We start from the raw sequence: 72,089 nt of genomic DNA on the forward strand, positions 1-72,089 counted from the left end.
CATTTTGGACTGACTGCAAAGACGTTCTCGATTGTGTATATGTGTGGTGCTGCAGTGTCCCTGTGTGTGTGTGTGTACATGCGTGCACTTCTAAGGGCAAACGTCGATGGTGGTGTCAGGGGTGAGTGATAACCGTGGTCTTTTCAACACTGCAGGGCGGGTCAGACGGATGTGATGGATGGTTAGCAGTCTGGCCCCCTTCTTCACGCCTCTCTCCAGCCCAGTGTCTGGAGATCTGGCCCGAACGGCTGGGTTGCTGGGTGGTTGGGGGTTAACATGGCTGGCTTTGTTAGACAAAGGTTGCCTGCATTCTAAAGAAAGAAAAGCGTATTCAGCGCTTCTTTCTGGACCAAATTGTATTTAATATAACAATCACTATCAGCGAAACCACTTGAATTTCTGAATGGAGCTGTCAGTTATTCAGGGAAGCACCTGGAATTGCTCTTCGGGAGTTTTGACATTGACAGCTAACAGATAAAAACAGCTTCAGATTTATACAGGAAGGTGTTTTTCTTGCTTTAATTTGGTTCTGCAGCTATTTAGAAGCTGTGTCTTGCCAAATCTTCAATACGTCTATGCAGGAGGTCATTTTGTTAAAGCTGAAAGCTTTATATATTTTCAAGGACGTTTATAGAACCTATCACGTCATAATTGTGTTTATAGTAGTGCTTTAGGGACAACTGCAGGACCAAAAACGGTCACTTACGGCTTATAGTGTTATTTTCCAGCTTCAAATATAAGCTTAGTGTTGTAAAAACAGCTGTTTAGCCTGAGCAACATGAAGAAAACCAAGTGAATTTAAAGATAAAACTGTGATGGTTCATCCAGGTTCATTGTTCTCCACATTTTCTTTAACCCCTTTGCTTTTCTTTTTACTCTTTGTTCATTTCAACACTCTTACCTGCTTTGTCTTTGTTCATTTTTCCTTTATTTGTCATCCCCGATTCCTTCCCCTATTCTTATGCATATATTGCACATACACAGCTCTGAAACAATTGAGTTTTCTACGCTGATAAAGATGATGTTGTGCCTGACACAGTCATCCTTTCTTGACGGCGGTTGGCTTTCCATGGCCAGGCCTGCGTTTCCCCCCTGTGTTTGAAGATTCTGTGGACTCTGTGGTCTTCAGGCCCAGGCAGCCTTACAGAGGGGCAGACAGCAACCAACACCCCAGAGAGAAGCTACAGTAACCTGCCTTGTGTCTTTTCTCATTCTTCAAACACGGGGGAGTCAGAGAGAGGGAGAGAGAGAGAGAAGCAACAAAGACTCATGTGAAAGAGCACAAGGCCTTCACACACCCGCGCTCACTAATTGACGGCTGCAGGGAGTGGGAGAGATAGTGGGAGAGATAAGAAAGCCACCAGAACCATGCTTACACTTTGCATATTGTACATTCAAATGTCCATACAACACATATACACAATCATATGAACATAGCACTTTTAAAAAAAATATCTTCACTCGCCATCACTTACCTCCCCTCGGACTTTGATGCTGCCATACCTGCAGTTCTTTTGTCTTGTGTTCAGTGGCGGATCTTCCATGGAGGCACGGGGCGGGGGACAGTGTGCCACCCCGTGTGCCCCCCCCCCCCAAATTTTCGATGGAAATTTCCGTTGCTGATACTCTGACGCTCCTGAACACAACTTAAAAAAAAACATATAAAATACTTTGTAAAAACAAGAGGTCAGTTGCAGCTTTCATTTTTTTCTTTTCAGTGCCCCCCCCCCCAAAAAAAAATATATGTTGTACCCTCCTGTGCCCCCCTACGATAATTCATCTGGATCCGCCCCTGCCTGTATTCGCACTTTATTGACCAACTTCTACAGACCCACGCAGAATTTGTTTTATCTCATCGGCATATGCACTCACATGTCGGCACTGGGAGTGAAAGAACCAATTTGCTGCTTTGTCACTGGTTTAGTAATAGCAAACAGAAGGCCTAGGGCCACTATTTAATTGCTTTGACCATGTGCACCAAAGAGGGGCCACACCAATTAATCCCTTCGGTTGCAGAGTGTCCTGTCCCACACCAACATGCCCTAGCAGGGCCGTCCCACAGGGGAGAGGTGGGTGGGGTGGACTGGGTGGAGAGGCACATGGGAACCCTCTACCAACAATGGGTACCAAATCCATACCCTCTGCTCCGCTTCAATACCATCCCCCCCAACATCAATGAATCCCTTTTATCTGTATATTCTGCTAATGCAAACTGATTGACATTAGTGTGTGATCACTGATTCAATCTGCAAAGGCTTCATCATATTTGAACTTTTGTGAATATGGAATTCTTTCAACAAGGATTTGTATCAATTGCTAGAATTATGAACAAGTATTCAGATTTCCCCCCTTTAGTATTAGTAGCTCTACCACCAGCTAATAGAAGCCCCTGCCAGGGCCGGAGTGGGACTCATTTTCAGCCCTGGACTTTCATGCCTCAGACCGGCCCACTTTAGATCACGACCTATTACTATTAAAATCATGTAATTCTAGCCTTGTCTTGTAATTCTGTGTGTTTTTCTAAAATATTTCCAATTCAGTGCAAGTAAGGGTTGCTTCACTATGAGGATGTATTCCAACATGAGTGCACATCTCCAACATTATTCTTTCCAACAATATCAGAATCTATATTCTGTTCAAATAAGTGTTCAAGGATATCCAAACTTTAAAAATAAAATAAAAGAATGAAAATATTAAATTTAAAAAATAAATAAAAGGTGTTGCACTTTCTAATAGCACTATCATCTCTTTTTCCTCTGCAAGGAAACACTTCCATCACAACTTAAATTTTACAAATATGAGAACATCAGTTAAAGGGCTAATCTCCAACACTATTCTTTACAACATCACAATGTCCTTTTTTTGCAAGATATCAAGCAAATCAGTGTTCACAGATATCTAATGCTCATGAATAAAGAATAATTATTGCACTGTTGACTGCAAGTTTGTTATTCACAGGATAACATAACTTGCTAATGAAATTTTTAAAAAATGCTTTGATTTTCATTTTATATTTTCAATAGCAAGAAAATAAAATCAGTAAGAGACAGAAATGACAAAAAGGTCCATTTTTTTCATTTTCTGAGACCGGAAGTGGTCATCAGCAAGTGTGGAGTCAAACAGAGTACGGTGCTTAGACTGGATATAATTTTTTTTGTTAGTTTTCATGGTCAAAATGAGAGATCAGGTGGTTGATCTTAAAATAAGTGATTATTGTTTTTTTTATAGAGCGTTAAAGTTTTGCAAAGCCAGGGGTCTCGGTTACTTTATTGACAGTCCGGTCTGGAATAACCGACAGGTCCTATGGAGGAGGCATAGACTGTATATAAAGATATACAGTCTGTGGGAGGAGGCAGTCGAGCCTCTGCTCTCCTTGTTTGGATTAATTCTGATATAATAACTGTTGGTTTATTTGTCGGTGGAGCAGCAGAACTTCTTCCTCAAACAATTTTTCTGCCTGTTGGCTTGTTTTAACTAGTTTTCTACCTTCGGCTGATTCTACCAGCAAACACTGAAAGGACTCTGATAGTTCGGTAAGTGTTTCTGCTTGGTGCCGCTTTTAATGCACTTTATATGCAGCTGTAGTGTCAGATATAACGTGTGCCATGCACTCCAGATGTTGGTGGAGTTTATTTCAGTGTGTGTTGACCAGAGAAGAAAATTAGCATCCAATAAATATTAGTTTTAATGTTAGCGATGCTAACCGAGCTAGCTGCTCAGTCGTAGCCTGACTAAAGCTAACATAGTATTAAGCTAACGATGTTTATGTTGTGTTTTCATGTAAACAGCTGAAGTGTGTTGTGTAATGTGGTGCATTTAGTTAATAAACTGTCAGTGGAGACGCTGGTTCACATTAATGAAACTTTAGAAAACCCAAATGTGTTTAAAACAGTAAGGTTAAGGTTCTGTGTTGTCAGTTGTCCTGAATATCTGCTGAGTCTCTGATGTTAAACTGGAGAAAACAGTAAATCTACTCTCTAGTCATTAACATTGTTTAATGATTGATTCACGTGTTGTAGTACATGTTCCTGCAGTGTAGATTGGAAAAATAACCTCCCAGAATATGGCCAAAGTACTGATGAATGTTACAGTTATTACATTTAAATTGCACCACAGATGAGCTGGATAATAAAACCCTCTCTTCTAAAGTTAAACTGACTACAGGCCTTTCTGTCTTTCAGTGCTTGGAAAATAAATATGACAGAGGAAATCTTTCCAGGGATACTTTAAAATGAACCTCTGCTATTGATGCTGACGCTGTAACGTCCGTCTTCATCTCAGGTGTCTCATATTCACTGTGAGGATCTTCTGAGTGAAGCCAACAGAAGGGAAACTTCATCTGGATGTGAAGAAGGAGACTGAATGGACGACATCCTCAGTGAACCACTTCCTGTTTAGCTTTCACGTACAGAAGGACAGACCAAGTGTTTCAGCAGTTTATTATTCTCTGTTCAGCAGACAGGTGCTCTACTTTGGAGTGTGACGATGTTGTCGGTGATGTGGAGAGTGAAGTTTCCGTTTCACCCACAGCATGCTTTAGGGCACCCGGGTCAGACTTCATGTTTGAAATACTGACTGACAGCTCAGATTTAACTGTCTGTAGTTCCATTTTGATGGATGTTAAATTTTCACTCAAAGCTGCCAGGAGCTGGATCTTTAAAATATCTGCCGTCTCGTTACCGAGTGAAAGTAGCAGTTCCTCCTTAAGGACAGAGATTGCAGCATCTGAGGGCCTCTTCAAAAGAAGACGTTGTTGATGAAGATGTTCTCTAGCAGGGCCAGGAAGACCACGACCAAGCAGCTTTGAGATCTTAGGCAGCGTCTCCCTCAGGTGGGTGTCAACGGTGTTCACGGTCAGGTCTGTGGTAATCCCGTCAAAAAACAAAACAGAAAAAAATCTAGATTATAAATCAACATGTAACCCAAAGCACTCTGTGTATAACGCCATAGTATAGGATGGAGTTCAGAAAATGTCAAAGTATAGTATATTTTTCAAGAATAACATAGTATGGCCTGTATTTCACAGTATAGCATGTCGGCACAAAAAAACCCCATAGATTATTATGTGGTTCCAAAACCGCAAAATGATAGGATGTTGCCTAAAATTGTCATGTATGATATGTGGTTCAAAAAATGTCACAGTGCAGTATATTGTCAAAATAGTATGTCATTCAAGAAGACATGAGAGTATAATATGTTGTCTAAAAAATGCCATAGAATAATAGTTCATTGTACAAGTAAAAGTATAGTAATTTTTAAAACTGTTCAAATTCTTATATGTTGCTAAAACACAACAAAAAAACTAAAACAAAAAAAATAGTCATAGTAATATGTCAGTTAAAAAAGTCTATAGTATAGCAGGTCGCTCTAAAAACATCATAGTTTAGCCTTTGGTCCACAAAACGTTACGTCCCGGTTGTCTGAAGTAGGCGAGGAGCAACACAAAAACAGTCCAAACACTGGTTTCCAGAGGATTAGATGAGTATTTATTTGAAAGAGTAAGTTTACAACAACACAACATGTCAGGAGGTTAAAAGCAAATTGGTGTTAGTAAAATAAAAATAACTAAACAGTACTAAAAGTGAACTTCACATTGACATTGATGGGCATTCCAACCAGGAACAAAGTAAAAGATCAATACGTAAAAACCTCTTCCTGTTCACCTCTTAAAACCCACATCCACCAACCACTGGAACACATCTCCAAAGTTGTGCTGAAGCTCAGCTTCCCCTCAGAAGAAGTGCTGCCAGATGAAGGAGCCTTTTGAGAGGCAGCTGGCATCGTGATTGGACGGTACTTTGGTCTTTCCAATCCAGCTTCAGCTCCAGAGACGGCAGGCGGGACGAGTCAACGGAGGCCGGATGGATGAAGACATGCAGCTGAATACAATCCAGAAAACAATAGAGAAGTGCAGCGGCCCAGGGCCAGAACAAACAGAGTAGAATGGTATCCATCCATCCTCTCTATACACCGCTTTATCCTCACTAGGGTCGCGGGGAGTGCTGGAGCCTATCCCAGCTGACTTGGGCGAAGGCAGGGGACACCCTGGACAAGTCGGCAGTCTGTCACAGGGCTACATATACAGACAGACAATCACACTCACATTCATACCTACGGGCAATTTAGAATAATCAGTTAACATCATCATATTTTTGGGCTGTGGGAGGAAGCAGGAGTACCCGGAGAAAGCCCACGCACGCAGAGGGAGAACATGCAAACTCCATGCAGAAAGATCCCAGGGGCACCCGGGATTTGAACCAGGACCTTCTTGCTGCAAGGCAAAAGTGCTAACCACTACTCCACTGTGCAGCCCAGTAGAATGGTATATCTCTGAGAAAATATTGTAGTATAGCCTTTGGTATGAAGAAACGGCGTCATATACATCATATATTGTACAAATAAGTCAAAGGAAAGAGACATACATTGTAGAATTGTTGTATTGTGGGCTGACTGATTTACTGATTATCAGTATTTTAGTTTTTACTGATTTACAGTAATAAATCAATTTTTAAAAACTATCTACTTGTGGTCACTCTGTCTTCTGGAGTGATTTGATTGGTTATACGTCACGAATAAAACTCCTTTAACTTAACATCTGTAAACAAAACAAAAATGTATCAACAAAATTTTCTGTTAGAGTTTGTGTTCTAAGTTTAACTCCAAGATTTTAAATACTTTAATTTACTGCAAATGAATATCTACTCCAAATGTCTCACTAATAATCATTATCAGCCTTAAAAACCCACAAAAAACCTCTCTATACTGGACCACACTTAGTACAGTCCGGTTCCCCCTTCTATAAATCTGTTTGGAATCTTCCACTTCCTGTTTGTCAAAGTGGCCTTCTACCTGGACAGGTTTTGTTGGAGCTCATGCAACAAACATTTTGGGTAACTGCACTTGAATATGGATTGATTACACTGAATTAGAGTCTGTTTTAATGAGACTGAGTTCAGATGTGTAGCTCTGGCATTAAATAGGAAATTATTTCTCAGAATTCACAGAGAAAAGTCTGAAATGTTTAGGTTTAGGGCTGCAGCTAACGAAGCCTTGAGTAATCGTCTGAGCATGAAACGGCATCAAAAGCGGAAGTGAGCGCGCAATGCAACAGAAATTGCCATCCGACTGGAGCGCGGAACACCGACGGACGTCGGTGCAAATATTATGTATGCACGATGCAGCGTGGATGTCCGCGTTTAGATACAGCTGTATAGTAAACGCTGACATCCGTGTTTACGATAGATCGCAGATGTCCGCGCTGCATCATGCATACATAATACATGCACAATGCAGTGCCAATGTCCGTCCGTGTTCCGCGCTCCGGTCGGATGGTGATTTCTGTTGCATTGCGCGCTCACTTCCACGTTTGATGCCGTTTCATGCTCAGACGATTACTCGAGGCTTCGTTAGCTGCAGCCCTAGAAATGTTTGCTAGGTTAGTGTCCCACATGTTCTTTGGCTCAGCTAAAGCTAACTCTCTGCAACTTCTGGATCTCTTGAGTTGCTTGTTGTTAAAATATCTTGCTTGAGGTGGTGAAGCTCAGAAAGTCTGAGATGTTTGTTCAAAATAAGCTCATTCTCAAGTCTTACCTGAACTGTCCTCTTTTGTTTGAACTTTCTAAACTTTGGAGTTAATGACAGAGCAGCACATCCAGACTAAGTCTCATTTATGTAGAGATTAAACTTCAGTGTCATTCATTGATGTTGAAGTGCAGTTTTTTCTGATGTTTGTTGCACATGCTCCCGAACCAAACCGGTACAGGTGGAAGACGATATGAAGAGAAGCTCCACAGGATGAATATCACACATTTACGTTGGAAATGAATGTCCTTTAATTACACAATATCATGCAAAAGTTGGATTTCCCTTTAATGATGTTAAAATCTTTGTTGAGTGTTTTGTTAATGTTGGTTTCCAAATGTCTTTTGACACTTGGCCCCAAAGATTAAAACCTTTTACGGCTCACAAGCTGCAACAATTCACACATTATCAACTATCTTTCTGACTAAACTAAGATTAAATAGTGAAAAACTGCCTGATTCCTGCATCATGAATGTAAATCTTTTCGGTTTTTATGACAGTAAACTGAATGTATTTGGGTTTGACATTTTATAGAAGTGAATTACTGCCGAAAACAATCAACAGATTAATGGACAAAGAAAATGTGTTTTCCCACATATATGGCTGAATTACTCCAGCATTACAAGATACATACAATTTTAATTCAATTTTATTTATAGAACACCAATTACAGGTCAAATTGTCTCAAGATGCTTTAATTTTATAATTTTGTCATATTTAAAATATGACAAAGTAAGAAATTTAAACCTCATGACTAATCTAATACCCCGTTGCGCTTCACCGGCCCGCCCGCGGGACGCTTTGAGATCTGCATGAGCATTTCCTTAAATGTCTGAAGCTGCAAACGCGATTATACAAACACTATACACCCATGGAAAGCTTAGATTCTCATGAATCCGCCGGTATAAACCACTTTCAGATGTGATTACCACAGCGGGTAATATAAACACATTTCTCCAACAAACAACAAATAACATAAACAGCACAACTCACCTTTGAAGGCTCATAACTAGTCACAGATGAAAATATTCCTCAAAAAACAGCCATAATCCAACCTTGGACATCCAGACAAAACAAGCCAGTAAAATATTTTGTCCAAAACATGTCTTGAAATCAGTAAACAATCCACAAATAGCTAGTTTTCGTGAACGTGCACCTCGCGCTGCGCGTCCCATATTTGGGATAGGCTACAGCACCCCCCGCAACCCTAGTGAGGATAAAGCGGTGTATAGAGAATTGATGGATGGATATTAGCAAACTTCAGTAGAAATTTCAGGCGGAATTGACTGCAGTGTATAGGGCTACGAGACTAATTGACAATTAAAATAACTTTCTCCACTAAAAATAATAAACATGAGGTCAAATAGAAGGAACAGTTTTAAATACTGTAGTCCCACGATGACAAGAATAAAGTTTCTCAACAAAAACTAAATCTGCTGGTGGATTCCATTAAAATCCTCATAAATGATAATAAAGTGTGATACTAAAGGTTTACGGTACTAAAAATCTCAAAGTAAAAATATCAAGTTGAACATCGGGATGGAGGTTAATAAAAGTTGACCTCCCTTCATTTCTCTTGAGCCGACTCCGTGGATTTTAGGGATGCTGGTTAAAGACCTGCTCTTCTCGTCGTCTTCCTTCTCGTCGCTGTTAAGTCACTCCATCCTCGCCGACTTCAACACCTCTTCATGACAAGTTCTTCTGCCTCGTGGAAACTTGAGAAACTCGGGAAACCCGTCGAGACTCAGATTTTCGAAAAACTCGTCGGGCGGGGGAAGGCAAGGGGGGAGGTTGGGGGGAAGAGGGGGGAGGCCGCCACCCACCTCCCCTCCTACTCTCCACCCTGACTCTGCCTTGGCTCCACCCATGTGGTCACTTGGAAACTACGATGTCACAGGGACGACGAAATTATGTTTTATTATCTGATCTGTAGCTCAGTGAGCTAAGGGTTTGCCTATAGAGCAGCAGGTTGTTGGTTCAAGACTAGACCCTTTCTTAAATTTTATCAAAATCCTGACAGAGACAAAGAAAGAAAACTGCCAGTGCTAGGTAGGTCTTGAACCTACTACCTTCCACTTGGTAGTCTCTCTTCTTACCCCCTGAGCTACTTGCTCAGATACTAATTCTTCTTTTTTTTGCGCATTTATCTTCTATTTTTTGCCCTTTTCGAGTTTTTTTTTTTTTTTTTTAACTCGAGTCTCAACTCAACCGTTTTTCTCAGGGGGTTGGACTTCAGCCTTTGTGTCGGAGGGTAGAACCCTCAGTTTCAAGACTTTCCAAAGCCTCAAGACCTCCCAAGTCCTCAGGACCTGAGCTTTCACACAGTCTGAGGGCTGAAATTTTCTAAGTCCCACAGTGGATCTCTGTTAGTTTGAACTTTGAGACAGTCTGGGGTCTGAAATTCAAGAAGTTCCTGAGTAGATCCCTGTTAGTTTGAACCATTAGACAGTCTGAGGGCTGAAATCTTTAAAGCTTCTCAGTACTCCTCTGTTAGTTTGAACTTTCTGGTTAACAGAAGCCTGAAAACTTGTGACCGTGAGTCTTGATTTCACATTTAGACCATCCATCTGAGTTCTTCTCAGACCTTCATCTGTGGATTCTTTAGAAATCCTGAACAAACTTTGATTCTCTTCACTGAACAGTAAAGTTTGTGGAGATCAGAAGGTAACATTAGTTTGATCGATGCCTTCAACTACTAGTAGACTTTATCTGGAAAGCAGTTTTCTGAAATGAGTTCTTAGTAAATCTGTCCACAATCAAACCAAGAATATAGAAAGAGGAAATGTTTGAAGAAACTTGATGTTTTCATTTCAGACTAGAAAACGCTTTAAGACCTTTATCTGTTTTTGCTCTTTTTGATCGTTTTATCGTCTCTTCTGTTTAATTTGATCTTCTAAAGTCTAACTGGTGTCTTTTCAAATGTTTTGTCTTTAGTTTGATTCTTCTTATCTAATGTCTAATTTGATTTCAAAATGTTTTATCTTTTAAATGTTTGTTGTTTTTTTCAAATGTTTTATCAGCTTGTTTCAAAAATCTAAATCTAAATCACATTTTTTAAATGGTCAAAATTCTCAGCACAAATCTCCCCTTTTTACAAAGCCATCAGGTCAGTTTCATGAAAGTAGCGCTGAATCATCTTGCATCTCAGGGCACTTCTCATATAGAGCAAGTCTACACCAGACCCTTCATTATATTCATTCTAATAATATTCACTCAATGAACAATCTTACCTCCCACTCTGGACTTGTGGCTCTTGGCTGCTGCTTGGTGTTGGATCTTTCTTCTGACACTGAGGGGCTACAGGACAAAGTTTCCCACTTATGTGGTTGCATCATACTATTATTTAAATTATATAACATTATGTTTTACGCCACAATGACACACAATTAATTGACTTGATAATTAACTTCAACGGTGGTTTGTAAAGTTCAACAAAGTCTGAATCCGTTTCCTCGGCCTCATTTGTCGTTTCAAACCGCGAGCTTTAGTGAAAAAGTTTCCAATTTCTGCACATTTGGCTGCGTCTGTTTCCAGAGCTTTTCTCGTTTTAATTCTTGCCTTCTCCGCACCACCCTTGCTCTTCCTGTTTTCATCTTTCAAACACCTCTGACCGTGTGCACAAACGTGTTACATCACGGTGCGTCTGCAAAAAAAATAAAAAGCTTCCAGTGGAGGCGTCCTAGGAACAGTGGTAGCAGCAAAATGATCAACCCAGTGCTATGACTTAACACCGACCCTCGCAGCCCAAACATCAGACCGGCCCACCAAGAATTGTCCCGGTCCTCCCGATTAGCCACCCCGGGCCTGGCTCCTGCATACAAAACTGTGCATAAACGAATGCAATACAGAGGTATTGTCACAGACTTTAGGTATATGAAGTAAAAGTGCTCACTGTGCAGAATGGTTTGTGTTATTCTTACATTCTTACTTATTGAAATATTAAGATATTATCACTGCATTGACATTTAAGCAGCAGTTCAACTTGCCAACTTTGGATTGTTTTTTGGATAAATGCTTGATTTACGATGTAATGTGTAAGGTTGCAGGTTTGCATTTGAACCACGGTCGTCTTCTTTATTAATGTTAAATACATATACAAAGTAGCAAAACATGAAAAATACTCAAGTACGAACAATTGAAATTACCTTATTGTAGTTACAATTGATCACTAACACAAAAACAATGACCCAAATCTGCAGTGCATCCAGTGGGATTTAAGGGGTCTGCATTTGAAGTGAGCGATAGTTTCCCCCATCCCTTACTATGTCTGCTTACCCATGGGTCCTCAATCCTTGCCCCAACAAAGGACCTGTCACCTCCGCCCATCATCGCCTCATCTCCAGGCCCCTGGACGACGTCTCCCGAAGGCAGCCTCACCTAGTCTGACCACTGCAGGGAGAGCAGCAGGTGTACAGAAACACGGAGGCACATTAGAAAGAAAAAGACAGAAAGAGTGGTTTGGCAAGAAGTGTTTATTTGGGGTGGAGGAGGTGGGTAAAAAAAGGAGTGAAAGAAAAAGGAGTGCTGTGGGTGGATGTAGCATCTGGTTTATATGCACTCATGTACCGAGGCGATGAGGCGCCTCCAGCCCAGGAGGAGGTAAAGGGGAGTTTGTGTGAGGCCAGCACCGATAGCAGAAGAGATAGACACTGACAACAATAGTCCCCTGTAACCCACAGCAGCAGCCATTCACTGCCGCTGACAAACTCTCTCGACCATATCATTCTTTGAACTTTCCCTGACATCTCACCTACACCGAAAACTTTGCTCATCATTCATTCACTTTGCGGCAACAAGACAGAAATTAGGCTCCACGATGAATAAAGAAGAAAAGTCACGTACAGGCGAGGCGATCGCTGTGAAGACAGGGCAGGACAATGACTGACCTTTAGTCTTATTTAAAATCAAAAGGGTGCCACTGCTAGGCCCATGGGGGAATAGAGGTGGGTTGGCTGAAAAAAAAACAGAGTTGGCGGGGGTGTCTGGGTGCTAATCCATGGGACCATTGATGACCCTTGACCCCCGGGGGCATGAGGTGGGGCTCTGCCGAAATGCGTCTGTAAAAGTCAGGTGCTTCAGGCAGGCCAAATCTCTCAAGCCCTCCTCCCTGTAATGATTTATGGGGCAGAGTGCAATCGACACATGCTTAGCCCTAGGGATGAGCCTAAATGGTAGTTTTGACACCGCTGAGAGACGAGGTTAAAGGTGATCAATAACAAGCCACTGAAGGAGGAGAGACAGAAGGACAGACAGAGTGAGGAGAAAGGGAGGTGGAGGCAGCAGTTCTTTTTAATTGGCTTGTGCTCATTACTCGGGTCTTTGTACGCCATTGCCCCTTTTGTGCATGTCCTGGCCTTCAGCTCTGGGTCACGTGTGTTGGGATTGTAGGAGTTTCTGTTAAATACTCCATGCGGTGGCCTCATAAGGTGTCATACTGAGGTGACTGGTTTAAAGTTTGACCCACAATCTGATTCACAGTAGAAGACTAAAACATTTTCTTCTGAGCTATTCTTGAATCCCACTTCCAGTACATTCCTATACTGAGACAAATTATGTGCTCATACTGACTGTCACTCATTCCATTCTCCCAACAATCTTCTCCCTCATCATACAAATCTGTTTCTCTACTATATTGTACCCCATGTTCCTCTCATTTGTCACATCTTTTAGTGACTTCGACTCTGGCGCTTCAGCAAAAGCTCATAGTACATAACACAGTTGTAGCTTCAACTTTAATCACAGGTAGTTTTTTATTATTTTGAATGTGTGCTTGTATTGTCACAAAAAATATTCGCTCAAGCCACTTTTCCAAACGTGTTTCCTTCATCTCTGCAAGTGTAACTTTGTCTGCATGCAAGTTTTTCTAGTGTGCGCCCTCCCAAAGCTTGTAGCAAGGGGAGAATAGTAGTGCGCTACTCGTACACACACACACACACACACACACACACACACACACACACACACACACACACACACACACACACACACACACACACACACACACACACACACACACACACACACATATTCGTGGAGTATCTCTCAGAAGTGAGCTGATTAGGCCTAAGACTGGGGACTGCTTTCCCTAATCATATCGCTGCATCCAAATCATCTGTGTACATTTCTAATTACATGGTGGCATGCGGTGTCCTTGAGCACAGTGGCAGGTCTCCATTTCATCTCTGTGCTGTGTCTATCCCCCCCCACTCGCCTTATTTTTCCCTCTCCTCTCCTGTCCTCTCCTCTCGTCTCTCCTCCATCCTTATTTATTTATTTCCATCAGCCTTATCTTTGTTGTTGTTTCGGTTGACTGTGTGCTGAGCAACAGCACTCATTTGCCCACCGATCTTCGTCCTTTGAACTCGGCATTGCAGGGCAAAGCTGACTGTCTGGGACAGCGGGATCATCTTTGATGATCTGTTTATTGTCCAGCTCCAATTTGCAGGGTCTCACAATATAACATCCATTCCATCATGCATAACATTAAGAATCAGTCATGGGTAAAGGACAACAGCAAAGAATACTGTTTAGTTTTGAATTATTGGGCTGGTAAACAGTGTACAACTAGGCAGAACTTCATTATTTTTTTAGATCTCTATATGAGAATCAGTTGCTAACCTTTCCTAGATCTTCCATATGTCTACAATATAGCTGCAGACAGATGATCGTTCAGTTTCTATACATTCTTAATCTCTGAATAGGCGTTTTTTTTCCCTCTTTTTTTGAATACATGTGATGGAAGGAAGGCCCTGAACATCCCAGAGAGCTCTAAGGTTAGATGACCTTCCTATTGTTTGCTGGTGCGTGTCTCTTTACTGCGAGGCCTTGTCTTTTCTTTTCCTTCCCTCTTCTTTGCAGTAAACCTTGTTATTGAAGTCAAGAGACATTGCAACTGCATTTTGCTACAGCTGACAAAAGCCTTGCTTGAAGGCAAAGAGCGGGGACAACCTTTAACATGTGACTGCCATGTCTTTTTCGGCACAACAATTAACTTTGCAACCTTGTGTAGTAGTCTAAAAGGCCTCCTCTGCAGCTGTGCTGTGTGATTTCAGGTCCTGAAAGCTAATGCTAAAAAAATAATAGCATTTTTATATTGCTTTGTTTGGTTAGTGAATTTTCTATAATATATTTCCTTGGGTTCTTCGCAACCTTTTGTCAGACATCCTACAAAATGAAGGCAGTTTGTGCAGTACAGATGACTGCATTTATCTCGCCTTTCCCACTGTGTTCTTATCACCTGCTAAGGTTGTCACAATCATTGTTTAATACCTCCCAGTTCACTGAATCAGTCGTAATTGCTGCCACCGAATGCCTCTAAAGTATGGCTTTCTTTTCATTGTATGCCACCAACAGTAACATCTATGTGCAGCTGCCTGAAGGCAAGTTCCTGAGATATTAGTTCTCCACTCTCAGAACTGTTAGTCACACTGACAGGCACCTGAGGCGATATAAAATGTCCCTCAAAGCCATGAAAGAGGCAGACGGGCTACTTCTCTTCTTCAAAACCTCTGAGTGAGGAGCAAAGAGATACAGTGAGGAGGGGAGAGTAACTTTCTGAAGCTGCACTTATACCCCTTCGCATATGGGGGCCATACCTCGGAGTAGACATGAAGGGAGAACCCATATAGCTACAAGGTCCAGTATCATAAATAACACAAGACTTCTCTTCTCCCTTCTCCATCTCCTTCACTTCACTGCTGGAGTGTTTCATATGGTAACTAGGTGTTCACTGTGTGGCCACATTGTTGCCCATCTTTCAAGTGGCTCAGAGGAGGAAACCTTGAGGTAGGGGAAGAGAAGGAATTTTTGATGAAAAAATGCATTATTCTGTTCTTTTTCCAGTCTCCTACCCTCCTTTCTCTGCCACTCACTGTGGGAGAGGAGTATTTATTACATAAACGGTAAGGAGAGGAGAAGAAAACTCGGCTGGAGGAAGAGGTAGTAATAGAGAGTAAGAAAGCTACAGGCTCTTTCACCTGCCAGGTTAAAATTGTGGGTTTGATGGTAGAATAAGCCGCCTCTGCGCTCCTTCTACACAGTAATGTGCCAGGTGTAATATGTTATGATGAGGACACATATTCCTGATGCTCTCTTTATGCAGTGTATGTATAATTCACTGCCAGTCATATTTTAGCATTGACCCAATAGAACATTACCATTACCTACCATAAAATGAAAAAGGATATCAAAGGAAAACTCTGAGAGTGCTGTACCAACACAGTGTAAATGATTCACTGATTTCTTTATGTTTTCTGCTTACCATCTGTTGCATCAAACTAAAAAGTTAACACACTCCTAAAAATAGTACCACTGTATAATAAAGCAGACTTGGCCGCCTTTGTTAATGTTTAAACAACATGTACTAATCATTTTTTATGAGTAGTAAGCAAAGACAGATTTGGAGCTGCCAGGTTGGAGGTCTGCAGGCTACACACCTGTTGGGTTATAGTGAGTAAATAAATAATAAAGGCTTTCCGCCTTCAATAACCCAATAAGCTTGGAGCTGTAAAGCGGCGACAAGTGATTTATTAAATACCAAAACATTAACAGTACATAAATCCTTTAAAGTGTGTTGAGGTAGAGAGTGGGACCCAAAACCTGCATGCCTCTTTGCCAATAAGTAGCTTGGCTCTCCATCACCCCACGTCTCTGCGTGAGGATGATCTGGAATCCCGAGAATCCCAACCAAGTACATTATTCAGCTGCTTCTATTATTTCCATAATTGCCAGCATTGTGGTGGTGTTTGTAATGTCATTAATAACAGGCGTTGGCGTATAATACGCTTAATGTTATTTATCTGTTGGCAGATAGCTTGATGCTGCTAATCCCCATTCATTTGCTGTGGATCAATGCAAATCCGCTAGCGTGAGTGAAATCCCCTCCCCCTCCCAGAGCTGATGGTTCCTAATGTATTTTCCCACCATTAACGAGCCATAATCCCTGCTAATCATTGCTAATCCACATCTCCAGTGTGTGACGATACTTCCCTGATGAAGGAGGCATTGGTGTTGGCGGGCGCCCGGGCCACTGCTGAGGCTGGAGCTCCTTCTGCAAGCGCTGCCGAGGGCCCACTCAGAGCAGGAGAGCCCACTGCTGAGAGGGGAAGAGGAGAGGGAAGAACAGGCCGTGGCAATCCGTGGGTCAACTAGCCGGGTTTTGCTGTTTTGTGATGAGTTCTCCTCATGTATTATTGATTTAACAGCATAATGGAGGTTGTGTCCCTCCATACGGTGCAGAATAAAAATTGCATATCATCAAAAAATAACAGTTGGTGTGAGTCACTACAATCTCTCTTGTCCCGTCAACTGTGGGCTCCTTCTGTTTCACCCATCTACGTCCACTCTGTAGGCCTCTGTGCTCCAACATTGCATTTGAATCCATCTTTGCTGGCCTCGTGTTTGATCTCGAATCGCATTTAATGCTTTCAATAATGGGACCCAGTGTCTTCCTGCAGACAGATTGTGAGCTGGCTAACCGGGTGCCCGGCTGTTTGTGCAGATTTATTCATGCAATCACAACAAATTAGATTCATCTGTGTCACAGACTTTAGCCTAAATGAGATTACTATTAGCTTGATAGCTGACGAAAGACATTTCAACATCGTCTCTGTTGTTGAATCTTGCGAGGGTGTAGGACGGTTGGTTGACTGACTTTTTGTTGTTTTCAAATCACACATACACACACAATAATCTGAGAAAATGTTGGTGATTATCACAGTAGCATTACATTCATTGACTGGTTGCCATTCTGGTCATTTCTGTCCAACTTTGAGGTAATCTTTGATGCGGCAGTATCCCAGGTTTGCCAGCAGGGGGCGCCTGTGACTCGCTGTTTTCTGGTAATTGCAGTGCTCTTTAGTGTGGCCTCCTCTCCCTCAGTTTGACCACCTCAGCCACTGCAAAACCACTTTTTTCCCCCCTCACTTACATCACAGCAGCACAAAAGGCCGTTTTTTAAACAAATATCTGCAGATTTATATTGCGTTCTCTTACTTTGTGTCAGTTTCTTTCATCACACGGCTGTTTCCATGACGCACATAAAATCCCCTTTGAAATAAAACTGAATTGTCCAAATCGAATGGAAATATTCGCGCACATAAGGTTTCACTGCGTAAGTGGTTTAGAAAATCATACCAGCCGAATGAATGTCAGTTTCAACACAATTTGGACTTGAGTTTTCTCAACAAAAAAAAACCCACTTCCAACTTTGCAGTGCATTCGGATTTGATCACGTTTACTGAGAAAGTAGCCTCATAAAATAGAAATGTGGAATTATTAACTCTTAGAAATAAGTTGCTGTTGATAAAGTTCTCGCTTCAGAAAAGTGGAAACTGATTTTTTTTCTTGGATGCACTTAAGGATTTTACGACATCTTTTCACCGTGATAAATAACAAAATCTACAAATGAAAGTGTGAATGTGGCGCAGAGAAAAAAAAAGTATAGATCAGCTTTTGGAGTGAATTTCACCACATGTATGTTGGTTGTCTGCGCAAATGCAAATGTAGAAATAACGCTCTCTTCCGCTTTGGCCCGTGATTATCCGGAGGACAGAAGAGCCAAACCCTTTGACCGCATTTAATATAGGATTGAGAGAAGTCGGCTGTTTATTTAGATCCTAAATGTCAGTAAAAAATGCTGGCTGTGAATATGCTCCTGTCTTGCGAAACTTTCGGGCCCACCGCTTATGTCGAACCCATATATGTTTTTCTTATCTCTGTCTTTGAAAAACAGGGGGGCTGATTTTTGCCTGCAGGCCTTTTTGTCTCAGATCAGATTTATCACGAGTCGCTTTTGAAAATGCTGAAAAAGTGACGGTTTATAGAGGCTGAGGAAAGCAGTTGAAATGACTGATTGCTGTAAATAAATCAACCTCACGGATGATGATAATAATAAGAAAGAAAGATGAAAAAGCCACTAATCACAATGATAATAACCACTCAATGAAAAGACAGTAATTCCGTATTAATATTGCACAATTTAATACTGCGATTACACAAAGATGTGAACAACGTCACAGACTGTGAACTTAGCAGGGAATGCCTGAGGTAAAATACTGGTGTCTATTCCCCTTAACAGCACATGTACACAGCTTCTGATTTGAAACGATCCCCTGTTACATAACGAATCACTGCTATTTAAAATGAACACATGGTGTGCTCACCACTGAACAGCACTCAACTTTTATGATCATGTTTTCATCTTGTTTGCTTGGGTGATGCCACAATAAGACAGCAACAAAAAAAGGGGGGACGAGTGGTTTTCTGGAACTTAATGAAGACAAAAGACCATTTCTTGTATATATGTTTTATGTAAGTAATAAAATATTACTATAACATAAATATAAATGTGACTTTGCAGTCTACATTTAGCAATCAACATACAACCAATGTAGTAAACAAAAAGGGGAACAAAAAAACATACTGAAATCCACTGCAACATAACCATTAACAGAGCTAAACAAAAAAGCTCCAAACACTTTTAAGAAATAAATATATATATATAAATGGTCAGATTCATAAATGAAATCATATTAAAATATCTTCTTGGAATTAGTAAGTGTACAAAACTGCCCGGAAAGAAACAAAAACAAAACAATATCTCAGAACAAATACAAGTTTACATATTGGACATATTTACATATCGGAAATAATCCTGGCAACATTTTTCTCTAAAATCTTTTTTCATCATCATTATTTTTTTTTTCCTGAAAAAAAAAAAACAACAACAACAACTTTCCCTCATCTGTATTGAATAGCACTGCTGTAGGCTTTTTGGACTGGTCCAACATTGAGAAATGACACACAACGCATGAGATTTTCTGATTTCCTTACAGGTCGTGGGTGGGGGGTGGGGGGTGGGGGAAGAAAAAAATAAATACATCTAAAGTAAATCCCTTCATTGCTTACCCATTAAGGAATTTGTTATTTATTTCTTTTTCTCCGATTCCAGCGTTTTGATATAATACAATGAATTTATGGGACAAAGGAAACGGTGTTGCTGAAACCAGATTGTAACAAAACAAAACAGAGGAACAGAAGAAAAAAAATCATGTACAGGCGTGATATTCCGACATGGGGGGGCACTGAAGTTACCTGAGTTATTATTACTTTTCTTTTTTTTTTTGACCAATCTCTCTTGAAATGTTTGGAATACAACAGGATAACAGGCAGTAAGCAGTGTGAGCTGACAGCGCTCTGTGGTGATAACCAGGAACCTGTAAACATGGGATTTAGGCTTCTGTGTTTCAGCCTAATGAGATCAGCTACACTCACAATTTTATTAATAGACATAAAATTGCAATAATAATAATAATAATAACGAAAGAATAAGTGCTCCATGCAAATAAAACAATAATTGGAAAGACAATCAACCCCCCCAAATAAAAATAAAATAAAATCCGAAATGTTTAGAATTGCCCTTTTAGCGTCTGGTGCTGTTTTGCAAATTTCGACGTGGTCAGCTGCAAAGCTTTAATTCTTTTTTAAGGCATGCAGTCAGAACTTAGACGTTCTGTTGCATTGGACATTTACTGAAATGTGTTTTTTTCCCTCTCTCTTCTATCTTTTCTTTTTTTAAATGTGTGTTTTCGGGTGCCACAATTTCCATCACTTGTTCACCATCAACTCCCACTGAGTAAACAGAAACTATTAGAGGCTGCTCTGATGGGTTACAGTACCTATTATAGCAAATAAGGAAACGAAATTATAGACACTCTGCAGAAAGAGAGACACTGAAGTTATAAAGTGTTTTTTTTCCAAACAAAACATCACACGTAATAGAACAAAGAAAGTATACACTAATATTCAGAAGTCTGGTTAATCAGTTTAAGCCTGAAAAAGCAAAAAATGTTCATTCAGTGTATTCACCTCCAGTGTTGATCGTTTTTCAGGCAACCACCTCATTCTGGTGAGCGCCAACAGTTCATGGTACACCAGGAGGAGATGGACTCAGTTGCCACATTTAATTTACTCTCCATTTGGAACAGCCATGGGATATCAAATTTACTTTATATGCATGTCTCCTCCATATAATTTTGGTAAATAAAGATCTTTGTTTCACTTAAATGCGCACAGAATCAGTAATAAGCGAATATTTTTTTCTTTTTTTCTCCGTTTTTTCCCCTTAACATTTTCCCTTCTTCCCTCATCTATTTGTTGGACATGACGATCTCCGAATACTAAAGGCAAAACTGATCTGTTCAACTTTTTCCATGTCTCTTTTCTCTCAGGAAAACAAAAGCCAAACTTAAATACTGTAAACTCCATAGTCCCTTTCCCTTTTCTATCCCCCCACGGAAATGCTCGAGTTGTTCATGAAAACAGTCACTGCACAGGACTCTGTAGTGTGCGGTGTAGAGGAGGGGTCTCTGCTTGGGAATATACGTCCTCCATATTCGGGTGAGGGACCCCCACTGGTGTCATTCTTTTCTCTTTTTGTCTTCTGTTGCAAAACCAAACACGGACAACCTCTTTTTCCAACTGCAGAGTGCCGGCTAAAGTGCTGATTTCATGAGCAGATGGCTTTGGGCATTTTAAGAAATGATTTTCCAGCGCCCCTTTCACCCCCACTTCAATGGAGGTTCTCTTCTTTCGTTTCCTGCCCTGCGCAGCAATCTTGTCCAAATTGGTGGGACTGCCCGTGTTTGAGTCTGTCTCCTCCAGCCACTTGTTAAGGAGCGGCTTAAGTTTGCACATGTTCTTGAAGCTGAGCTGCAGCGCCTCAAACCTGCAGATAGTGGTCTGAGAAAAGACGTTTCCATACAGGGTGCCCAAGGCCAAGCCCACATCCGCCTGCGTAAAGCCCAGTTTGATCCGCCGCTGCTTGAACTGCTTGGCGAACTGCTCCAAGTCGTCGGAGCTGGGCGCGTCCTCGTCCGAGTGGTCCTGGTGGTGGCTGAAAGCCTGCTGGGGCGACTCCATCTGGTTTTCGTGGCTGCCCGAATCGTCGTGGAGCGGGTCCCGCATGCCATGGTGCAGGGAGCCGGGCTGGGGACTCAGCATTGCGTTGAGGTTTGTGTATCCAGGCTGGGAGTAGACCAGCGACTGGTGGCCGTTGGACGCCGGGGACAGCGGGGACAAGTGGTGCGTCGTGGTGGGCGCCCACGAACCATGGTGGCCACTCTGCGTCTGCTGGTGCACCAGGTGAGATCTGTGGTGGAAGCCGCTGCTCAGGTCGTCCCTGGTCGCCTGCACGCTGGCTTTGTGCTCCTGCTGTCCGATGTGGGTGCCGCTGGACCAGTCGGTGTTGGAGGTGGGCAGCCACTGGTGGTGTGTCAGGCTCATCGGGTGTCCCGTGTTGGTGGCCGCAAGACCTTGCAAGTACTCGTGGTGCATCATTTTCTGCACCTCTCTGTAGGTCGTCCCCTGGTGCATCCTATCCGAATCCGGATGCATGAGCGGGTTAGACGGTAAGGAGTTATTCCTCGGAATATACTGAGCTGTTGTCGCCATGGCTCCTACTTCGAAAACTGACGCGCACTTCGGAGGTCTCCAGGCTTTAGAGCCAAAACGCAACAACCTGCTCTGGGAGGTCTTGGAGGAGAGCGAGGACACGCCTCCCCTCCGCTTGTATTGGCTCCTCTCCGATTCGAGCCCACTAGGGACATATTCATAGGCGCAGGGTTTCAGAGCATGGTGCAGCGCATTTTTCGCACACGATGGATAGAGCGCCGATCTTACATATCCTACACAAAAAACATATGTTCTGTTTATTAAATGTCTCTTTGAGTTTTTAGCAGCGCGCCTGTGATTCCTCACAGATCATGTCCGTCCATTAGATCTTTTTCCTCCGGTTGTCTCCATAGGAAGGTGAACCGGGCTGCAGCGGCAGAAGCAGCAGCGGGGTTTGATTAGGTTTCCCCGGGTTTGGCTCGGTTGTTTTGCAAATAACCACGTGGGGGAGTACGGAGATCTTTTTGAAGGGTTGCCCCCCCCTCTACACACACATGCACTAACAGCCACACAGCCGCGCACCTTTATAATAGGTCACTGATGATTATAGCGCTCCTCATTTTAAATAGATTATAAGGCGCGATGCTCCAGCTCTGCAGCCTCCCACACAACTAGAGGCGTGTAAATAAGCCCGTGTGATGTGTCTGTGAGCGCTGTTGTAAATGTGTGACAAATTTGAAAGCATTTGCTCTATTTCAAAGCCTCCGCGTCTGTCATTTATTTGTATTGTCTCGGTAATTTTCAATGTTGTGTGATCTCATCATCACCACCCACTTCGTTAGGATAGGCCAAGATGCGCTCTTCCCCTCTCTCCCCCTCCACATGCACGGAGCGCAGGTGACAGAGGTGACACATTACGCACGATTTATCCATCTTATTTTGAAAATCCTGAAAACAGCAGTCCACTCTGGCCGTTATCGGGGCTGATTGCCATATCAGATCATTATCATTCCTAATCCACCATAAAACTGTATCTTTTTTATATGAGACTGTATCCTCACTGGCAAGGCGTACCTGGAAATGTAGATCTAACCGATTCAGGAAAATAAAACAGCCTCTATTCTATATCATTTACCTCTGGAAGCCTTTTTTTTTTTTTTTTTTACTAAGCAGCAACTTGGAGAGAGAAACCTTGTGTTTCTTCCTCCTGGCTCCTTCCTCACTACCTCTCCCGGTTGATCTGATTATTTTTCCCTTCACGTTTTGTCCCAATAGCAAATTACCAATTCTATGAATTGCAAAGCAGCCTCAGAGACGCTGAGGGGTAGAGAGAGAGAAGGGGGGGTGGGGGGTGAGGAGGGGGGGATGCGAAGATTGAAAGGGATCTTTGCAAACACAATCACGTTCTTAAATGGAAATGCGGGGCTTTAAACAAATCTTACATCTCTCCCGTTCCATTCGCCTAAAACTCTGCAATCAGGCACATGTTCCGCTCCTTCTAAAACAGGAGCTTTTTTGGAAGGTTTTTCAGGCGCAACAGTCCCATTTTAATCATTTACCTGAAAGCAATGTTTTGCCTTTTTTTTTTTTTTATCTCTGCCGCGTGTTTGTTTGTTGTCATCTTCCCCCTCCATGCGACTATTCTCTTTCTGTTTACAGGACGACTCAACTCCGGTGTTCATTTTAATCCGGGACTACATCACTAAAAGGTAAGTTGTCTCCTTTCCGCGGTGGCTGCTGTCCTTGCTGTACTCTCGTCTCCACAGCGTTAACAATGTAGCGGAGTGTGTGTTTCTCGCTGTACGTGTGTGTGTGCGCGCGTGTGTGTGTGTGTGGAAAATGTTGTCGGGGTCACAGGTGCTCGTCATCATCTCTTGAAAGGCGTGGTTTTTGTCCACCCATCCTTTATATATTTATTTGGGATGAGTGGAAGACAGTCCTGGCGAGTTTTACGCGCGTCATTTTGGTGACATTTATCTGCTGGAAAGTCTGATTTTTAGATGTGAAAATTTTACCCAATGCCTCTCCTAACTGTTGCATAATGCGTCTCATTTCACAAGCGCATCTTTTGATTAATAAGTTAGATTGTACAAACACGTTTCCAATTCGAAACAATAATTTCTACATGACAAATTGCTTGATTTTATATTTGCCAACACATTTATTGAGCTAAACCTTATTTGGTGTAATTAGCGTAATAGATTAGATTAATCTTGTAAAAATTTATGAACAGAAAACAAAATAACATGTCTGACAATGATGGACAACGCTTCTCCAACGCGACTCTGTAATTTAGAAATACCCAGCCAGGACATTTCTTACTGTCAGTGTCTTTTTCTCTGCGTCTTAAACTCCTAAGAGACCCCAGTGGCTGCGTGTCACCGCTATTTGGGACCGCAGCTCCATGCAGCTTCTCAGTTAATGAAGATGCGTTCGCCATTCAGTCATTCTTGTCTCCCAAGTCTATAAAAAGCAGTGGTCTCTGCCACACAGACCCGGTCTTGTGCTTTTCCATGCCAGTGAGGAGCTGCTTGGAAAAAAAAGAAAAGAAAGATCCAGATGCTTGGGCCCTTTTTTTGTAAAGAATATGGCCTTGTGTGCGCTGAGGTGCATTTTTGCCAGGACGCACGAGGTTTCCATGGTGCGCTCGATGAAAGGGATCACACAGAACTTGGTGCTGAATGACAGGCCGTACAGGAAAAAGCGGCTGGAAATGAACACGATATGATGGATTTTGAAAAACAGAGTGGAAAAAAAGGGGGACATAAATTACGAGGCACACTGAGTATGAACCGCAGGAGATTAGTATCGAGGAAGTTGGGTGACCTCTTTTACCAGAAATAAGTCATCTTTGTGTCACCCTAAGAACACAATTCTCTGATTTATTCTTCACTTTTTTCCCCGAGTTTCTTTCCTGTGATGCAGATGGAGACACACTCTCTATAAACGAGTGTTAAAATGGACAGAGCGTCCACAAAACATGATGCTTTTGCGCATCAAACATGCTTTTTTAAAAGGAAACCATGTTTAAAGGCAAGGAGTGTATTCCTGATTTAAATTAGGGTTGGAGGCCTTTTTCTTTTTAAAGTCAGTCACGTGTTAATCCTTCTACTCAATATGCAGCAGTTATTGTCAGGACGCATCTCAACCAATAGGACCCCATCAGCCCTTCAATTAACCACGTCCCCCTTCTTATTCTGCTGTGCTGTAAGGATGCACAGGAAAGAGAGAGAAAAAAATCTAAGGCATAAAAACGACAAATGGGAGGAAGGTTGTAAAATTATGTTGCAGTATTTTCTGCACCATCAAATAATGCACAAACAAAAAGAGTGCATCTGTGATTAATCAGAATGATATTTAAATAAATCTGTATACATTTCAACAACATTAATTTCGATTTGTTTTCCCTTTAGTGCAGGGTATTTTCATCCTCATCCCAACGCTATAAATACGTGAACATTTAATTTCAAAATAAAGTTTGATCAGCTTTTATTTTTTTTCTCCCCAAAAGTACCTAAAATAAGATTCTTTAAACGGCCTCGGCCTCATATTAGATGTTTAATACAAGTCTTTCTCAATTCCAGGGGGAACATTTCGACCTGCCACAAGCTATGTTTAGATTTTAAAATTCATGTGATGTACCTCCCAACTACAGCGAGTAGAATAATATCCACCAACTCACTCAATCAGATAATTGTATTTCCTTTCCATTTTTTTGATAGACATGCGTAATAGGCACTAAATATGCAATTTCAAAAAAAAAAACGGAAAAAAAGAGAAAAACCCTGTTTGCCCATCCATTTTGAAGACCAAATCGTCCCGTGCTTTTCAGGTAACTTTTTTCCCTTTCTTTTTTTGGCTAATGAACTTGGGCTATTCTGCCAGCATCCCCCTGAGAATGCGACGGGGGGGAAACGCTTCTCTTGTGGTAAAAGGTGCGAGTTTCTTCCTCTATCTCCCGGCTAATTAGGCGGGGTCTGAACACACCAGAATGAATATTCATGAAAAGCACCGGCGCGCAATTAGTAGTGGAGAGAGTTCCCAACTTCAATCCCCAAACAACGCGGCTTGCAGAGGAACGGGGTACCGGTCCCCCCTACTCCATGTGTCTCTGCTTCTGCTCAAGCACTCTTTGAGCCCTCACTTGTACTTCCAGTTCTTATCAGCCAGTCTCCTGTCCCCCCCCCCCCCCCCCCCCCCCTTTTCAAAGCAGCCACCATCAGAAGTGGTTTTGTCCACTTCATATAAACCTCAATGTTTGGAATAACAGCTAATCCAATTAGATTTCTCAATAAGTTGTGAAGTGGCCATAACAGATATTCCTTGTGTCCGCACAGCTTGTGGAGTTAACTTTTTGACATTTCATTTTAAAAGACTGCACAGAAACACTCATGTAGAGCAGGAACTGACACACAAATGTCCATGAGCACCCGCCACCTAATGACGCAGACCATCTGACAATTTCATAAGCGTCACACCTCACTCTTTCCAATCCTCTGAATCACTAATGGCCCCTGGTGCACACATCTGGCCCCCGCTCCCCTAAAGCCTCCGTCTACCTGTCTGGCGGTTTGTGTGTCATGCCAGTGTGAGCCTTAGCCTATGTGCCTAGTTGCCTGTCCATCCACCCGCCGAGGACCCACAATCCTCTGCTTTGAATTCAAGGTGATTCTTATCCCCGACCCCCTCCTGGCCCGGCGCGTTTGCCTCTTGCCTCCATAAAGACGTGTTTATGTATGTATGTATGTGCAGAGGGGAACACGAGGAGGTTTTTCAAGGGTTGGGGGGAGATAAGCAGAGGAATTTGAGGCCCGTGAATATGGATGGGGTCGCTGCTTTTAGAGAGCACCGCTGATAGAGAGGTAAACAGCTCCTGGCCAGGAGGAGGAGTGGGGGGGTGGCGAGGATAGTGTGCGTGTGTGTTGGGGGGGGGGGTTGTTGCATGCGCTGGCATACATTCGGGGCCTAACTCCATATCCCTCTCTCTCTGTCATTCACTCAGCATCTCTGAGGACTATCTATCATTATTCCTTTGCCTTATTTTGTTGTCAGATTGTCAAGTCATTTTGCTTTGGACAACCTGTGTGGATTTGGATGATGAGGTTCCATTATCAATACACAGAAAGGGAGGGCAATCACAAAGCAGATTTCAGGCTCAGAAGTTTTTGGCTTTCCTATTGCTGATGCTGCATTCTTAAGAAGAGTTAAATCTGTGCAGGTTAAAGGTGACAGTTGGAATTGTTTTGCATGCACACAGGCTGAGAGTTTGGTAACAGTCATCACCATTCCCACTGAATGTCTGCAGCATCTCCGGCCATCTGACACTACTGACAAGTCTCCTTTGCCTTTCCTTCAACGTCCTCTTGTTAAGATAATGGAAAGACCAGTTTCGCAATGATCTCAGACCTTGTCTCTTTTCCGCTTTCTCCCTTCTTTTCTTCTGATAGAATCCGCAAAGGCTGAGCGGCTTGCCAACATGAAGGCCACAACCCTGAAAGGACACAGCAGGAGTGAGTCAATGTGGCGAACAAACATGTTGCCTGGTATGGACAGTATGTTTGTGACGTTCATAGATCCATCCAAGCATCTTCACTCTTATTTCACATAAACTCCTCGTCTAATGTAAGAGCCTGGTGTGGTGTGCATGTGTGAGGTATTCACTTGTGTGTACAACTCATTGACACTCGAACACATTTGCTCATTTTGAGTAATATAAGAACTTTTATACAGTCAAAAAACATCAAATATTGGGTTAACTAAAGACTTGTGCGACACATTTTTAAATTTGACAACAATGCCATCTGTCTAAATGAATTTCTGTTTTACTTTCTTACTTATTTTGTGAGATTTTCATGCCTTGACTAAAGAGCTTAAAGTAGAAGAATGACAGAAAAAGAAAGAAATGTGGACTGACATCTAACAAACGGCAGGCAGGTTTAAACCTGGAACTGTGCAGTTCACAGTTGGCACTATAACCTTTAAGCCACAGGGGAGCCAACTTCTTTTATTACACTTTTTGCTGAAGAATTAAACAGTGAATAAAGTTAACTTTATTTGCGGAAGAACATCTTTTTTTTTCGGAGTAGTCTTGTTCCACAGGTAAGCCCTCTCAGGCCGTGACTTTCCTTTGGGGCAGCTGCTTAGTTTTATCCCACTTGATTGCTCTCTTGGCCACGACACAACACAGCTTCTCTCTCACGCACGCACACACACACACACACACACACACACACACACACTCACACACGCACGCACACACTCCAGAGAACTTCCACACTAAGGCCCCACCGCAAAGTTATTAATGAGCTGTTTAATTTTAATTAGATAGTAATTCATGTTAATGCCTGCTTAATGGAGCCAAATAATTCCCTTCGGTCACTCGGGGTCTTTATGCTTCGTTTACCAGCCCCTGCAGTTATTCTCTGGCTTTTGTTTTTATATTACATTTCCAAGTTTTTTTTCCAAGCAGTGAGTGAATGATGAAACAGTAAAAGCAGGAAACATATGGGGTGAGAGAAGCGTGAGTGTGTGTGTGTGTGTGTTAAAGACTGTTAATGTGATCCTCACAGTGAACCCAAATACCCGCATGTTGGTGTTTGTGTGTCCTTTTATTTCTATTTCTTTTTATTTGAAGGATTGTTTGCCTCAATGTGTGAAATGTTGAACTACTCAGTCACACACACACACACACACACACACTGACCCCACAGTGCAGTAAATGCCTTAAGTCAGACCAAAGAAAAGGTCAAACTCAGTATTGAACGCTAAGCTAGGTTAAACCCTCAGGTTTAAGTGCAGGTACCAAGACATGTGTAAGAGAGAGGTTGTGACCTTTTTGTCCAGGCCAAGCCCCTCGAGGTAAATCGCTCCTGCCGCTTGTCACGTGTGCATCTAGTGCGCCGCTGCCTACCTAGGGAAGCATTTGTTCGTGACACGCCCCCAGAGGTTCAAACATGGGTAAGGCTGTGTAGGAGTGACCACACCAGCTCGGACCGCCGTGCATGTGTGCGTGAGAGGAGCAGTGGAGAGGTCATTGCTGTTGAGTCTGTCTCGGTTCTGTCTGGGTGCCTCGGCTCTAACGGAGCACTAAGCTGAGTGGCTGAATTGAGTTAGTGGCTACAGACAGGCTTTTAATTGTTGATTGACCAGTCTGAGTGCTTCCTGGGCTGGGGTCATTGCAGAGAGCAGACGGGGAGGTCCCCAGGCCCCAGCGGCAATTTCAGCCACGTACACCCAAGCGCTGTGGTGGGGCGGAAAGAGAAGGAGAGGAGGATGTCGGAGAGCTAGATGGGACATGGTGAGGAGTGTGAATAAGAGCGGAGGGACTTTAAAAAGTTAGAAAATTTGTTGTGCTTTATTCGTGTGTTTCCCCACCCCACCCCCCCTACATGAAGTTTGATCTAGGGATTTATAGGGGCCACACAATTCACAAGCAAACAGAAAGGCATATTGGTGAAAGCGTTAGAGTGGCTGTACGCAGGGCAGGCTTTGAGGTCCGCAGATTAGCAAGTTCAATGTTTACTCCTCCACAAAATCTCGGCTCCTTCATCTGTTTGACAATTACAAATTTACTTTGTACCCGTTCCATCCACTTCTTTGCCCCTCCGCTCCCTCCCTCTTTATCCTCTTCTCTCTCCTTCCTTCAGCCCTCTTTCCTCTAATTCTGCACGGGGCTACAAAAGCCCATTCTGCTGTTTTAGTGGGTTAGCTCTTCTCACCTCCCCTCTTCTACTCCTCCTCCTCCTCCTCCTCCTCTTCTCGAGTCACAGCAGGTGCCCGTCCTCAGCTAACATTTGTTATCTCTAATCCTGCAGGTTCGGCGCACAAAAAGAGCGTAGTAAACTCTCTCTCAGACCTAATCCCACCACTCCTTTTTTGATGGCACTCCCCCTCGCCCTCCTCTCCTCTTTTCTCCCTTCACTATCTCTCTTTTAGGCTGCTGGGGGGACACGCCACTCCTCTGATTGCCACATAGCTTTTTATCACCATGGCCTTCAATTTGGGGGGCAGCTGTTGGTAGCGGGGGTGTCCTTTTTTCTCCTGTTCTTTATACCTCCGATTCCAACTCTCTTTTCCCTTTCTCCCTTCGCTCTGTCTCCTTTTTTTTTTTGCCCCCTTCTCCCTCTCTCTCTGTATCATTTACAGTCATTTTCTGGCAATTAAAATGGAGCGCTGCTGCAGGATTTTCGCCTGCAGTGCAACACTACAGTGCTGATGAATAATTCTTCACCCTGCAAACTGGAAAGCTAGCCTTTCTTTCATGTCGGCCCTTTGTTGATTTACCATTAAAACTTACTGCACCGTGCTATGAGTGGAGGACCCAGCTCTGCAGGAACTGGCAAAAAGCAAAAATGAGGATGAAGCAGATATGTGTACATATGCTTTAGGGTCTTTTTCTCCTCCAGCCCAGAATGAAAAAGTCTGTGAGTTACGCATGTGTGTCTTATATATTTGTGTTTATGGTTTAGATTTATGGCGCATGAGGCCTCTTTATTTATGTCCACTGTCTCGTTCTGTACCACTTAGGTTTTATGTTAATTTTTCTTATCAACGGTTTTCATTATGGGGCTTAGCTGCATTGTGTGAGTGATTAGACGGTCATTCATCTCTGTTTCCCTCTCGCGCTCACACACACTCACACTCTCTCTCTCTCTATCACACACACAGCGAGCAGTGACTGATGTGTGGATGGAGTGTGTGGGGTGCTCTGGCTACAGAGGCGGGGTGGTGCTGGCAGTATGTTAAATGATGTGGGTCTCCAGGCCAGCCCAGCTCTGAGCTGTTTTCTGTTAGCAGCATCCCAGAGTGGACTATTCACTGCTTTAAGGATTTCAGTTTGAATAACTTGTTTCCCAACAGAGAAAACTGAAAGTTCATATTTGGAGTGTAAAATGTCATAATAATAAATAAAAATCTGCGAAAAAAAAATAGACATTAGGAAAATAAATATACAGGATAACGTCAGCAGGCAGTTCTGAATTATCACAAAAATGCTTGAGTTTCCTTTTTGTTTTTCCTGTCCATGACAGATTGAACTGTACATTGGTTGAATCAGTGATTCTTCAATTCTTCTCTACTGGCATCAATTTAAAGTGCACATTTTCTGACAAGTTAGTGCTGTCAGTTTTGTAAATATTCCCTTTCCTGTTTGAAAAAAAAATACAACATATGATATAGTTTGTTTTGAATCTGCTTACAGTAATCTGTCTGCAGAAAGTATCAGGAAGTTCTTGAATTTCAGGAAAAAGGTCAGCTTGTTTTTACACCCACAGTGAAGATTTCTTTTGACAAAAATATGCATGACCTATCACTAACCCATTTATTTAGTTTAAGCGAATTCAGAAAACACATAATGTGTATCATCTTCATCGTACCACTGCCATTGTCAGATCAGTTAAAAGCTCACATTTACTTCGTTTATTTCTGGTTTGTTACCACTGCTATCTTTTAGTTTCGAAATATCAATAACAATACCAATCCTCTTTAAACGTCTTTTTCATGTGATGAAAAGTCCAAAATCCAAACAAACTTAACTTCCAAATTTTTAAGACTAAGAAAACTTGATCAAATATTTGATGAATAATCGATTATCAAAGCATTTACCAATTATTCTTCTGGAAACTGATTAAATCCTTGAATCAACAAATCATTGCATGCAAGGCAATTCACAGTTTTCAAATGTACTTTAAAAATGGTTATGATGTGAATTCTCTGATTTATCAATGTAACGACTGTGTGCATGCACACAATAGAGAAAAAGAACACAGAAATTGAGTGCTCACATTTCCCAAATCATGAACTGATATGAGGTGGTTTAATGTTTGTTGGAACTCGAGTTACCATCTGCAACCTATAGTCAACTGTTTCAGTGGGTTTTAGCTCTTCTCACCTCTCCGCTCCTCACAGAAGGTTTAATTCGTTTTGCTTGAGACGAGTGTAGCTGCAAGAGAAGTGTGTCCCCTTTAATAATTGCAATGAATGAACCAGTCCATGAGTGAAACGGGGTGAAGTTTAAGCAGCTTTAACCCTGGCTGGAGGGGTGAAATGTGGGCCTGAGAAGAAGTATCCTCCCCTATGTCATCTGGCTCAGTAGTTATCTCCCAGTCAGTTATATGGGCTTCAGCATATTGAACAGCAAATTTGAACACACTCTCATTCGGATCCTCTGACAGGCACACACATGAACAAGCAAACATTGACACACACATGTACACACAACGGCACACACACACACACACACACACACACACACACACACACACACACACACACACACACACACACACACACAAGCACACAGTAAGTAAACAAACAAACAAACACTATTTTTCACACTGTCACACTCACATGGACACAGTCATGCACTGAAGAGATAATGGTGGCCAGAGGCGGTCTTAGTGTGCTCTCTCTCTCTCTCTCTCTCTCTCTCCCCCCTCTCTCTGTCTCTCCATGTCTCTGAGGCAGAAAGCGTGCTCTGGTCCTCGCTGTCTGTTAGATTTGATCACCATCACCCAGCTGCAACGGACAGTGCACAGCTCAGCTCAGCTGACGGCTCATTGGAACACGTACACATGCACACATATGTGCCAGAGGATATTACATGCAGTGTCTGACACCTCTAAATAAGTGTTTACTCTTTGTGTGTATGGCTGTGTGTTAAAGTGTGTGTATCTGTGCGTGTGCATTTGCCTTTGCATTTTATTTGCCTGTATGGTCGCCTCTCCATCCATGTGTGTGTGTGTGTGTGTGTGTGTTTTTAATGTGTGAGAGTGTGCACACACCAGGCAACAGGACTATAAAATGTATCCAAAATGATCATCACCCATTTCCTGCTCCACATGGCTGTCCCCATCACTCACACAGGCAGCATGTAATTCCTTGACGTACAACTGCTCATTTGAATTGACAGTGTCCTCATGATGTAGCACAATGTAACTGTGTAATGTTTAAGCAAAACAATCTGAATAAAAAATGTGAATGAAATTCTGTCTGATGTGGAGTTTTTAGGGGTTTCTTTAAATACAAAGGTTTGTGCTGGTGCGGGTTTTAGCTAAAACACATGACTCCATTCTGCATATTTTGATATTTGTTGTTCTCTCCTTATTTCTCCTCTGTTACTTCCATTAACACACAGGTTCATACACAGACATATCTTGCTCAGCTGTGACAGACAAGAGGCAGTAAACTGTTACATATGTGTTTGTGGGTGTGTGCGCCTGCATTCACCCACGTGCACACATGCATCTCTGTCTGTCTGCGAAGAGATTTTAATAAGACAGAAAAGAGGGGGTACAGTAAATCCTACATCTGAGCACACCCATCTCTGAGACCTGAGGGTGCCATGCAATGATTGACAGGCCCCCTTTCACTGGCGCTGTCGGACGCGGGACGGATTAGGGCCGTCTCGCCCTAAAGGGCCATTGTGGCTCTACGTCTCCCAGCTGCTTCACCATGCACCCCTCTCCACAGCTGAGGAGGGGCCCTTGTGAGCGTGTGAGACTGTGTGTTAGGGTGATGTGGTTTTCACGGGACGGATTCGCTTGACCTTCTGTCTTAATTCTCTGAGGTGTTAAAATAGGAGGATGTTCCCATTTAGTAAGAAGTTTGCTTGTATTGTTTTATAGCTGAACATGTCTATATTTTGCACTCCATTATTTTCAAATCCTACCAGATAATAATTTTTTTTTACAATGTCAAGGCCACACTCAGGGATTGTAATGGCAGCACTCTAAGTCAAGAACCTATTTAAGATTTTACATCCTTTTAAGACTTTTAACTTTCTTTAGTGTGTTCTTTGAATATTTTTTGACAACAGTCAAACAGAAATGATTAAAAAATGAGTGCTTACCATTTTTGCTCATATAAATGCAATGTGTTTGTACCCATCTCATACATATTTGAACAGAATGTCTCAGAGTTCACACTTGGCTTAAGAATGTGTTTTGGATCCCTTTCAACTATTGAGTTCAATATGACAGGTAATACAGGTAATGCTCATATGACTATAAATCTCAGGTGCGTTGCTGTAGTTGCCTGCAGCTCTGCCTCCACTCTGGTGTGAATCACAGTGGCCTAGAATCCAGATGTATCAAGTACAACAGCCTTAAGTCTTAACCCTTGAACATCATTATTATTGTGATCGATGGCTTCAGTTAAACTGGTTTTGATCCCTTAGAAAAACATAAAGCTGCTACATTTCAAAGTGTGCACTGATCCCGCTTAATAATTGGAGTCTTCCTGTGTTAAACTCAGAGTCACCAACTTGATTTTTACATTGGCATATCTGAGACAAGATCTGGGATGAATATAGAGAAGCGAGAAGAGATTATTTTTGTTTTGTTTAGTTTTTTGCTGATAATATAATGAAGTCAATGGGATAGGTAAAGTTGATTAAAGTTGGATGGGAAGGCACAGGATAAGAGTTAGGACACGCCGTAGTTCCCTAAGTCAATGTGAAGCGCTAGGAAATGTTAGAAACACAACTATGTGAGTGTGTGTGTGTGTGTGTGTGTGAGAGAGAGAGAGAGAGAGAGAGAGATTGCACAACATGCAAATATGCACCAGAGTACTATGACCTTTCCAACCTTTCTGCTTCTTCCCTGGGGTTTTCCATCCGTTTCCAAAGAGGCCTTGTGGGGTGTGCCCATCATGGGAGGCCCTTCTGGGTTATGAGACCCCTGGTGTGGATGCTGGGCAGGGCGTGTTGGCACTGCGGCAATACTGGCACAGAGCTTTGCCAGGAGAGGGAATGCCAGAAGCCTGCCACACTCCTGCTGAGAACCTCCCAGGCAATTAGACCGCTGCAGTAGTGAGCTGCCGTCTGAACTGTAAAGCCGAGGAAGAGCGAACAGGACCGGCTATTTGCAATGTACACTGGTTTGTGTTGACATAGCCAATTGACAGAGTGAGAACAGACATATCATTTCTGGTTAAAGTGAGCATACTTTTAACATGCACCCCCAGCCCTACTTGTTAAGCATTTTGTACTCAAAGTGTGCACAACATGATAAGTCCTTGGAAGAAGGGCCTTGATGTGATATGTGCGAGGGGTGAAAAAAGTTGCCCTCCTTCTATCCATGTCCCTGTCACCCCAGCGGAAAAAGGAGTGGATCACTCTCACTCTCAGTGTCTCTTTTCCTTTCTCTCCTCTCCATCTCTCTGTCTGATGAAAGAGGAGCTATGATCGCTTCGACAACAAAGGGCCCAGCCGCTTGTGTTTGGATGAGGCTCTCCTTTCTTCTCTCCTTCCTCCTCCTTCTCTATCTATTTCTTCTAACCCCCTCTGATCTCACTTACTCTCTCCTTCCTCTACGCCACCCCTGAACCCCCTTTCCCCTCACCCGCTCCCTCCCCTCCTGCTCTATCTCTTGCTGCCTGATGCCACTCTCTGGCGTTGCTCCTCCGTTCTTCGTTAGGGCCTCAGCGATACAATCAGGGGAAGGAATTAAAAATCAGAAAGTGTCCTTGTCGAAGAGACACCCCGGATGGCGCACTTTGATGTCTCCTCAGAAATTTGAAATTCATATGTTGTCACACTTGATTTTATTCCCCCTCTCTCTCTCACTCACTCTTTCTGTTTCTGCTTTTGCCTGTTCTCCGTTGCCGTCATCCTCCTCCTCTTCTCCGTCAAGTGCCATCATGTACTATTCAGTTAAAAAGAGAGAGAAACAAGGGAAACGGAGAAGAACGTAAAAAGTATTGTACAAGTGTTTCTGAAAGCCCTTTCTTGTCTTTTACTATTCATGTTTTTACTTTGTGAAGAAGGCAGGGAGATATTATGAATCATTCAATTTCCTTTTGATTGTAGGTGCTGGGCTGCGTGGGTTTAGAGGTAGAAGACAGGGAGTAAGGGACCAACGGACGGGGTGGAGATGTGGCGGTGGGCCACTTTGATGCCATTTCAGAACCCCGCGCCAAGTCAAAGCTATTTGACAGAGTGAGGAAAGTGTGACTGCCACACACTGTAGCACACACACACACACACACACACACACTCAGACAGGCACATAAAATCTCTGGCTGAAACACTGGTCTAGTACCCAGTGAAACAAATAAATGCCATATGAGTTTCTCTTTTTTCTATCGTTTTCTCAAACCTTCAGAATGAAAGACAAGAGTTTGGACATAATCCTGTTTGGATTATAATAAGGGAAACATCAAAACGTGTTAATTTTACGATGAATAGCGTGTGATTCACCGGGTGCGTGAACACATTGTTGAGATCTGAAGGAATTCCTCTTGCTGGAAGTGTGGAGGAATAATTAGACTTGAATCAATGACGTTAATAAACTGTAGCCATCCAAAAGAAATCTAACGAGCTGGATTTGGCTATGACACATTTCGGGACGAGATTTTGCATTCTTGTCTTCAAGAAAATGAGAGGGCACATCAGCAGGTCCTTGATGGCCCCTCCCAAGACAGTTACAAATGGGCATGAAGGTGGGGTGGCGAGGACGGGGGGATTGGGTAAGAGGTGGAGGGGGGAATGTGGATGAGCAGGATGGGGATGGAGACGGAGATGGGGAGTCCCATCGGTCCACTATATCCCAGATTCATCATTAATCACTCCTGCTGAGCCCCTCAGACCCTCCCACTCCTCCACACCACCCCTTGTCTTCCACCTATAAGACCCACTCCCCAAGGTGATGGCACCCCACCCCTGCTGCCCCCCTCCTCCCACCTTCAGCACCACCCATAACACTTGGCCCTCCTCAAAACAACAATTTCTGTTATCTAGCACCTCAGGAAAGTCACCCTTCTTTGTCTCTACATCTCTTTGTCTCTGTTGATATCTCTTTTTTTCCTCCTTTGCTCCTTTCCCCGCTCACTCTCCATCTGTGTCTTCCCCCGCTCACTACTTTTTTCTCCCTCTTTCTTGTTTTCTCCCTCTCTCTTTGTGACAAATGGGTTTTAATAAAAGCTGACAGAGCGATGAAATTAAAGGAGTGCATCCCATGGCCAGCTATAGCTCCAGCCTGAGCGTGGCACTGACATATTTAAAACAGGGCCTTAATTCAGTAGCCCGCACGTGTCTTACATCACCAGGGCTCCTCAGTGTTATCGGAATCATTATTACAGCTTGACACTGTATTGTTGTAAAAAAAAAAAATCACAGTTACAGCTGGCATCAGAGGAGACAAGCATTTAGTAGCCTCTTCGTCCTTGTGCCAACAGTGACCTCTATAAAACAGTTTATTCCATTGACCCTATTAGCAGATATTAGGCCCCATCTCCCATGTTGCCTCATTATAACCCTGGATCATAAAGAAAGGGGGTTGGGATGGAGGAGGTGGTCAGAGACAGAAAGGGAGTGTGCGTCTTTTCCAAGGGAATCCTTCCATAAGGAATAACTGACGTGGAGGACTTACCCACGCCTCGAGAGCTCTCGCTCAACGTTAGAAAGCATTGTTTTGTTGGATTACAGGGTTAGGAGGGGAACATAATCCCCTAATTTTTAATCTCTGCCGATTCCAGAGGGATGCATAAGAGAGTGGGGGGCTTCCCTGACACAGCTTGGGTAGGTGGGTTACAGAGAGGAGGGGTAATGGCGGGGTGAAGGGATAAAAGAAGAGGCCAGGTTTCTTAACAAAGGGCATATGATATTATTGGTGGGGCACAACCTCATTGCTTTGAAAAATTGTGGGGACAACTTAAGGAATCTTTAAATGTCGCAAGAGCGACCGTTTTTAGTCAACTTAAAAATTGTAAGATGCAATGAAGTGCTAGTAAAGTTCATAAACTCAAAATATCAAAAGTGAAATCAAGAGCAAGCAGATAGCAGCTTATGACTTCCTTGTAACAGCAGTAATTCCAATCCTATTTGCAGGCTGTGCACTACACAACATTCTAAATCGTTCTGTGACAGTGATAACATATCCTTCTCCCAAAACATTTCTGCTTTGTCATTTCATACCCTCACCACCATGTGTCTGGGTGTGTGGATAATTTCTCAGACAGCTTACGGTGACAGGCTTTTGGGACGCAGGGATAAGTTGTCTGGGAGCTCATCCCTATAATCTGTGAAGGATATACAGGGCCTCCCGAGGCGGAATACAGGGACTGTTCACCTGCAGCATTAGCTAAATAAGATTAGGAGCTGGACTGGAACCCAAACACTCGCTATGGGCAGAAATATATATATATATATATATATATATACACACACACATATGAGTATATACAAAATCACATAGGGGGAAATTTGGTTGAAAATTTGAAAATGAAAACACAGTTAACACGTTTTGCAATGGGATTTCGAAATCCAGTTGATGCACAGAATGTAGGTAGGAGGAATGAAGGGACATCAAACCTCCGAATGGGTTCAACTGGAGGCCTCTTTCAAATGTAAAGTGTGGAGCTGACGGGAGATGGAACAGGAAGGATGGAAACAGGGATGGAAATAGGAGGGTGGTCACAACAAACACAGGGAGTAAGAAATCATTCCGTCCAATCACGAAGTAACCTTGGGCGGCTTCCAGCATGACTGCGAGAGTGAGTGAGCGACGGGGTCTTGGAGCCTGGCCAAGCGGAGCCTTTTGTGCCAGCAGCCGCCACATTCCAATCAGCCACGGATATTTATACTCCGGGCCTAATTGAAAGGTTGGCTTGTGAACCATCTGCATGCACCCAGACTCCAACTCCCCCTTCAACACACAGACACACACACATACACCCACACATACAGACAGACACACTCCTCGGTGCTTTACCATCCCAGACACAGCCAGCTTTGACCCACAGAGGAGAGAGGCCAGACATGCTGCATCTTTGACAGTTAACATCTCCAGAGGCCAAGAATGCAAAGGGTGACTTATGGCAAAACCTTTGCTGGCAAAGGTTGAATTCCGAATTTGTTTCTGTTTCATTGATATTTACTTCCTGTAATGAGATTAAGCCAACGGGTCGTGGTTGTTCAGGAAGTTAGCCATTGGCCTGAGCCACTGCCCTACATAATGATTTACAAATCTGAGTTTATTATTCTGGAGTGAAGCTGTAAAGTGCTTAAAATTAGGTTTTAATAGTAACCGCAGCGATACACTACAAAAACTGAACGTCCCTTTCACTAGGATCAAGTTGTATGTAATAGCAACATAAGGCAGATAGGCATGGGAACTTGACTTTTTAGTGGTAATTTTGACAAAGTGAGCCAACAAACCTGTAGTCAGTAATAGTGTGCAGCTGAAAAAGTCTGGCAGTTGATAAAAGGAACGCAGCACCAGTGTGAGATAAATGACTTGATGATTGATTACTGCCTAAAGCAGAAAAATGAGCAAAGCACAAAACTAGTCAGTAATGTTTGTGTCATGAACATTTTCTCACAGTACCTTCTTTATATCACACAGCGATGGCTGACTGTGTAGGGCTGCTTCTGTGTGTTAGCTGGGTTATAAAAGCATAATCAAAGACTAAATGTTTTCAATGGCATCATAGCCATTCTTTTACTGTAGATTTTCTGCTTTAAGATCTCATAATCCTGATCTTCAAAAGAAAAAGAAAGGAATACGCTCTACTTATTTGAACTTCTCTCAGCCACAAGAATATTTGACCCTTACTCTACTTGTAAAGCAGCTGGTATGACATGCATTTTTTTCAATTTGAAATGATTTTGTAAGGCAGAAAAAGGTAACAACCTGGGGCAACTGTGACAAAATGCAGAATAAAATACAGAGGTGCTCAATACTGTGTGGTGAATCCTTAGCTCTGAAATCATGTTAGTGAAATTCTAAATTGATTGCTCATAATCATATGATCATAAATAAAATACAAATTCTAAACCCAGCTAGAATTCACCTGACCATTAATCTTCAAAATCTATTCCAAATCCTCAACCACAAGTTTAACCGCCTGACTAACAACATGCCAGAAAGCAAGCCAATATCAGGACTCCGGGGAGCTTCGGAACAGTAAAACACAAATATCAGACTTCTGTTCACAACCACTGAAATGCACCACAGGCTCATGGGATCGGGTAACTAAACCCACTGATTAATGCACAATTAGTGTTGTGTTTTGTCAGTTAACAGGATGGGCTGATGGAGTTTGCAGCAATGGTGAGGAGTGTGTTAAAGCTCTCGGCGGGCATCCAGCTGGCCCTTCCCTCATCTCTGGGACGTGTTAGGCTTCTTTTGCCAGCTGGCACTGGAACACACCGCCATGTTCATTCATGACAGGCATCTCCTGAAACTTGTGAAAAACCTGGTGATTCTTGAATGCTCCTTTCACAAGATGCTTTCAAAAGAAAAAAAAACGGGAAAAAAGAGAGAGAGGAAGAACACCTTTTCATGTGTTCTAAGCCAAGGACATTTGGGGCAACTTAGAAAAGTTTATTCAAAATAGTGCCCAAAACACGATCTGTGGGTTTGTGTATGACGCATCTCAGATTTACATTGCCACAGAAAGTCAGTCTGAAAAACTCCAAAAAGCTTTGCTACACACCCGCTGTCTCTATCATATGCTACAGTATATGTTAATTGTATCCCCGCTAGGAGTACGTTGTACATTTAAAATGGAAAAATGACAAAATTAAGCATATTTTAAAAAGCCAATACACATTAAGATAGTTCAGTTTTAGTGTGATCTTGATGGATGCTTATGTTGCAGAATGCACACAATGGGCTCCAAAGAGTTGCTCACAGCTGGAAAGTATGAGAATAGCCTAGAAAAGAAAAAAAGTAAAAAAAAAGAAAGCTAATAAATGAAGTGAGTAAAGTTAAAAAAAAAAAAACATTTTACTTTTGTGGCATTATTAAGTCTGAAATTAATGGATTTTCAAAGCCAGGCTCTTATGTCTTTCTAGCTCTGGTAAAACTGATGCAGTTAAGTATCAGTGATGGTATCCTTTTTGAAGCAAAATGTGCTTCAGAAGTCTCACATTTGAAGTTTTCATTACAAAGAAGGATCACTTTAAGAATCTGTTAGAGTGTTGGTGCTGGACTGGCTTTAACATTATTATGCATAAACTTCTTTAAACCTTGGCATCCCGCATCGTATTTTGTCAAATTTTCACGTTTCATGTGGAAAATTTCTACCAGCAAAGTAACTAAAATTGCCAGATAAATGTGATGATATGAAAAGTGCCTCTCCCTCTGAAATTAAGGGGAGCAGATGTAAAAACACAAAACTGAAATGTTAAAAGGAAAGTGCAACATTTGAATAAACATAATTACTCGCAGGCCAAAATTGAAACAGCACAAACAGACAGTGTACAGTATATAGAATATGTGAATATAGCAGAATTAAGACAGAGTGATGCAGCATGTGGACAGAGCAGGCAGGTCTACTCAGGGTACTGAATCACTGACGTTAGGCATTTTATCAGCAATGCGAACCATCGGCATGCTGCTGGGGAATGGGGACAGTCTGCCAAATGCAAAATCATCCTCTGTTCTTCCTTGGCTTGTGCCTGTGATAAATCAAAATGCCAAACAACAATTAGCACTCCGCTGACACTCTATTCACATCCAACAGTTTATCCAGGAAGTCGGCCAAATGATGTAGAACACAACTTATTGTCTTGCCAAGTGTATCTGCTCTTCGCAGCAGTGGAAATCCATCCACTTGTTGTATAAGCTTGTGAAAACAGGTCTACGAATCCCACTTAACGCCAATGTAAAATGTGTTGTATAATATATTACTGCCATAGCAAATTTACACTACATATACACTGTGGGAAAGCGCAAGGGACAATTAATCCCCAGCTGATTATATCACTCCAAAAGGATGAACTCACTGAACATGCCTTACAGGTCAAACATACAGTAGCATGTCCCCCTTCTTTACATTCAATAGGAAATCATTCCCTCAAAGCAATCGCATATACTTCAATAACAACAGAGATAAACAACACTCATCCGGTCTAATCTCTCTGTGGACCACGCAGCTCAATCAATTAATTACCTAGTCTCTGCGTTTTACTTCAGGGCATTAGTAATGATCTTTAAATATTAATTTGGCTTTGTCCAGGGACTGATACAAGGGCCTTGTTGTTGTCTTCTGGTTTTCTAGTTGTCAAGTCAGAGGCACTCTGCTACGGGAGGTAAATGTGAATCGCCAGAGGAGGGTTTCGGCTGTTTGGCTAGCACACAAAAGAGAAAATACACATTTTGTTCAGAGATAACAAACAGAAGAAGTAATCTTTCTTAAACATCTTTCCATGAGTACTTTTTGACATTGTTTTGTTTCACGGCGAAAAAAGGTTTCACAAGGAAATGGACAAAAGTTTGAATTTATGGTGATTGCTGGAAAAAAAAAAAAAGGTTGTGTGGTTTCTCGTGTGGGTGGCTCATGTTGTGCTGAGTAAGTGGTTGCACCCACCAAAAACTGTTCAAAGGCCTCTAGTCTGAAGTGAGTAAAACCCAATCCAATGATAGCCTTTGATCCATGTTATTAGAGTTGTCATGTATTCACGGTTAATTTAGAATACATGTGAGAGGCATTGTTCTGGGAGAAACAACTTTTTTTCTTTGCATACTGTCTGGTTTAGGATTTGCGTTCTTGTGAGTACCTTTCTGTTCACTGGAAAGTAAAGAACAAAATTGAACCAACAAATTAAGAACTTGCTTAAAATGACAGAAGAAAGATATGAAGACTCACAGCAGCACATCTCCTGACCACCAGTGAGGCAAACAAACAGGAATCATAACAACATCTGAGTCAAGATCAGGCTTGTGGAACCAACAAGCCTTCAGAGGATAGTATCTATCTTCGTTTAGGCTGTCTTTAATAATTAACCCGATACATTTATTTATTACTCTCTACCACAGAGATACCCAGGTGAGTTGAGTTTCTCTCGGGATGAATGCTCAGGGGAGGTGAGGGAGTGGAAGATTCCTCTCCTTCTTCTCTTCTATCGCTTCCTTTGCATCAGTGTTTGTAGCCCAGAGCAGAGGAAGCCGAGAAAAAACTCAGATCTGGCCTCTGTCCACCTTACCTGCAAAATATACCGCATCAGCATATTTCCCAGAGTTCCAAAGGGCCAAAAGCAGAACGGGGGGGAAACTGGAGAGACGGAGGCTGTGAAGCTAATTGGACGATGTATTGCAAATACTGTAATTTCTATCTTCCTTTAAATAGGACACAGAAATAAAATCTCTTTACATTGCATATTAATTGTTATCTAAATTTGTTAAGTTAGGTAGTTGAAGAGTGGCACAGCATATAATACCTCTGCATAGTTTCAATATTTGTTCAATCATAGATCTTCAATACAGCCTCATGCTGTGATCAAAGACTCCTTTCAACTTCAACCTATATTGGAAACCACAGCGTCTGCAAGGACATAATCATCAGTTTTAAAGTATATGTGCTAACGGTGTAATAGATATTGGTAAAAAGGTCTTGTACAGACAAATGCATATACAGGATCACTTGATAAGTGGTCATTGATGGTAATGTTTTATGATTCATCTACCCCTGCCTTGTTAAACTCTCATTGGAATATAATTCAAGCTGAAATATATTATTTTCTGTGATCTCAGTGTATCTGGTGCTCATCTTGAGATCTGACCCCAGCTTGACTGCATGCCAAGTTGGGGGTGAAACTAGCGCAAACAGGAACAGCTTAACAAATTACCACTCTGCTGCCAAGTCCTGGGAGGGAGGAAGAGGCACAGCGGCTTAAAGAGAGAGCTAAAACCCCTGCTACAGAGACCGAGAAACCCCAGAGGGTGAAGGGTGAGGAGGAAGAGAGAAAGAAAAGCGAAGGTGGGTTAAAGCATATCGGGAGAGGAAGCAGAGGGTAAAGAACAAGCAAGATAAAGAGGCAGAAGGAGATGGAAAGAGTGAGAGGCAGAGCAGGGAGAGTACAAAAATGAGGGAACAGAAGAGGCTTGATATGATTTCAATGGAATGTTTGTTGACAGTGCTCCGTGGCCCGGGGCCTTGGGATAAATGATTGAACACTGCGCCTGTCAAAGCTAGAGGATTTCTGTGGGCTTGTGTTTCTCTCCACGCTCTTTTGCTGGAGGGAAGGTAGCAGTCAACTAATTGACACAGAATTAAGCATGAAATGCACTAAGCACAGCCCTCTTCTGCCATGGCTGGCCTCTCTACCAAAGAGGGGGCTTCCAGCCAGTTAAAGACTACAGATGAAACACACATACGGCCATATTAAGATGAAATCAGACACGTGCAAATATGCAAGTGTGAATGCATCTGCAAAAAAAAAAAACATTTAAAAATGAAGATAAACATCCAAGCAGATGGCCCAGTATTCAATTACACTTGATCAGTAATTCAACATTTGAACACCCACACATAGCAAGTATACACACGAACATCAACAGAGGCAAAGACGCGCTGGGTTGAGGATATGCACAGAGTACATAAGTAAACAGTATAGACTTTTCCTGTGACAAATTGCTCCATGAGAAAGTCATCCTTCAAGATTAACAGTGTCATTCTCTGCTACACCTTGTATATTATGCTCAGGGGGCTGCGATCTCAGCCGCAGGCTTCTTGCAAATGACTTACCAAGGCATGTGCTAACTGTTTTTGCCGTGCTCTGAAAAGCAAAGCGCATAAGAGAGACTAAACTGAAAGGAGGATGGAGGCTTACGATGAAGAGGGACAGTTAGAGAAGGGAAAAGGAATAGTGAAAGAAGCGGGAAAGCAGTGTGAAGAGAGAACAAACAAACATGAATCAACCACAGTGTGTGTGCAGAGAGAGAGGAACTGGAAAGGTGATCCGCAGAACAGGCACACAGGTGTGTTTTTGTTTTCAGTCCCTCAGTCAGTGATTGAGCAATGCATAGGTTGATTAAGGTTTAGTGGCACAGACCTTCAGCTGTAAATAAACCACTCTGACTGCTGAAGCCCAGCCAGTAACACGGTATGAGTCTCACCTCATTAAAACTTGGAGCTGAGACAAAAAAACAACATGACTAAGCGGGAGTACGGGGTGGGGCACTGTGCAAAACAGAAAGAGCAGGGAGGGGTTCATACACCTCCTGCAGAGGTTTCAGTAATGGCCTGGGCAGTAGCTGTGTCAAGCAACTCCCTCTCCTCTCATCTCCACCGGCCACATCGCCACGCGAATGCCCTTCTGAAGCAGCCGGAGACAGGCGGAGGAAGGGAGATGTGCTGAAGAAGGAAAGGGAGTCTGGGGGTCAAAGGGCCAACCCCATCTTTCTGACTACCAACCAATCAGGAGGTGTCCTGTGCTGTCTTGGAGGCAACGGAGGGGGAGGAGAGGAGGAGGTGAAGAAGAGGAGGAGGAGGTAAGCAAGGAAAGTAGGAGGGTGGGTGGACTGCAAGGCGGATCCCCAGGGTCAATTATCCTCGGGAAGGAGGTACTGTAGCCAACACTCTGCATCTCATTTGCAAGGCAGCAGCAAAGGTGCACCTGAGCACGGCTAGTGAGCGTCCTGTCATAGCACCAAGGCAATTAATGTCTCCTTTCAATGACATGTGCTTCTCAGTGTGACAGTGGCTGGGCAGCTGTGGGTTGGACCAACCGGCTAAAAGAGAGGGCCTTAGCAATGTCTCATGTCTTCCCACTGAGACTAATTTCAGGTAGAGCCTCGCCTCTGTTTCACCGACAGTCTGAGTTAGAGGACTTTTGGGTTGGAGCCTAAACACACACGCACGGATGAATTCACTCACAGACAGATATAAACGCCACATGAGCAAAGCCACAGATCACAGGATGAGAATACTGGCATGTATGCTGCAAAATTACTATACAAGCTAATATCTAGTGAGTTTTATCTGATTTTTATCTATTTTTATCGAAAGGCTTGGCCTATACAGTACTGTTATTTTTTTTTTTAAATCATGACTTAAAAGCTGAAGCAACAGAGGCAAAAGAATATTCTAGCTTGTCTGACTTACAGTAATATTCAATAACTGCAGGCTCAAAATCCTGCCTGCACATTGCAACAAGGGAAATTCATACCCATTGACTACTAAAAACTAATCAAATTACAAATACAATTTTAATACTTATTTTTATTTTTTAATGTTTGTTTTTATAAAGCTGTTTGTTGTTGTTTGCTATACTGTGTTGTTTTTTTTAAAAGCGCCAACAAAGAGTTGATGTAGAAATGCAATGACAATAAATATCCTTGATCTTTGAATCATCGCACTTTGTGATAATGTGTGTGTCAATATTCAATCCATTTTTTAAAAGCATAATACTGTGTTTGTACACTAATGCTTTATACGGCTGTTTCAGGAGCAGATTGATGATGGTTATCATAATTAAGGCTGTGTCAAAGAAATTTTCTTTTTGCTTGACATCAAGTCACGGTACTTGTAGAGGAGGACCAACAAAGCCAAAAGGGCAATACCTTAGTAGGCCTCTGGAGGCTCAGCATTCATTATCCAGCCACAGTATAAAAGAAAGAACAAACAATGTGTTGGCAGTTTTGATGTACTAAGAACCTGACCAGTACTAAGTTAAAGATTCTCAATTTTGGCCCTAGGGTACTGCTTGTGGGAAACTCATCAAGTGATCAGAATGGAAAGGGATTGTTCACAAGGGAGTTTGCATGTGCTCAGTCAATATCATACATATTCCTAATGTAAACGAGGAATTTTTGACCTGATCGTTGCGCGCAAAGAAAGGTCAAGGGTCACCCAAAACATTAAAAGTCATCCTCTGTGGACTGTGAATATCAACAGTGATTTTCATCACAACTTGGCCAGTAGTGGTGAGATATTCTGTTCTGGATCAATACACTGAATGCATTCAACAATCTTAAGCCTAACAGGACAAATACATATTTTCACTTCTAGTGCTACAAATCACCATAAAAACATTAAAACTTGGTAAACCAGAGAGCTTACACAAGATAGTGGCTATAAAGTTAAAGCAGAGAAGAGCAATCAGTGTTGATGACAGAGAACTCAGTGTGCCCTCTGGCTCTTTTTTCTCTTTATACCTGCACACTTAAAGACAAAAGAGTAAAGAACATTAAATAGGAAAAGGAGTGTCGTTTGATTTGATTTTTCTTTTGGAGAATATTCCCCAAGTACTGTACTGTATATATGTGTAATGCTTGAATACATATGTTAGCAAAACAAGCTTTTAAAATGGACTCGTAAATACACGTTGTTTTCACAAGTAGATGAATGAAAGTAGATAATTATACAGCAAAGCCAGTAGACAATAACAAAACATTTTAAAGAAATCAAAGTCATAGGATGAGGAGCCTGCATGTGTATGTATTTTAACATATTTTTTTTGATTTTTGCCCTTCCGAAAGTACTGAAACTGTAAGGAAGATTAGTGTTGTGGTAAGTATGTGTTACTTACACACTGATGTCAGCAAGTGTGCTACCATGTAATCAAGTCATGACCTTGGATGTGACCTCATTGCTGCAGGGTATTGCAGCTAGCAAGGCTAACATGAGGCTAATGAGTGCCTTTCATTGCATTTGGGTGCAGGGGGAGACATGCAAGCACACACGCACACACATTCAACAGATCCATCCTTCCGATCACTGCTCCCTATGGCCCTGGAGCTCACAATGAAACCCAGTGTCTCCCTCAGTGGGAAGTCTGTGCTCTCCTCTCTGACCATCCCCACTCATCCGAGACAGAAATAGACATCGCTTTGCTTCCCTGCTCATTCTCATAGTCAACTTGTGGTTGACACACACTGGATGAATGACTACTTCCTCCTGCTCGCCTCAGCCGACTACTGAGGTGCAGTTCCGAGTTGTCGAGCTTGCCACTGAGAGAAAAAAAAAAGAACAAGGGAAGTTGGATTTGGCTCACGATGCAGAGGAGGGGGGGAGAAGAGAAAGAGCATGTGTGCTACTTTCAGTAGACGCGTCGTGCATGCACATAAACACACACGCACTTACAGCAAAGCTAGCTGGCTTTTGACAGTGGCAGAATTATTACGGCGAGGTGAATATTACCCCCATGGGACTTCATTTACCTCCAGCATATTCACTGAGTTTCTCTATGTTTTACTGCTCCTCATAATCCAAGCCAACCACACACATACACACGCACATATACTCGCACTCATATCACCATATCACACACTATTTTTATGTCCATGAGTGTTGTCAGGGTTATTATTGAGATCATTACAGAATGTGGATAGTATTCAGATGCCCCCCCCTCCAATCCCACCCCTTTTTGTTGCAGTTCTGAATCTTGGAGACCTCTCGAGAAAGGTTACCGAAGGTTTCCCATTCCAGTTTCTATCTATCAATAAAGCACACAGTCAAACATATACACAGACACACACATTCACATATTCAAAGAGGCGCTTTTGTATTTTGCAGCTGGTATTATTGTAATTCTCCTCTTGGTATTTAGCCAGTAAAGGTCACTGATGGACTTCTTTTGTTGTGCTGTTTGAGGTCTCTTTTGCCCATTGTGTTAACAAGTCATTAAAAATTGAGGGAAGTAAGGCAGGCCAGGAGACATTGCATATGTTTGGAGGCATTATTATTATTAAATAATCATGTTTGTCTCCTAAATTGAGAGTGACTCATGCCACAATATCAGTAATTAGATAAATTATTGATGGGCTGGCGGGTGGGTGAGAGGATGGTCGGTGGTGGAAATGGAATTGCCAAACCCAATTACTGTCTTTTTCTCAGAGTGGCCCCATTAGGGTTGTCACTTATACTACCAAATGGTGGCACTAATAAAACCGCAACTAGCACTTAACCGCTTAATTAATACTAAGATGATTAATATTTTAATTGCCGTGGATTAAATACCGCTCGCGCTGAGAGTGAAGCTTTACAAGAACAGAGGCTGGGGTTCTGTGCTCTCTGATTTAAAATGTCAAACATGCCATGTTTCAAGAAAAGCTTTTTCACACAGTGACTCTTACATAGCAGCAGCAGCAGCAGCAGCGCCAACCAAACACATAAAGATGTAACAGCTAATGCAGGACATAACTTTTCAATAACAAGACGACTAATGTCACAGAGATTTCCTGGATTTTTTTTATGAATTAAAAATACTAAATCAGTTATAAAGGCCTTGTATATTGTAAGAAAGGTGAAACTATGTACAAGGCTGTTGCCATTTATAGGGTATCAAGTTAATCCAACTTAATTATTTCTGGTGTGTAGACTAAATTGTCAATATGTTACGACAGCTTAAACTTTGTATCCCTCAAAATGCTTGTTAAAGGTACAGTTAGCTTAGCACAACATGTTTCTGTAAGCAATACAAATCACTTCATTAGCTTTTCCCCAAACTCATAAAAATCAGACTGCAAAAGTATACTTGAAATAGTGGTTTAAAGGCAGTTCTTTAGGATGTTACTGATGGATTGTCTCCTGTTCTTTGATGTGACAAATGGTTGCATTTCGGAATTAGAAACCAGTATGTTTCGGACAGGACTTCAAGAAAAGGCCTCCCTCTGTAGCAAACCTGCACACACACTAGCACACTTGTATGTGCCACAATAAAAAAGGGACTATCCCTCTTCCACTAATACTCATCAACCCCTCTCTCAGGAGGGCAGAGTGCCTTCCATCCCCAACATGAATAAAACAAGTTGTTATTCTTTTCTAGATAAACACCCTCCAAGTGCCCGCAAACAAAAGGGGGAAACGACGCCAAGCTTTGGTTTTCCTCCAGCAATTGCAATGGAGATGGGCTCCCCAGACACTTGCTGGGCTCTGTAAAGTGGTCCTACACTGTACAAAGTGTCTGCTTTGCCAGAGGCACAGGATGGAACTTCTAAGCACAAACAAAATCAACTAAACACCTAGTGAGGCTTGTTCATAATTTGAACAAAGCATATTATTCATTCGCTTTATCAATTCCTTGCGTAGATGGTATTATTAATCAAATTCCCCAGTGAGATTTGAGCTGTTGTTTGTTCATGCTTCGCAACAGAATGACTGTGCTAGTAAGTGAATCATTAGGAAGCATCACTTTGGCCTAGATTTGACAAAGAGGCTGGGAAGGTGCACATTAGCCAACGGAAAAGGTTAAGCGTGGTAAAATGAGAAAGGAAATGTGGTGGACAAATTGAGAAATTAGCAATGTACGGGTGAGGAAAGTCTCGGAGGACCCAGCGCTGAGGCGAGACCTATTATGGCACATGGCATCAGGCAGCTGCGTGGTGATTATGATCATGTGTTTAGCAAGGCACCCTTAACCAGGGCAACATATATGACTTCTGCTTTAACCACTTAGTTGGCCCATTTAGCTCTGTGCATAAGCGGGGGATGAGCGTTGATTTTAAAGGCGTGCCGCTTTAACAGTAGGCAGCCTTTCCCTGCTGCAGGTGCTGGCAAGTCAGCCATAGTTGGCATCTTGGACTGTGATGCAGGTGTGTGACCCAAAACACAGTGCCAGGGTGACTGACGTGGCCTCGCTATGAACGGGTGTAACTTGATGTCCTTGGGGAAGATGAGAGGGTGACCCCATGAAGATCCAGCTGGGAGCCTGGTGAGCATAGGGCCCAGATGTGTGTGTGTGTGTGTGTGTGTGTGTGTGTGTGTGTGTGTGTGTGTGTGTGTGTGTGTGTGTTGACATGTGAGTCTTTTAGTGTCTCCATGTGTGCCCACTGCCAGCTATGTAAGAAACAGCTGGTTCCCACCATCTGCTACTCCTCTTCTTCAGCAGCTCCAGAATATGTATATACTGGATGTGTGTGTGTTTTCCATGTGTTGATGATCCTTTTTCTGCCTCGATATTATCCCCTCAGTATTATCCACAGTTAAATACATCATGCATAAATGTAATATCAAACTGATTTGAGAGGTTATAATGAGAGGGAAGCATTGTGGGTCTTTTCAAACAGAAGGAATAACTTTTGTCATTTACTTTTTGGAATACGAAAAAAACAGTGGATGTACATTTCTTTAAAAGCAACACTATCTAGAGTATGTTAGCTTTTCCCTTTGGTTGTTAATCATTTGCTCCGAGCAAGTCTACTCCATCTAACAGACTCAGGGTAAAAGGAGAAGGATTGGGAGGTTGGGGGGTTAGTATGCTAAAATCCTCCCAAAACAAGACACATGAGACATACGGTTCTAGTGTTAATTAGGGAGCCAATATTACAAGATAAATCAGAGATGGAGGGAAGGTTTGAAGGAGAGGGAGATAAGGGAGGAGGGATAGAGGAGGAGGAAAGGGAAAAGAGAGATTGAGAAGCAGCGAGAGAGGGAGGGAAGGGTGTTGATTTGAGCGGGGCCTGGGGGCAGCCTAGAGGGCAGAGAGGGGAATGATAGACTGGGTTACCAGGCGTTGATCAGGCCTGTGCAGCTCTCTTCCTTTCATCAATAGTGAACAACTAAAGTGGCAACAGAAAGTGTGCTAGCCGCACGCTTATTTGCTTCAAAGTCAGTCTTAAACACCATCAAGTGTCACTTGATTTAAATCTAATCAATTATGCGTTTTGATCTAGTAATGGCTGAAACTGTACTTTCAGGGCTGGTGATCAAAAATGTTTTCTTTCATGAAAACTGATGTCATCTGTGGCACATTTACACACGCACACACACAGACTGCCCAGCAAGTGTACTGCTACTACAGGAGACAGTAATGAAAAATTATGTCCCTTTACCTCCCCAAATTTCAGAAGTAGCAGTGGTGGCAAAAGTGAGTAATCTGTAATCGGAGCGATGTGGAGGAGTGCGGTGCCGCTAATGCGACTAGACCCCGCTGTTCTCTGAGGAAGACAGTGCTGGAGGGGAGGAAGAAGACGAGGAGAAGGAGAGGCAGAGGGATGAGCAGGAGGAAGAACACACACAGAGGCAGTTGGGGGATCGCTTGCTCCAAACATAGCAGAAGGTATGGAACAAGGCGCACTGTGTGGGCCCCATTATTTTTACTCCCCATTCTCTTTTCCCCTCTCTCCTTTTGAAGACGGCGGGATTTTTCTCCTCCTCCCTGACATAAAAGTAAACAACGTTGCCTGCAGGCACAATTTTCCCGGCAACACAATAAAATGTGCAGTGAATTTATGATGGTCATCCATTAGCTCTTACCAAGGAAACATCACCCGTATCTGTCGTCCATCATTATAATAGAGGGTTAATGCACTGAATTTACATAAAAAAGTCATATTGTCTGCATGAATTATTTACACCCTCAGCTGTTTTTTCCAATTTCCCTCTTTTTTTTCCCCTTCTTCGTCCTCTTGTTCATGGTGAGGGGGATTTTGGTCCAGAGTCTCGTGGAGAAAATCTGACAGTAAATTCCGCCGTGAGGTGGTCCTGTCGTCGCCACTTCTCTGTCCCAATATTTTTTTCCTTTCCTATTTCCATCCCTCCCGCCTCCGTCTCATCCTCTTCTTCTGCCTTTGTCTGTGAGGGACAGTAAACCTGGGGGCACTGTAATGTGCTTGTCTATGGCCCCCTGGTTATTACTGAGTCAATCAGCCCACTGAAAACCACTTTCACAGCTTCCCACTTGTAAGTAGGTTTAACTTGTCCTTTATGTTATCACTGCTCCTCAGTATTTGACTGTATTTAGATAACTGAATCTACAACACAAACTGAACACAGTATAATATTAAAAATGCATACCCTTTTAAAATCATCACTCATTAATATAGTCCGTTGTTCACAAATGTATCTTTACATTAGCTAAACCAACATCACAAATGACATGCTATAGTTAAGATTATTTTATCTTGAGTGGTCTAATCTGGTAGCACATAAAATGATCACAGTGCCAGGCGTCCTACAGTAAGTGAATTATCCTGATATCACAACCCTGTAATGAAGGCTTGTACAGCGGTAACAGTTGCCTCTCAGACCCCGGGGAAAGGCTCAGTGATTGAGCAATTATGACAAGCTCAATTACTGTCATCATATTATCATAGCTAATCCAACTCCGCCATGCTGCGCCTTCCACTGCACTGATCACAGTGCCTTTTTCACTGTCACTGAGGTGAGAAAGTGCTGTCACTGACACCGCTTGTGCTCCCATGAACACGCTCAAATGAATATGTGGCAAATATGTCAATCTACTGGCGCCTGTCTCTGTTTCTGTCTTTCTACTGGATGTCTCTGGGATGGATGTCTTAATTTTTTTCTAATTCCGCCTGACAGTGCCACAGGCACTCTTGCGTGCTGAGCTAAATTTGTGAAGCGCCCTGACAGAGTGCAGGTTTTGTGAGTTATCTATTTCCCTGATAGGGCTAACATGCTTCTGAGCAACTACTACGGTGGCAGGCAGAGTTGCACTGCTGCCATTGCTGGTCCAGGTTTAAAATGAAGCAAGCAGAGGCAGAGTGTAAGGTAAAGGTCCTCCACTGCCTCCTTACCGATAAAAATTAGCGACCCCACAGCCCTACAGATAATCCTCCAACAGTGGGAGTGACACAGGTCAGTCAAACAGATGTAGATGAGGAGGTCAGTGTGAAAGAAAGTCAAAGAAAAAACTTGCACAGAGCAGGTGTTTTGCAGAGACAGTAGGAGTGATGCCAGAGGTGCGAGGGAAGGTGACTGGATCAATTGGAGCTGAGCCTCAGGTACAACCCATTCTCATCCATATAACATCCCTTTATACCGCCTCTACTTCGCCTCCACTGCTAACATTGTGTGTTTTCTTCCCTCCGTGCTCTTGTTTATTCCTCTCACTGGTATAGTCCTCCTGAGGGGCCTGATCCCTGCTTGCCTCCAGGCCCGTTTTGCCAGTCCTGTTAAGGAGGTAGGGATTAGAGGTCAGAAACATGGCCACCTCCTCAGCCTGCATCGATCGCTGTCCACATGTTTCAGGAAGTACTCAAGGCAAGAAGAGACCTGTTGAGGTGTAAGGTTAGGTTTGTGACCTAATAACTTCCCCTGCTGTCTTTATCTGTCAGATATAGATCTTACAAGACTCAAAAGGCTTTTTGTTTAAAGTTCTTAAAGATTTTGTAGAATTTAGTCCACCGCTTGCAACAAAAAACATGCAGTTGAACACAATGTGACTTTTTTTAACCCACTTTGTCACATTTTTTGAGCTGACGTCATGATAAAAAAACTCTCTATTGACTTTGGATGGCAAATAATACATTTTGTGCAAATACACCAACAATATACCAAACTACAGTCAGTATTTCTTGCTATGTACTTTTATCCAGGTAGTTTATCTACAGTTACATCACTATCTGTGTTAAAAAAAAAATGTCATTTTGTTTTCAAAGTACAGATTTCATCTTACATATACACAAATGCATTGTGCTGTCTGTAGTATAATACTTACACAAGAATTAACCAAAGAATTATAAAGTAGATTTTCTGAAATGTATTGATTTACTGTTTTGTTACATTTTTTTTTTTGAATATCATTTGTTCCATCCACTAATTTCTTTAGTGAATTTTTTTGGTGAAATTTTATTTTCTGAGCTGTGTGAAGTTTGATTTTGGAAATTTTGGATGTGTGTTGTGAAATAACAGATATCATACGCTATATTTTGGAATACAATGATTTTCTTTACTGTAAAATATACTGTTAAGCCATAGGGTATATTTTAATTCAAAGTTTGGTCTGTACAAAGACTTTAGTCACATGATTATGTTACTCGAACATTAAAGTCACTTCAGGTTTGCAAGTTTTATGAAAAAATAAAATAAAACACAGCTACCACTAGACCACCTTTGCACAACTTGCCAGGAAAGTAAACTAATCACTCACTTTGAAACAAAGTATCCCGTGATGCTGAGAAGTGCTGAGAAGAACGTAAGCAGGTCAGCTTACTGTACAAATAGGGTGGCAAACAAATTTGCATGTCAAAATTAAAAATCAATGTGTTCCACCTCACCTAATGACCAATCTCCGTACTCCTGCTCTTGGGCTCTGATTAACATTCTAGGGGGTTCAGGAGAAAATGTTAGAGCAAAGCATTAATCTCTCTCAGCAAAAAAGCTTGTATCCTCTGACAGGTGGGTCAAAGTTGCCGTTTAATCTAGCCCATAATTTCTGAAATGTGCTGACAGAGTGTATTTTGATACATTAAAACATGGTGGTGTTTGAGAGAGCTCAAAGCGCGACACCTCAGCAGGAAGTCTGTCCCTGGCTCTGAGTTATGGCATGCTGGGGATATCCAGGAGAAAAACATAAAAAAAAACCTGCATCTGAGAGGAAATTGTCTGTGTAGGTTCTCATTCATCCAGGTCATGGTTATCCAAAGTTGTTTAAATCAATCCACTGGACTTTAAGAAAGTTCCTTGAAGACGTTTCACCTCTCATCCAAGAGGATTCTTCAGTTCTGGTGGTGGTTGGTGTTGCCTCAGCTTTTAAAACTCTGTGAGGTGTGTTCAGGGCTATTATTCCAACGACCAAATCTTTGCATTGTGGCATCTGTGGCATTGTGCTGTGTGATAAAACTGCACCTTTCAGAGTGGCCTTTTATTGTGGGCAGTCTAAGGCACACCTGTGCACTAATCATGGTGTCTAATCAGCATCTTGATATGGCACACCTGTGAGGTGGGATGGATTATCTCAGCAAAGGAGAAGTGCTCACTATCACAGATTTAGACAGATTTGTCAACAATATTTGAGAGAAATGGTGACATTGTGTATGTGGAAAAAGTTTTAGATCTTTGAGTTCACCTCATAAAAAATGGGAGCAAAAACAAAAGTGTTGCGTTTATATTTTTGTTGAGTGTATAATGTCAGTGTCTTATATGCAAATAGAAACTAAAGTATTTCAAGAAAATATTTCTTACCAAATATTCTACCTCCTAATACAGAACAGCCTCAGCCAGCATCTCTCTTTAAACTCTAGCAATGCTAACCTTCTTACGCATTGTTTTTTCAACAAAAAAGAGAAAATGTTCAGCGTGAGCTGTGTACTTTTGATGAAATTTCAACTTTGACAACCAATAGTAAAAATGCCTGCATTTTTTTTATCAAGCCCTTAAAGACCTTAAGCCTGCCACAACTATTTATTTGTTTGATAGCCTGCACTTGACTTTATTGGCCATTGGCAGAGAGGTGCCTTCAGAGGTGTCCTGTTTGCCTATTGAAAAATGTCTCTTACCTCTTGCCCAACCTAGTGGAAATAATATCACTCACACTGAGAGATCATGGTGTCAGGGTCAATTGTCCTGCAAAAGACGGGGGAGATGGGAGACATGTATTGATTTTTCATTTTGTTGGGGTAAGCAAGCATGTTGCGGCTGGGTGCGGGTGCAATGAGGCAGACAGAATGTGCTAGACTGCTTCTCTAGCTTGTCACCTGTGAGCTGTGACTGCTGAGAGACACCTTGAAAACAATTATCAAAAAAAAGAAAGAACTATAAAACACTATCAACATATGCTTCTTTATCTCTTTGCATCCAAGACAGCAAACGCTCACTAGGGCAAGATGTAAATGACTGGGGTAATAACCCATCCGATCACATTATTCAGAAAATTTGGCTGGGGATCCAGAGAGGAAACAGAGCCAGCATCACCCCAGATAAGGATGAGCCAGAGCTAGCCGGAGCTGGCAGTCGTAATCCATGTTGGGCCTCGCAGGGCGGAAATGCTTGTCAAATACATTACAAGATGCCACAGGTCACAGATGCATCACAGCAGTCTACCCCATGTCTAGCAGCTACAAGCAATGAATGAATGCCAAAATCCAACAACCTCTGTGAACCCTGCTCAACATGTTCGACTCAAACCATCCAAAGTAGTTCATCACGACACACACGATGTGGCTTGCTAAAGAATGCGAGAGATTCCTACCAACACCCCCATGTTCTGGCTGTCTTTGACTTTGCAGTAGAGGACACTGATCTAAGTTTGGGTCGTAACCTACAGCATACCCTTGTAAATGTTCTTGTTGCAGTGGGACACGGCAAAATGTCTACAAGTCATTCTTGAACATGACGGGGTTTAGACGCCTGTGCAGTCAGTTCACTTCCTGAATATACATCGCCAGTTTGGAAGGTGTTTTGTGCACTCCCACCGCATGCCTCTACCCCTCACACTCCATCCCATCACAGCTCATGCATTTTTTTCCCCCCATCGCCTCTGTGCTCCTCATTTGCAAAGGCTACGGTCACAACGGTGGTCTGAGGCGTGACAGACATGCAGGGTGGAGAACGCAGCGGTCATCCACTGCCCTCTCTGTGCTCCAGTCACCTTGATGACCGATACACACTGGTTTACAGCTCTCCGACGCTCTACTCTACGTCAAATCTCTCATGTCTGCGCTGCGAGGGTCAAAGTTGAATGAGCTCATCAGTATACCTAACACTTCCTGTTAGGGTGTAGACAGTGTCCTAAATATTAATAAAACCCACTCCTTTTATAATGCCAAACAACAAAACATTGGTTGCAGCAGAAGATTGTCTGTGACTGAAGTTGAGATTCTGTCATTTCTGCAGGTCAAAGAAAATATATGAGTGAAAGTACCTTGAAAACAGCCTCACATGAAAGGAAAGACTAACCTCTTTTCCACCATATGCTGGTGGTATATATAATGCCATATTCAAGGTTTTAAATTCATCTCTGAAATGAACGACAAGCACAGGAAAACTGCAATGATATATCACAACAGTTATTACAGATGCTTTAAGGCAAATTATACTTTTTTGTTTGTTTGGGTTCATTTAGTTACATATTGGTTTTTATTTTATATTTGTGTTATTTACATAGTTATGGGCGTCATTTATGGTGGTTGTAAGAGCGTTTCACTCACCTCGTTAATTGCTTTTATCTGCGGATGCAACAACATAACTACAACAGCGCCAAACAAGAACATAAACAGTCATATAATCACAGTTGTAAACAAACTCCCAGTTGAGTCTTAGATGCGTCAAAGAACAGACTGATGATAGCAATTGGTTTTAAACTTAGACTTGGGGAAAATTCCCTTTTTATTCTGCACAAACTTTAGTGAGTGGGGTGGTGAAAGTAGCTAGGTCAGAAATTCACATGAAAAACATTCGGCTCTAATGAGTGTTCATGTAGCGCAATGTCTTGAATGAGATGAGACTTTACCAACCAGTAGATAGTCAAACAGCTTCTGGATGCGCTGTTGATTGTGGGAAACGAATGACACAGCAGATGTCACTAAATTAATGTGAGGACAACTCCGGTGCTAGACTCCATATCGGCCTTACTATCCAATCCATTACTTCTGGAAGTCAAACCAACAACTACAATAAGTCAAACTTGAAGTGACAAAGTATGGTTGACAAAATGTGGTTGGATGTTTATAATGGACGGGCTGGGTTATAATTTTATCATTTTCTTTTGTGGTTCTCTCTAGGGCTGTACCCGAATATCCCGAATATCCAGATATTCGTTCGCTACGGCACTATCCGGATATTAATTTGATATTCGACTATTCGCCCCCCCACCCCCCGTCGGACATTACTGGGCGGAAAAAATATGCCGCGTTACTGTCTTCTCTCCGCCTTCGGCCCACATCGGCACTTATCGGCTCATCTCATCATGTGATCACATAAACATATACACATATGTCTATAACATATACACATATGTCTAAGTTATAAACATATACACATATGTCTATAACATATACACATATGTCTATGTGATCATTCCCTCCTCCCCCCAGACGAAAATATTCGGAGCTCGTCTCTTCTCTGCACCTTCGGCCCACTTCGGCTCATCCCGCCGTGTTCTTCGGCTCATTTCGACTCCTCCATTCGTGTCTGTAAACACCACCCGAATGGCCGGGGGGCTGCCGACTCTGACATCGCGCTTCACTTCATTGTATAAACACAAGACAAGATGCCGAAGACCTCTGCTGAAGACAAAACGAAGGCAACGAAGGTCGGTTTACACTGGGTTCAATCTGTCATCAGGAAATGTTGGCCAGAACTTTCTAAAAAAGAAAAAGGATCCGAATTTTCAGGCCGTCTGTGTCACAAGCCGCTGCCGCCGCCACTACCGCACCCCCCCGGATATTCGGATATTCGGATATTCGTCTTTAATAGGGCCCAAATATTCGGAGGCCAGAAACCACTATTCGGGCAAGTCCTACTTCTCTCAAAGTGTGTGTTACTGGTTGTGTTTCTTGTCCTTTTAGATAAAAAAAAAAAAACTCATTTTAACTAATATAATACAGGTGGTAGGAAGGGGAATTTCCCTTTCATGATTACTATTTCAAAGAACTTGTCTCTCCTTTGTGGGGTTTTATTCTTGTGCCAGGATGGGTGCAAAGCTTTTTCCTTCCAGCTGAAATAAATATATATAAAACCACCAATCTAGCAATAAATCAGATTCCAATCACAGTGTATCAAACTTTGAAAAGTCTCCAAGACCACAAGAGTCTCCTCACACACCTGCTAGGCATGTCAGTGTTTGGGTGAGGCTGGGTATGCTATCGCAACGCACACATACATACACCTGTGGTACGTCCAGCCACTAACGCTGTAAGTGTTCCAGTTCCTTTCAGACAGAGGGGGTGAGAGAGGTGAGAGAGAGGGCGACCCAGCAGCTGCGTACCTTGGCTGACTCTCACACCTGTTAAAGAAAGAGGCACATATCACATTATATTACTGTGTTAACGGGCTGTAATAAATGGCTGATGCAAGCATGCAGTAATGGCCAGCACAGCCTCAGCTCGCCATGTACTTAATCCACCATTAGTGGAAAATTCATCAACCTTTTAATCCAAAGGCAGACAAGACGAGAGCCTGTCCGTGTCATGAGAATTTCTCATGAGCAACATTTTATTCACGAAGGCCCACTTGTGTACCATATATGTCAAAATCACCACCATTTGATAAATCCTTGCTGCGTTTCGGAACAAAGAATTCACCGATTTTACCTCATTGCAGACAGTGGAAGGGATTTTTCTTGAAAGTGGTTCAGTGTACCAAACACTTGAGGCTCAATTTGTCAAATTCATTTTCTGCAGAGTGACAGGGTATGTTACCCTGGTGAGCAGCCAGGCTCACTGCAGAGGCTGAAAGGATGCGCGTGAACATGTTTATCTGGTTGCTGGTGGGTGTTTTATACGTACATGTGAAGATCTATAGGTGGTTTAATGACATACGCAGTCATGTCTTCTGTATAGAAAACTGTTGGTGCAACGTTGTGTCCCAGGCTTTGATCACAACTGATTATCGCAGCAAGTATGGGTGTCTGAATTGTATGTCATTTGCTACTTCTGTCAGAGATGCAATGGTAGAAGAACATTTTTAGCCATGTTTGCCAGGTTCACCTCTTTTCAGAAATGGAAAAATACTACATGAAAAGTGAAAGTCTTTGACAAAATGTGTTTAAACATAAAAAATAAAAACATTCTCCACACAGAATAGCCCTTTTGAGTGACCTTAGTGCATATATATATATATATATATATACATATATATATATATATATATACATACATATGTACTTATAATACTAATGAAGTAATCTATAGAAACATTTTAATTCTGTAGCTGGCTGAGCTGTTCAAGGTGAAATAGAAGAATTTGAAGTGTTTTAGATACTTTTATCCCAATTAATGTATAACAACTGATAATTTTTCATAACTATTTCATATGATGTGTATGTGGAATCATAGTTTCCAAAATAACTACGACATTAAAATAAATGCACTTAAATATAAAGTTGCGTTCTGAAATCTAGGACAGCAAATGTCAAAAGCAGCATAACATGGAAACACTCAATCAAGTGCAGGATTTCAGTATTTAATCACAATACTGAAGTGAATGTACAAGTTTTCTAAGAAAATATTATAAAGTAGACTTATCCATCATTTCTGTACAAACATCTCATCAGTGTACCTCAATTTTAGCGTCATGTGCTTCCTGAAAAGGTTGTGTTCAAAATATACTGTTGCACACATTTATGTGTTTGTTTTGAATTTCTGAAAAAGCTTCAGCGTTGTCTGCCCTCTATCACCTGGTCAATGGTATTTGCCGAAACTGCAGCGTGCATGTATGTGCATGTGTGTACCTGTCCGGTCAGGCCCTGCAAAAAGCCCTTCCTAGTTAGTGTGTGTATGCGTGTGAGCATATGTGTGTGTGTGTGTGGTGTGTGTGTGTGTGTGTGGTGCTTGTGTTTAATAATGCATGGCCCCAAGCCCAGGACGGGCCCTTTGATAAAGTACAGCTCCGCGGCACATGCATAAGCAGCTCCAGCCATATGCAGAAAGCGGAAATTGATGGTGGAGATAAAGTCTGTGCTGCTGCTTGGTGTGTGTGTGTGTGTGTGTGTGTGTGTGTGTGTGTGTGTGTGTGTGTGTGTGTGTGTGTGTGTGTGTGTGTGTGTGTGATTGTGTAACAATGAAAGAGAATGAGGCAGAGAAAGATTTATGGATTGTATCAATATCCATATGCAACTGTTTGATCAGGTGGCAATTTGGGGCTTTTAGGATGAGTCTTTGTGCTGTGTGAACATGTTTGGTACTTTTGGCACGCTTTGATTAGGTCGATACTGTACAAGCAAGCAAATATGGAAATGTACATAGAGCACTGAGGTCAAGGTATGTGCGAGTATGTGTACGGGAGGCATGAAAGGAAGTGAAAATGTCACGTTAAGCTTTGTAGAAATTCAGCAAGTAAGTGATGTGTGTATGTACCCCTGTGCAGGTGTTAGTGATCACTTTCGCTCGTACTTTATTTCAGAAGTTTGATGAGCTGCCAGTCAAAGGGGTCAGGGAGTCAGTATGGGGGTGTAAGGTCGCTACCACGCAGCTGTATTACAGGCAGAAGAGCAAAAAGAGTCAACATTCACAAACAAGCTTCCAAGGTATGCATATACATGTTAAAAAGCCCGTGTCAGTTTGTTGTCTTGCTCAGCTCTAGCATACATGACCCCAGACCCTTTCAAAAAAAGCACTGTTGACTTTGCTCTCAACTTCTTTTTCTCTTTTTCTTTCCAAGTGTTTTCTTACTTTGCACTATTATTTTCATGCCTTTGCTGTCCTTTTATTATATTCCTTTCTGATAGGTTTTCATCATCTCCCCTAGTTTCACGAGTTCTGAAGTCGTCCGGCTTCTCATCCAAGGAGTTGTACAGCGCAAACCTCGCTATGCCCTTCGTCATTAGACATGTCATACTCCCTTTGTCTACCACCCACCGTCTTCACCTACTCCCCTTTCCTATTCATCCACCCACTCCCTCTCCTTTTCCTACTTTACACCGACTGCTACCCCCTCACCCAGTCATAAAGAACCGACTGTCAGATATACAGGAAGAGAAAGAGAAAACCCTATCTCTTTTTGTTGCAGCTTTAATTTACTTTGTACATTAATATTTCAGGGCCCTCTGCAGGCTTGGTGCAGGAGGCAGTGGGAGCTACTGTCTGTGTTGATGCAAGTGTGCGTGTGCGTGTGTGTGTGTGTGTGTGTGTGTGTGTGTGTGTGTGTGTGTGTGTGTGTGTCACATTCCAGCTGTAGGAGGGGAGAGGATTAATATTTCAGTGGACCTTATTGGAGACCCCTGTACCCACTCCAGCAGAACACCATGGCATGGGTGCATGGTGGTATACCAGCTCACCTCACTGCTCCAACCTTTGTGTCTCTCCTCTTGTCCTTAATTTCACTCTCTTCTCATGCTTTAATCTCTTAAGGCCCATACCATAAGTACTGGGACTGCTACACACTTGTTGCTCATCATGCTTTATGCTTCACTGCATTCACATTTGCAATAAAAAAAATTAACACTAAAATGAAAGCGTTAAGTCTCAGCTTTGATTTGAAAAGGTGCATTTATGACAATTTTGCCATCAAGACAATGATCCAAAACCTATGACCAAAGTAAATAAAAAACATTTCAGAGTGCAGAGGCGGTATGTCCTTCACTGAACGATTCAGTCGTCCGACTACCTCACTAAAAAGACTCCCAGCAAGCGCTGAAAGAGGCTGCAGTGAAGACCTAGAAGAGTAACTAACCCTGAGCATAGACATAAAGCTCCTCTGGTGTAGGATAAAGAAAGTCAAGGGCTGAGAAAAATTTTTAACAAAATATTAAAAATGATTCATCAGTTTGTACCAATGCATATCTGTCCAGTTACTTTCAGGGTGTCACTTAAACTTTTGCCACAATGTCCTAAAAGTTCTACATCTGCCATACAATTCTTTTTATACTGACGGAAACTTCAAATTAAAGCTGAGATTTGTCACTGCTCCTTGTGTTGCCACCATATTTAACAGCAAGAGAGAAAAACCCCGAAATAACCTTTTCCAACTAGACATTCAATGGCTTTTCTTCAGTGACCCCAGCATCAGAAAAAGCGAAACACAGTCTTTGTTTATATTTTCATCAAAGCTGTACACCACCAGGCTACGAAGATTGTCTTAGGGTCCTTATTGAGCTAGCAGTTAAATTCACAGTGACAGTGGACTAAAACACACACACACAGCACGAGAAATTGAGATTATGTGTGCTACTGATTGATCTCAGAAAAAGTCAACTTTCACGTGCATTGTTGTTTCCCATTTAAAGCTACTTTCTACACATTTTCAGTACTTTCTTAGGACATACAAGTTTATATTTACAACTATGCAGTACCTTTAGCGACAATAACAGTCATAATAAACCTTTATTTTAGTCAAGAAAACAGTTACAATATTCAAGATGGGATAAAAACGATAGGTGTCCACAGATTAAATGCAGTCTTTCTGCCCTCTGAAGAGGGAAAGACCCAGATATTCACAAAGTGTGTGATCCATGACAGGTTGTTTCTTCATGCAAAATAGATTTTGGGTTGAAAATTCAATTAAGCTGGTTCATTTTAGAGGCTTAGAGGAGGCAGGTCATTTTTGACCCTGAGGACCAGGGGCAGTGTACAGGATGTTAAGATCACACAAGGGATAATATATGCTAACAAAATCTTTAGTCCTTGCCACGATGAAAATCGTTAGATGTAGTCCAAATTCATTCATCAGTGTTCGTATAAAGCACAGAAATACTGAGATAAACCTGACATCCAGCTGGACCTATAGCCACCTATGTGCTGCAGCACAAATGTGGACCTCCACCATCCACACTACAATGCCATAAGACTCATACAAGAATCTACAGTAAAGTTGTTGAAGAAAGATTCTGTATTTTTGTAGCCTGTAAATCTGTGCCAGCATCTGTCACACTACGTTTCCCATCTGATTTCCGTTGAGTGTTCCAGCATTTAAATCACTAAACAATTAGCTTTGTGAATGTAATTTCTGCTACAGAAACAACAGCCAAAATGGCATTAAAAAAACTGAAATTATCCTTCACATATGCACTTTAAAAAAACTTGAATTTCAGGCAAAATGTAAAATCAAACAAATACTCTGGTACATGTGCAGTGTACCAGGAGAAAAAAAGGAACCACTACGCAATTTAAAGGAGTTGGAATTGGATTTTGAAGTTGCAAGAGGATGATGAGGATGCAGGGGCAGCTTTTATCACAGATCAGTGGGTCTCTGAGCGGGGGTCTCCCAGTTGCTGCATCAGGGGCACTCGGCAGGAGGCCATATTGAAATGAGGTGCCTTCCCTCAGGCTCTTAGCCACCCCTGACATTTGGGTATGTGTGTGTGTGTGTGTGTGTGTGTGTGTGCTTGTGTGTAGAGTGTTTAGGGTGAAGGGTGGGGGCTTGTGTTTCCGCACAGAGACCCGATTGCCTCCGCTCCCCTGCTACTTGCTTCCCCCTACCCCTACTCACCCTCTTTCGATTGGACCCTGTTTCTCATTTGCCTATTCATTTAAAAGCACAAAATACCTACTGAGATCCAATATGGGCTGAGGCAGGGGGCGTGAGTGGGCCCTCAGCAGGGGTGGAAACACAGCAACAACACGATGAAGACGAAGAGGAGGTGGAGAGTGAAGGAGAGAGGTGGAGGATGCCCAGACCTCCGACAGGAGATGGCTTCAAATGGCTTCCACGGCTCCCTCTCTGCTTTCCATTCCTCAACTTCCCTCCATGTCTCTCTCTCCCTCTCATTCTGGCTCCACTCTTTCTTGTCCCTTTTTCTCTGTTTCTCTGTTTTTCCTCACTGATGCTCTGCTCATTGGGGTAGTGCTGAGATTGGGAAGTGGCAGCCCGCTTGACCCTGCTGCTGCGACGAAGCAGGGGTTTGGACTAGACACAGTGTGTATGTGTGTGTGTCTGCAAAGGCTGTGTGTGGGGGTCTGTTTTTAAAGAAACCACCCTCTGTCCACCTCTCTGTCATTATATTTCTCACTCTCTCTTTCCTTTTCTCGAGCTCACCTAGAAGCCTAAAAGCCAAAGCAGAGCCCAACTTCTGAAAGTTGTTTCTGTGGGTTTTGAAAGTCAAAGAAAACACCACTTTGTATAAATGCTAAAGGAAAACATGGTTAGTCCTGAGTAGAAGTGCGAGCGCTGTATGACATGTTTTATGCATGGCCGCCGGGTCTCTAGGTCGGAGAGTTTCACATCAACAAGTGTGGAGGGTGGCTAAAGGTGAGAGGCATACTGGCAGAGGGCATCGAGGTGGAGGAGGGAGGAGGGAGGAAGAGAAGAGAGGAGTGGGTCGAGACGAAGAGGACTCAGAGTAAACAGTTGAGATTCAAACAGTATTTAGTCAGTGAGGGAGAACACTTTTTTTTTCTGAGAAAAAAAATGGCATTTAGCGGTGAGGGAGCACTGTTGCCAATAGACAACTGCAGTTCCAGAAAGTTGGTTCCATGTTTCGAGAAAATTTAGAACATCAACATAAACTTTACTGATAATAAGTATATGAAACACTACTGGAATGTCAAAGTTACTATCAGTTATCTGCCTAGTATTTACCTTACTGGGGAGTGATCTGAGAATCAGGAGGGTGTTAGTCAATGTGAATTTGTGACAGTACATCAGGTGGCTGACCAATCAATGCAAGGAAAATGAAACTGCGGGGGGGGTAAGATTTAACAGAAAGAGGCCTTCCAGTTTTTGCTTTTTTCCGGTGTTGATAGTCCACACCAACAAAGGGAAATATCACCACATCTTGCAGAGTTACATACAGGTATACCTGGTTGAATATAATGATGTGGAATTTTCAATTTACTTTTGTGAAGAGAATTCAAAATACTGAATAAACTTTATTGTGCAATAAATGCTATTTTGAGTTCAAAGAATTTGATAAATCCATCAATTTGTCATTGAGGGGTTTCATCAAGCCACAACATTAATCACTATAGTTTATATTTTTCACCTGCCCTCTTAAATATTACTAGGTTTTATCTGTAGAAATGAAACGCAAGTGGCAGTTCAAAATATAAATAATAATATATAGAACTATTATACAAATTTTAAGAATGTATAAATGAATAATAAACAAAGGGGAATGGAAAAGGAGAACAGCAAGTATCACCTCGGTAGCGGCTGGGTTTATTTAAGCAGTACTCTAAACACAGGCTTCTCTGATCTCTCACCTTCTTCTTTTATCTGTTTAGGTATAAACACAGACTCACACACTGCACCAGGCTAATTGCAAAGGTGATGCAATTTCCAGAATATAAACAAAATCAAAGGGAGCAGCGCTTTCTCCCATCCACGTGCCCTCTTTAATGTTATTCAGAAAGTGAATTTGGGTCCATCTCACAGAAACACCTCTTCTTGTTGTAACCACCACACTGTTCTCCTTTGCCAGGGCAAACCATATGGAAGCTGTTTAAAAACTCGCATTACTATCACCCTGCTTTCCTTTTTAAACTGAAGCTCTTCCAGAGTCGTAAAACAGCACCAAATTTAAAAGTCGCGGTTTAAATGATTATCTAATTGCTCGCTAAATCATATCCATTTTCAAAGTGAAACTTTATCACCGTATTTTGTTTTTACATCCTCCCCTGCAATGCGTGGTTGCTTATTTCAATGTTTCATTGATGGCAGGACTGGGGTTTATATTCCGCGTGAATATTTAAAGCATCGAAATAGTGAAAATGCCACATTCGAGAAGTACATTGTCCCAAACACTGCAATCAGGATATGATCTCACGTATGCAAAAAAGGCAATACAAGCCGACCCCCTAGCTTTCACGTTTGACAGAGTACCTTTCCCTGTTGAATACATTAGAGGACTCGTAGAATGAGAGCAATATGAATGCCCGCTCACTCCCAAGCACCCCGGCATCACAGCAGGCCAGGATGGAAAACAACAATTCGTCCCTATTACATTTTTCATCATACCTGCGTGAGCGGACATCCACCTCCACGCCCACAGTTACAGAAGCCCGAAAATATCTCCAAGGTATAGTACTTCTACCTACGCCACACATTTTGTGCCTACACTTGAATCCTGGCAGAGTAACTCTGTCCTGAAAGACAACACTGAGGTTACAATTCAAAGCTGTGCACATGCAGGGACCCTCAGGAGTAAAAAGAAAATAGAGATGGAGTAAGGATGTGTGGGGCAGGAGAAGGACATTTATCCCCTTTAAACCCACCTTATTGGCGAGTGGTGACCCTGGACGTGGGCTATTGTCTAGGCTCCTTATCATAATGTAGGCTGTGTTGTCTTCTCCATTACACCTCGGCCATTCAATTAGCCCCCATTATCATAGTAATAGAGCGCTGCGTCACTGGGGTCAGGACTGACAAGGGGAGGAGGAGAGCGGTCAGAGGGAAAAGAAAAAGAGATGTCAGTGTACCTGAAGGCACACCGATGTCAGTCTCTATTATGGACAAAAAAAAACAAAAAAAATGGAGGTCAAAGTCAACTGCCGTGTTATGTTGGGAGGTGAAATCATAAGGTATAACTGGAGAACAGTGAAGGACAACAGTGACAGAAAGGGGGTCTTAATGAAAAACATTTGGCCAACATTTAAGACAGCAGAGACCTGACTGTGGGCCAATTGTAGTGAGTAGTCTCTGAAAAGCTCCTTGATGTCACCTTGGGATGCAAGCATTTTGATAGATGCAGTGACCTTGTACAACAGAGAGCATTTTGAACAAGCAATGAATTTACCGTGGAAATTCAAGGAGAAAGCTGAAGACAAACGGCCAATTTGATGTGGCCATTTTCCAAAATGTCAATAATGACTTACAGCTACTGGCACAAAGCGGTACTGATTACCAATAATTAGTGTCGTAAACCAGTGCGAGAGGACTGCTGTCAGTTTTATTTTTGAACGCAGAGGAGAAAGAAGACAAATGAAGATGATGACCCCAAAACAGTGTGAATATTGGTCAGCACTTGTATGACAACACATAGAGGAAGCAGAGAAGGGGGGAAAAAGCTTCCAGATCAACATGTGTGGCTAAGCAAAGACTGAAAGAACAATTTAAATAATAATAATAATAAATAGTAACAGGTGAATAACAAACGCGTGATTTGACTTTTCCTCCGCACTTTCTCCTTATTCCCTCTCTCCATTCTGCATCTATCACTGTTTTTGTCCTTTTATCACAATCATTTGTCCCTTTATCTCCCCCTGTTCCTCTCCATCATCAATCTGCCTGCTACTCGGTAAAGTTCCTCACCAACTTGTCCTTCACGCCCTCATTTCACTGTTTTTCTCTTCAACTCCCTGCACCTGCACACTCTTTAAAACTTGCTTTCTCTTTGCCTCATTTTCTCCTTGTCAGTGCCCACGCGGGGCTCGTGCCAAGCGACCAGTTGGCTGCCTCTTGTCCCTGTCTGCATGTTGCCCCGTTGTCGCTGCCACTTTCTGGCACTGTACCCATGTGAAGGGAGGAGGGAGAGAGGAGAGAGAGAGAGAGAGAGAGAGAGAGAGAGAGAGAGAGAGAGAGAGATGGTGAGACAGAGATAGAGACAGAGAGAAAGCGAGGGGCAAAGAAGAAAGACAATGGAAACAAGGGAACGCATGCAGATGCAGGGCCCATCTTTTTACAAATATGCAAATGCTGTTGCCTTTGTGATATGCAAATGAGAGATTACAGAGCGCTAATTATGGTCAAAAGAACTGTTCACGTTCAATTAGGAGAGAATGAAAAACGATCCCCACTCTTGCTGGCCCCAGCCCCAACCCCTGCCACGGGATATCCTCAGCTTGTCTTTAAAAAATGGAGACATGAAAAAGACAAATAATGAGAGACATGGTACAAGAGCGGGCGCCAGCATTGGATTAACCAGCATGCATCCTGAAAAGGGCAGAGGTCCAGGTTTGTTTCAGTGGAAGGGCATGATTCTTTTTAGTACAAACACGATAAGCATAAATGACAAAGCAAAGCCGGTTCTGTGCCCAAAGAAACATGGTTCACATATGCATCTTTATTAGCATTTTTATCTTCCTGCCCTTTGCTTTAAAATCAGGGTTCCAATTTTCTATTTATAAAGTCCCACTGCCATGCAATACATGAGTAAATACATTCCATCATGTATTTTTAAGAGCACGTATCAGTATATTCCAAAACTTCGATGTCAGTGTTGGAATGTTTGAATACATTATTATTATTATTATCATTAATCCCCATCGCCTACATGGTATTGCTGTTCATTACCAACCCAAAATCCCTGACCTCCAACTGACAAAATGACTACAACATCCAAAATCTGGCATGCAGCATCCCAGAGTGTATGTTAAATAAACATTATTTGAGACTTCTGGTGTAATTAATCATTTACAGATTGCAAAGCCAATCAATCTCAGGCGTGGAGCCTATTGAATTAGTACTTTAAATTCCATACAGTTTATTTGATCCAACATCTGAACGTGTGAAAAAAAAAATCAAGTCAAAATGCAACAATACTTTGGGGCTTATATGCATTGGAATATACACTTATTATGCTAGACCTGCAATTCCTGTGGCCCTTTGCCAATTATTGGAGATTTTAGGTTAATAAAACATATGGTCTTGGTTCGGTGTGAGCAAAAATCTCAAAGTGTGATCTGATCCAAGCAGCAGCATATTTGGATAAGGACGAATAAGAAAATCTTACATTACATTAAGCAGTAGGTAATAGACATTAACGGGGGCAAAAAAAGATCAGAGGGTGAATGACAGAAAGAGGCAGCCTCCATTTCCTTACTTCCCCTGTCCCTCTTTTTCACTCCTTCCCTTGTCAGTATGTCGGTCTAGTGTGTGCAAGAGGAACACACTGTTATATTTGCATCCTAATGACCCCTCCAGTGGCCCCCGAGGCTGGGCCCTCTCCACTACCCAGAGATCAATTAGGGCCAGGGCCCGGAGTCTGCTGTGCCCCATTAATAACCCCAACCAACTCTCTCCTTCTCTCTCTGTCGCTTCCTTCATTCTCCCACGTGTCCTTCATCTGTGCCTCTACCTTTGCACAACTCTTACATGTCTATTGGAGTTTGCACATGCACTGGCACAGACACACAGATTTGCAATACAAACCAATCCCCCAGTACATAATGTAGAAATACACACAAAATCTACCCTCACATATGCACATGTATGCACATAAGTGCTGTCACTCTCTGAGGCTCAGTGGAGAGGTGAAGGATGGGTAGGAGCGGCTCACATAGTTTTCTCTCCGTGTGATTCTTTCTTAGCCTTGTTGCCGGGGAAAGCTACACAAAGACCAGATTGTGAATTGTACATCCCTTTGACAGAGCTGGGTGTTCATAAAGCTCTTGTGGCTGCCAATCATCCCGATATAAAAGAAGCGAGATTCAACCGGGGGGAATGAAGAACTTGACCGAGGATATACAGCGCTGCCATGCACCTTAGTTCTCGTTTTAAATCCACATGTTGCATGTGAGCTTTGCTTAGGGCCCGGCAGCAGAGCTGTTTGACCATTCCAGGTGCTGTGACCTCATGTTGCTCTGACATATAACATGGTTAGATGTTTGTCAGGTTTTATCTGATCGCAATACAGCAGATAAAAGCATACACTGCAGTAAGTGTGTGCACAAACACGCAGCTCGTTCTCAACAACTGCATTACAGAGCCAAAAAAAAAGTGCAGCTTTAAGGTTGATGCCATGCTTCATGAATTGGGAAATAAAACTGAGGTGTGGGCCTTGAATAATGTCAGAGTGATTCCTATGTTTACTGTCACTCTGTGCCCTTAGTGTGGAGTGCAGTGCAACGAAAAACAATAAATAGTGAGTGGTGCTTTGTGGTAACAAAATCCAAAGATGCTGTTGGGAAAAAAAAGCAGCTGAACTTCTGTGACTTGTCGGTTTTCCAATTTTCCAGTGATCTAAACAAAAATCTAACATGAAATGGATGGCATGATATCACTGGCCTGTCTGTATAGTAACAACTAAGCAACCATAAGCAGGTGGGTAGCTTAGTTTAAGGCAAAGAGTTCATATAAGACGACAGCTAGACTGGCACAATTTAAAGGTAAAAAATACACCTGAAATACAAGAGAAACTGAACTCCAAATATTGAAATTATGCATTGCAGGACACTCCTTGTGACTTGTCGCTGTGAGGCTGCCAAGCAATTAGCAGAGAATCCGCAAAGGTTTTTGAGCATGACCAAGCTTTCAGAACCTCACATAACACCACAGCGTTTTAAAACTCTGGCCCAAAGCTTCGAGATGTTTACACAATGCTTGTTGTCAAACAGAAGTTGCAGGAGTCATAGTCAATGAGCCAACCTTCTCAGGTTTCAGTTGAGTGGCCTGGCATCTGGGAGAAAGGATGTCAAACACTTTCTCTGTTGTATTGTGAGTTCTCTGGAGTCCAGAGTTAAAAATGGCATTCATCCTGGGAGGATTCTTTAAAATAAATAAATAAGTAAAAAACTAAAAAAAATGCAACATCTCCCAAAACACTGTACACCTGCGAGGTTTTGTTATCCGTTTCACTTTCTGGCTCTCTTCCTGGCTCAGAAAATTGGAGGAGTCTCAGCGGGAGTTTAAACTGCTATGCCACTTGTCCCTCAGATTCTCTTTGCAATAAACTTGTGATTTGTACACGTGACTAGTTTGGTCATTGTTAGAATGTGTGCTTGCCATGTATCACTCTCATGAAATAAAAAAAAATCTATTTGTTCTTAAACTAAGAACTAATTCTCCTCCATGTTTCTTTCTTTGCATGAGTCTTGTATTCTATTCTCATTTGTCCAGCAAATGTGACTTATAATATTGTCAGCTGATCCTGTCACAATATAGCATTTTCATATACAAGAAAGTGCAGACTTAAACTGTACTGAGCCTTACAGTGTTTCACCACATTATATTACATTTAGAGGCGTATCTGTAATTTTATATTTGCAAGTTATGAACGATGGCAAATTAAACAGACTGTGCCAGCAGAGGCAAAAAAGGAAAGAAAAAAATGAAGCAAATTTCTTGGTAAAAAAGACAAAAATATCACTTCTAAAGTAAAATAGAGAAAGAAAATATTTAGTTTTTTATTCTGCAGGTGCACTTAATATGAACAAAACTAACAATCTGACCTGCAT

The 72,089-nt window shown here is 42.2% G+C and overlaps 1 protein-coding gene and 1 long non-coding RNA gene across 2 annotated transcripts; one reads left to right on the top strand and one right to left on the bottom strand.

Moving 5' to 3' along the window:
- Positions 1–18,544: 18,544 nt before the first annotated feature.
- On the bottom strand, positions 18,545–22,450 carry pou3f1 (POU class 3 homeobox 1). The gene has a single exon (XM_022210955.2). It carries the CDS (start codon positions 22,030–22,032, stop codon positions 20,905–20,907), a length of 1,128 nt encoding a protein of 375 aa, XP_022066647.1. The 5' UTR covers positions 22,033–22,450; the 3' UTR covers positions 18,545–20,904.
- Positions 22,451–23,357: 907 nt separating this feature from the next.
- Positions 23,358–32,249, top strand: LOC127536571 (uncharacterized). The gene is made up of 2 exons (XR_007945608.1): positions 23,358–23,681; positions 27,420–32,249. It is a non-coding gene; the product is annotated as an uncharacterized LOC127536571 (long non-coding RNA).
- Positions 32,250–72,089: the final 39,840 nt, after the last annotated feature.

Source organism: Acanthochromis polyacanthus, chromosome 12 (assembly GCF_021347895.1).
Source record: "Acanthochromis polyacanthus isolate Apoly-LR-REF ecotype Palm Island chromosome 12, KAUST_Apoly_ChrSc, whole genome shotgun sequence".
In the NCBI taxonomy this organism is placed as follows: domain Eukaryota; kingdom Metazoa; phylum Chordata; class Actinopteri; family Pomacentridae; genus Acanthochromis; species Acanthochromis polyacanthus.

Coding starts and splice junctions, on each gene's coding strand:
- pou3f1 (XM_022210955.2), bottom strand. CDS start 22,032: ATGGCGACAACAGCTCAGTATATTCCGAGGAATAACTCCTTACCGTCT.